The 61,713-nt window shown below is 36.4% G+C and overlaps 4 protein-coding genes across 6 annotated transcripts in view; all 4 read left to right on the top strand.

The window, feature by feature from the left end:
- The window catches only part of LOC130471527 (calcium-dependent protein kinase 27-like), a 9,051-nt gene extending 5,742 nt beyond the window's left edge, over nucleotides 1-3,309 (top strand). The window contains exon 3 of the mRNA XM_056841715.1: nucleotides 3,023-3,309. Within this exon, the coding sequence (XP_056697693.1) occupies nucleotides 3,023-3,309 (287 nt within the window). The remainder of the gene's footprint in view (nucleotides 1-3,022) is intronic.
- A 16,541-nt stretch (nucleotides 3,310-19,850) lies between these two features.
- On the top strand, nucleotides 19,851-30,101 carry LOC110801548 (uncharacterized). Its single transcript, XM_056827050.1, has 7 exons — nucleotides 19,851-20,057; nucleotides 25,773-25,805; nucleotides 26,443-26,882; nucleotides 26,988-27,114; nucleotides 28,020-28,302; nucleotides 28,495-28,596; nucleotides 29,447-30,101. Exons 3-5 carry the CDS (start codon nucleotides 26,443-26,445, stop codon nucleotides 28,248-28,250), a joined length of 798 nt encoding a protein of 265 aa, XP_056683028.1. The 5' UTR covers nucleotides 19,851-20,057; nucleotides 25,773-25,805; the 3' UTR covers nucleotides 28,251-28,302; nucleotides 28,495-28,596; nucleotides 29,447-30,101.
- On the top strand, nucleotides 23,592-25,764 carry LOC130459588 (uncharacterized). Its single transcript, XM_056827049.1, has 4 exons — nucleotides 23,592-24,193; nucleotides 24,272-24,589; nucleotides 24,670-24,769; nucleotides 24,853-25,764. The coding sequence occupies exons 1-4, from the start codon at nucleotides 23,592-23,594 to the stop codon at nucleotides 25,528-25,530; spliced, it is 1,698 nt and encodes a 565-aa protein (XP_056683027.1). The 3' UTR covers nucleotides 25,531-25,764.
- A 12,004-nt stretch (nucleotides 30,102-42,105) lies between the features above and the next one.
- LOC110801543 (uncharacterized) lies at nucleotides 42,106-49,097 on the top strand. Of its 3 annotated transcripts, none has more exons than XM_056827433.1 (8): nucleotides 42,106-42,188; nucleotides 43,678-43,751; nucleotides 45,073-45,121; nucleotides 46,293-46,369; nucleotides 46,450-46,501; nucleotides 46,911-47,085; nucleotides 47,792-47,902; nucleotides 48,755-49,097. In XM_056827433.1, the coding sequence occupies exons 1-6, from the start codon at nucleotides 42,177-42,179 to the stop codon at nucleotides 46,956-46,958; spliced, it is 312 nt and encodes a 103-aa protein (XP_056683411.1). In that variant the 5' UTR covers nucleotides 42,106-42,176; the 3' UTR covers nucleotides 46,959-47,085; nucleotides 47,792-47,902; nucleotides 48,755-49,097. The 3 variants fall into 3 exon arrangements, with proteins under 3 accessions (XP_056683411.1, XP_056683410.1, XP_056683409.1); XM_056827432.1 differs by having other exon boundaries at nucleotides 48,778-49,097; XM_056827431.1 differs by lacking the exon at nucleotides 47,792-47,902 and having other exon boundaries at nucleotides 48,778-49,097.
- Nucleotides 49,098-61,713: the final 12,616 nt, after the last annotated feature.

Here is a 61,713-nt window from a genome sequence, read left to right on the forward strand (position 1 = left end):
GATGAAAAGGGAAGAAAGTAAATTTATTTACGTACTCTTTCTTTTTTCAAATTTGTAAATAAATAACGCACGAAATGGGGCAGTAACAGTCTATCCATTATTAATTTTAATAAGAAGATTATCTATAAGCTCTATTTTAATGATAATTGTCTATAACTGTAGTTTAGATATGCAAGTTTAATTAGGCCTGATCAAATGGCGGGCCGGACCGGGTTCGGGCCGGGCCGAGCGATTAAAATTCTGCCAATTATGTCGGACCGGGCCAAGCTTCAGGCCATTTTTTTGTCCCCAAAACCCGTTATTTCGGGACAAAATTTGCGGGCTTTTTGGGTCATTTTCGGGGCGGGCCAAATTTATAACTAAAATTGTTGTTTTACGTTGTCCAAAGCCCGATTTTTTTTAAAACGTTCGGGCCGGGCTTGGCCCAAAAAGCGGGCCGAAATATTCTGCCCAAAACACGCAAATTTTCGGGTCGGATCGGGCTGGACCCATGATGATCAGCTCTAAGTTTAATATTCATATGATAAACCGTGCATCGCACGGGTACTATACTAATTCGAAAAACTAAAAAATCATTATGAATCAGTCGAATGAAAATGGAGTATATATACAATCGAAATTATCCAAATGCAATTGAAGACATCAGATATTTCAAGACTTTTGGACCTAGTCATAAATTTGGTCGACCGGTTATTTGTTCAGCCCTAATGTCAAAAGTTTAATAACATTAATGACATCCACATAGGGCCGTCAAATCTCAACCCTAACCGTTGAACCTGTTTGGTTAATCCGAATCGTTAAGAACTTGAACCGTTAATAACCCGTTAGTTGAAACCCGAAAAATAACCGAACCGATAACATTCAACCCGAATCCTATTAAATCGATTAAGACGCGATACCCGATAACAAACCGCCATGCGTCAACCCAAACCGTTTCTACCCGAACCGAATGGACCCGAAAACCGTTAATGACCCGATTTATTTTAACCCAAACAGTTTCAACCCAGAAAAAACCCGTTTCAATCCCGAACTGTTTCAACCCGAACCGTTTACAACCAGAACTGTTTCAACCCGGACCGTTTACAACTCGAACTGTTTCAACCCGGACCGTTTACAATCCGGACCATTTAGAACCCGAACCGTTTACAACCCGTAACCCGTTTAATTCAAACCGTTTATAACCCGCAATATCAAATATGATTGTAACATGAGTGTTTCTAGATTTGACTTTGCAGGTGCTCCATTAAAAAAAACATTAGGATTATTCACCCCTTTCAGATTACTTACAGCAAATGGAAATTGATTTGAATTGTTAAAAAATTGGCTACTATTGATATTGTTATTGTTGTATTCGTAATACTATGGCATGGTGGGGAAGGGCATAGACGATTTTGATTCCATTTGAATAATATGATTGGTTAACATTACAGGACATAATAAAAGACATTGACTGACTTTTCTTAAATAAGTTTATGAAATTAATTGGATAGTGAAAATTACTACATTAGTTGTTCGTCAAAAAAGAAAATAACATTAGTTATAAATCACGTAATCAAATTATATGGCATCTTTTACCTTTCACTTTGCTTTAATAATGTACATATTGTAATATAATTAAACGTATTGAAAATTGTGATTTTAGTAATAACCCGACATTGTTTGTAATTTGTGTCCGAATTGATCTGACTAAACATGAACCCGACCCGATATGAACCTGACCCAAATACAATCCGGCTAACCCCGTTAACAAACCGAACCGAATTGACCTGACCCGACTACAATCTGACCCGACCCAACCCGATATGAACCCGATCCGATTATAACCCGAACCGATATGAACCTGGACCGATATGAACCCGACTTAACCCGTTTATGACCCGACCAAATAAGATCCGAACTGACATGAACCCGACCCGATATGAACCCGACCCGATATAAACCCGTACCACATAACCCGAATCCGAACCCGAACCAAACCGTTAATTTTTCAAACCGAACCGAAATGAACCGATAGCAAAATGAACCAGTTTCAATCCGAACTAATGAACCCGAACCGAAACCGAACCGATGACCCGATTTGACACCCCTGCATCCACTGTATTAAACCCTTGTTTATTTAATTGATTTTAAAGTCATACGTATGGATGTGAAATTGGTGCTATAAAACACAGTGGCTTAAAGTCATATCCCAATATCCATATAATACGGATGTGCAATTTGTCATATAACAGAATTTCCAATAAAAAATACATTTTTTTAAGGAAAAATTTCCAATAAAAAATACGTGTACGTACATAGTAGAGTTACCACCTAATACATGTTGATACAAACGTCCGTCGCCACTAGTGCACCTTAAACAATTGTAATACGATCACTGAATGCAATAAATTAAATAATCCCACCATTCAAAATCGACACCTAATTACCACCTAATACCATATTGAAGTAAGGAAGTAATGAAGCGTATTAGCTGGCAGTTGATATAAACACATTCAATATAAAAAAAATATGATAAGAAATATAAAAAATTATACGGAGTATATAAAAGTTTTATGTATAAGTATAACTTTTCACCTAACAGTTATAATTTATATTTGCTAATAAAATAATTACACATTGTTATTAAATAGTTAGTCTTATACTTCCTCCGTCTTTTAATACTCGCAACGTTTGTTAGTTTCACGCATGCCGATGCACAACTTTGATCATTTATATCTTAAATTCTCTTTATGCAAAAATTATAAAAATTTGATATTTTGAAAATACACATTGAGACGAATCTAACAAGATCCCACATGACTATGTTTTATCTTATATAAAAAACACTACGAATAGTCAAAGTATATTATATGAATAGTGGCAAAAATCCAAACATTGCGAGTATTAAAAGACGGAGGAAGTATATATGACGGTCCATTACAGACTTCCTATAAAAAAAATATGGATTGAACGTTTGAAATTCAGATAATCAACTCACTACCAAAAATGTTTGTGAATATTTGGTTATTGCTTGCTATTTTAGTGTTGAATGGACTACTTGTTCCTCAAATAAAATTCACTAATATTGGTGTTGCAGCAACTAAAGAAACTCAGCAACTACCAGCTTCTTTAATAAGGGCCCCGAGAAGACCACGTCCGACCGCGCCGTCGCCTCCTATGCCTAACGTGCCTATTCACTTCATGCCGCCTGCTCCAACACTAGATCCACCACCACCTCATAATTGTCAGCCACCGCCTTCGCGTCAACAACATTCACCACGCCCTCCTACTGTTTTACCATCAGCTCCACCACTGCCACCGTATTATTGAGGCTACTTTCACTCTTCGAGGTCATCGTTGTTATCTTGGTTGTTGAATAAATGAATAAATCCATTTTGAAAAGAAAACAAATATTGATGTTCACTTTAATTTTACTCCCTCCGTCCCGGAATATTTGACCCGATTTGACCGGCACAGAGTTTAAGAGATTTGAATTGACTTATTTAATTTAATAGGTAGTAGTTGATAGTGGGGTATTATTTTAATGTAGTTGGTGGAAAATGTGTAAAGGGGTAGGGTTGGGGGAGAGTAGGGGTTGAATTTTTAATTATTTTTTGTATGGAGTAGAGGGTAGGTGGGTTAATAGGGGTGGAGTGAGAAATAATATAATATCGTTAGAATATTTCCATTTTTAAAAATAGGTCAAGTATTAAGGGACGACCCGATAAGGAAAACAAGTCAAGTATTCCGGGACGGAGGGAGTACTAGTGTTATATTCACGCTATGCGTATGCAATCCCACTTCAATGAACCTGGTCCACGCTATAATTAGCATGGAGCAGGGTGTTTTTGTAAATTAACGTGAACCGGGTAATCGACGTCTTCTATTATAGAAACTATAGGTTTTGTAAAGTAACTATATCTACATAATAGTAACTATGAAAAAAAAAAATATATAGTCTTTTCGATAAGAATAATTATTCTATCCAAAGAGTAAAAAAATATATCATATAGAAATGTAATTTTAACTGTAAAACAATTACTATAAAAATAAGAATAACTAGTTTGGAAGCCCGTGCGATGCACGGTTTTTTTTATTAAAAAAATCTGAAATACTAAATATGATATTTCCGGATTTTCTCATCCCTAATTCAATTGTTCTTGAAATTATCTTTTAATTTTTACTTTGTTTTTTTTAAATGATAAATATGTATCTTTATCTTATCATGAGACACTAAGTTTATCTTTCTATTAAACATAGCTGTTATATCATATCATGAACTCATTTTATATTTTTTAATTAATTTATAATATATTAACAAAGATTTTGAAGAATTTTTGTGATAAGTTATACGGTGTAGTTGTTTAGATGTATTATATTGTTAGTTTCATTTTTGGCAAATTTGCCAAAAAGGACCTTTTATAACTCAAATTTTGCAAGAAAGGACCTTATATAATTTTTTTTGTGAAAACACACCTTAAAGTAATTTTTTTTGCGAGAAAGGACCTAAGGAAAGTTTCTAGCATTGACTGAGCTTTTCCGGCCATTAACTTGCACGTGAGCAGCACGTGTGGCTTACGTTAGCTAAAGACAATGATTTTCCCGACTCTTGAATTTTCAAACTTGATTTTATTTCGGTTTTTTTTTTTCAACTTTATGTTTTAAAGCTTAGAATTTTGGAGGAAAATTGGGTGTGATAAGCAAAATAATGCCACACGTGCTTCTCACGTGCAAGTCAATGGCCGGAAAAGCTCAGTCAATGCCGGAAATTTACTTTTGGTTGTCTTTCGCAAAAAAAAATTACATTAACGTGTGATTTCACAAAAAATAAATTATATAAGGTCCTTTCTCGCAAAAATATTTACATTAAGGTGTTATTTCACAAAAAAAATTATATAAGGTCCTTTCTCGCAAAATTTGGGTTATAAAAGGTCCTTTTTAACAAATTTGCCTTCATCTTAATATATATTTTCAAAATATTAATATTGTTATAAGTTTTTATAATATGTAGGTAGAGAAATTGGTGGTTAAAGTTGTACAGTGACAAACGTGTCCGATCAAAACAGGTCAAATATTAAGAGATATAAGGAGTATATAACAAGAGGGGGGAATACACATACCAATATAGCAAAATAATTCAATAATATTAAACTGAAATGATAATCATAGTATAAACCGAATCAAAAGCGACTAATCAATCTTCAACAGAACAGTAACATTTGGTAATAGCATAATGCTTCAATGAAATCATAAAATACATTAATTACAAGTCACAAAATATTGAAGTAACATTCTTCATAAATAAAAGGGCAAACTTTACCCTTTTCCATTTCACTGGTCTGCATTTAATATCCTAGCAAGATGAGCTCTGATAACACTGATGAATCTGCTAAGAGTCGTGATTGACGTCGAAACTTCCCTGCAGTTGACGTACGAGATAACTGTGGGAGGAATATTGTAAAATTCGAAAATGAGAATAAAATGTGGGCCGAATATTTGATGTGAATAAAGCTGTGACGTGTTATGAAACACTGTCTTAGAAGCAAAATTTGCCCCGACTATGATGCAATCGTAATAGGCGTTGCCCCCAAAGATTTTACACAGCAACTCGTTTTAACGTGCACTCGAATAAAACGAATTAGGAACTCATAATATGCTCAGAATAAGATAGAGGGTAGAATGTGTTAGGTTATGATACATATGACAATTCATAAATCATGCGGAAAAACCATAAACCCAGGAAAACATATTATTTACACATAATCATTTAGCATAGAATAGATGCATACTCTTTGTTGCGTGCCTTCCCTAGCTGCGCCCGAACCGAACAAGAACAAGTCTTTAGGACTCCAAGTGTCGTCCCTCCGTAGATAGTCCACAGCACGTCCGGATCCGCCTTAAGATTGACCAACTAGAATCGCCCTTAAGGTACTATTATTTTCGGCACTTTATAGGCAAATGTGTGACTGAATTTTTCTCTCAAAAACTCACTTTGAATACTTTGAAACTTGTGTTATAAATTGTGAGCCCTAGCCTCATATTTATAGCGGTATGGAAAGGGAATCGAAATCCTATTCAGATACAAATTAATCAAACCTAGAATCCTACAAGAACTCTAATTTAATTAATTTATCAAATAGAATTAGGAATTTAATCATTAACCGAACTCTGCATGTTTTAGGAAACGTGCACGAACACAAACACTTGCACACACACGCACGACAGCCACGATGGGCCTCATGCGTGCGCGCGAGCAGCAGCCCACTCAGCGCCCGCGCGCGCTGCGCGCTGTGCGCTGCGCGCGCTGTGCGCGCTGTGCGCTGCGCGTGCTGTGCGCGCTGTGCGCGCTGCGCGCAGCCTGCTGGGCCTGGCCTTGCTGTTTGTGCGGCGCGCTTGGCTTGCTGGGCGATGGCCTGGCTTCGTGCTGGGCCTCGTCCGGCAGGCCTCGTCCGATGCTTATTCGTACGATGCGCTTCCGATTAAATTTTCCGATTCCGGTAATATTTCCGATTCTGACAATATTTCCGTTTCCGGCAATATTTCCGATTCTGGCAATATTTCCATTTCCGATAATATTTTCCGATACGTACCATGTTTCCGTTTCCGGCAACATCTACGACTTGGATAATATTTATATTTCCGATACGATCCATATTTCCGTTTCCGGCAATATCATCGTTTCCGGAGTATTCATTTCTTGCCTGTGACGATCTTAGCTCCCACTGAAACCAAGATCCGTCGGTTCCGAATATTCATAGATAGAGTATCTAATGCCATTAGATACTTGATCCGTTTACGTACTATTTGTGTGACCCTACGGGTTCAGTCAAGAGTAAGCTGTGGATTAATATCATTAATTCCACTTGAACTGAAGCGGCCTCTAGCTAGGCATTCAGCTCACTTGATCTCACTGAATTATTAACTTGTCAATTAATACTGAACCGCATTTATTAGACTTAACATAGAATGCATACTTGGACCAAGGGCATTATTTCCTTCAGTCTCCCACTTGTCCTTAGGGACAAGTGTGCATTTCCTAATTCCTTTGTCGCTCGATGCTTGCTCTTGAACATAAGGTAAGAGTTGTCATCCTTATTATGTCCAGAGGTGTTCCTCGGTTTCAGAGTTCAACTGATCAAATAAACAGATAATCATAGCCTATGATTCATCCGAGCACGGCCATGCATTTCACAGTTTCTAGCTCTCCGAGTGGCCTTGTACAACTTTTAAGCATCTCATCCCGATTTATGGGAGGACAATCCCAATCTTGCGATCTTGAGATTAGACTTCGTTTGATAGGTGATTACCTGAGCGTTGCCTTTATAGCCTCCTTTTACGGTGCGACGGTTGGTCAACGTCAAAGCAACTAGTTCTCAAACAAGTAATCTCAAATCACTCAGGCATTGAGGATTTAGTGTCTAATAATTTAATGAAATTTACTTATGACAGACTTTCATCTCTTACAGTAAAGTTTCATAGGTCTTGTCCGATACTAGTCTTCCCAAAGTAAGTATCTATGCAAATGATTATGACATTGCCATGTCCACATAGTTCAAGAAACAGAACTACTAGTCATCTTGCATTCTAATCGTCTAACGTTTTCTATGCGTCCAATTTTATAGAAAACTCCGATTAGGGACCATTTTCAACCTTTGACATTCAAGTTCACTTGATAGACATTTCTTAGTCACAGGACTGGTCCTGACAGTCTATCTTGAATATATCGTCAAATTGGAGGGACTCATCATTTAATAAGCCACAAATTAAATGGAAAAATGAATTCCTTTCATTTATTGTGAATGATTAACCAATAATGTTTTACAAAGATTTAAACTCTAAAACTTTAAAACATTAAACAGAGACATCAAAGCCATTCTCCAATATGCTTGATTCCCATAGCTGCAGTGTGCGAGTTGTGCTTCGCTTGCGGCAGAGGTTTAGTTAATGGATCTGATATGTTGTCATCAGTTCCAATTTTGCTTATCTCGACTTCTTTTCTTTCAACGAACTCTCGTAGAAGGTGAAATCTACGAAGTACATGCTTGACTCTCTGGTGGTGTCTAGGCTCTTTTGCCTGTGCAATAGCTCCGTTATTATCACAATACAGGGCTATTGGTCCTTTAATGGAGGGGACTACACCAAGTTCTCCTATGAACTTCCTTAGCCATATAGCTTCCTTTGCTGCTTCATGTGCAGCAATGTACTCCGCTTCAGTTGTAGAATCCGCAATGGTGCTTTGCTTAGCACTTTTCCAGCTTACTGCTCCTCCGTTGAGGCAGAAGACAAACCCAGACTGTGATCTGAAATCATCTTTGTCGGTTTGGAAACTTGCGTCCGTATAGCCTTTAACAATTAATTCATCATCTCCACCATAGACCAGGAAGTCATCTTTGTGCCTTTTCAGGTACTTCAGAATATTCTTGGCAGCAGTCCAATGCGCCTCTCCTGGGTCTGACTGGTATCTGCTCGTAGCACTGAGTGCGTACGCAACATCCGGGCGTGTACATATCATAGCATACATTATTGAACCAATCAATGATGCATATGGAATCCCATTCATTCGTCTACGCTCATCAAGTGTTTTTGGGCACTGAGTCTTGCTTAGAGTCATTCCATGAGACATGGGTAGGTAGCCTCGCTTGGAGTCCGCCATCTTGAACCTATCAAGCACCTTATTGATATAAGTGCTTTGACTAAGTCCAATCATCTTTTTAGATCTATCTCTGTAAATCTTGATGCCCAATATGTACTGTGCTTCTCCTAGATCCTTCATCGAAAAACATTTCCCAAGCCAAATCTTGACAGAGTTCAACATAGGAATGTCATTTCCGATAAGCAATATGTCGTCGACATATAATACTAGGAAAGCAATTTTGCTCCCACTGACCTTCTTGTATACACAAGATTCGTCCGCGTTCTTGATGAAACCAAAGTCACTGACTGCTTCATCAAAACGTATATTCCAGCTCCTGGATGCCTGCTTCAATCCGTAGATTGATTTCTTTAGCTTGCATACCTTTTTAGCATTCTTTGGATCCTCAAAACCTTCAGGTTGTGTCATAAACACAGTTTCTGTTAAAACGCCGTTTAAGAAAGCAGTTTTGACATCCATCTGCCATATTTCGTAATCGTAATATGCAGCGATTGCTAACATTATTCGAATAGACTTTAGCATTGCAACTGGTGAAAAGGTTTCATCGTAATCCACACCGTGGACTTGCCTGTAACCTTTTGCAAACAATCTAGCTTTGAAAACTTCAAGTTTCCCATCCTTGTCCTTTTTCAGTTTGAAAACCCATTTGCTTCCAATGGCTTGGTAGCCATCTGGCAAATCGACCAAATCCCATACTTGGTTTTCAGACATGGAGTCTAATTCAGATTGCATGGCTTCTTGCCATTGCTTGGAGCTAGGGCTCGTCATAGCTTGCTTGTAAGTCGCAGGTTCATCACTTTCAAGTAATAGAACGTCATAGCTCTCGTTCGCCAAAATACCCAAGTACCTTTCCGGTTGAGATCTATATCTTTGCGATCTACGCGGGGTAACATTTCTAGATTGACCATGATTCTCACCAGATTCTTCTAAAGATCTCTGAGTTTCATCCTGAATGTCATCTTGAGCATTCTCTAGAGTTTGTTGTTCGACTCGAATTTCTTCGAGGTCTACTTTTCTCCCACTTGTCATTTTGGAAATGTGATCCTTCTCCAAAAAGACACCATCTCGAGCAACAAACACTTTGTTCTCAGATGTATTGTAGAAGTAATACCCCTTTGTTTCCTTTGGATAGCCCACAAGGATACATTTGTCAGATTTTGGATGAAGTTTGTCTGAAATTAATCGTTTGACGTATACTTCACATCCCCAAATCTTAAGAAAAGACACATTTGGAGGCTTTCCAAACCATAATTCGTATGGAGTCTTTTCGACAGCTTTAGACGGAGCTCTATTTATAGTGAGTGCAGCTGTATTTAGTGCATGTCCCCAAAATTCTAATGGAAGTTCGGCCTGACCCATCATTGACCTGACCATGTCTAGCAAGGTTCTGTTCCTCCGTTCTGACACACCGTTCCATTGTGGTGTTCCAGGAGGAGTCAATTCTGATAGAATTCCACATTCTTTCAGATGGTCATCAAATTCATAGCTCAGATATTCACCGCCTCTATCAGACCGCAGTGCCTTGATCTTCTTGCCTAATTGATTCTCTACTTCACTCTGAAATTCCTTGAATTTGTCAAAGGATTCAGACTTATGCTTCATTAGGTAGACATAACCATACCTACTGAAGTCATCAGTGAAAGTGATAAAGTAGCTGAAACCACCTCTAGCATTTGTACTCATTGGTCCACATACATCTGTATGGATTAAACCCAATAGTTCATTTGCTCTTTCTCCAACTTTAGAGAAAGGTTGCTTTGTCATTTTGCCAAGTAAACATGATTCGCATTTACCATAATCCTCTAAGTTAAATGGTTCTAGAATTCCTTCCCTTTGAAGTCTTTCTAAGCGTTTCAAGTTTATATGGCCTAATCGACAATGCCACAGATAGGTGAGATCTGAATCATCCTTTTTGGCCTTTTTGGTATTTATGTTATATACTTGTTTGTCGTGATCTAATAAATAAAGTCCATTGACTAATCTCGCAGATCCAAAAAACATCTCTTTAAAATAAAACGAACAACTATTGTCTTTTATTATAAAGGAAAATCCCTTAGCATCTAAGCAAGAAACTGAAATGATGTTTTTAGTAAGACTTGGCACATGGAAACATTCTTCCAGTTCCAAAACTAGCCCGGAGGGCAACGACAAATAGTAAGTTCCTACAGCTAATGCAGCAATCCGTGCTCCATTTCCCACTCGTAGGTCGACTTCACCCTTGCTTAACTTTCTACTTCTTCTTAGTCCCTGTGGATTGGAACATAAGTGTGAGCCACAACCTGTATCTAATACCCAAGAAGTTGAATTAGCAAGTATACAGTCTATAACGAAAATACCTGAAGATGGAACGACTGTTCCGTTCTTCTGATCTTCCTTTAGCTTTGGACATTCTCTTTTGTAATGGCCTATTCCATCACAATAAAGACAGCTTGATGTGGACTTGTCCTGCTTTGATTTAGCATTGCCCTTGGACTTTCCACCTTTCTTGAATGGTCTCTTTCTAGCCTTGAGTAAATCTTTGGCTTCACAGTCCAGTACTATTTCAGCCTTTCTGACAAGGTGAATAAATTCTGCAACTGTTTCTTCTCTTGGTTCACTTAGGTATAGTTGCTTGAAGCGACCAAACCCACTGTGTAGTGAATTGAGCAAGACAGAGACTGCCATCCTTTCGCTTATTGGTGTTCCTAGTAGACTTAGGCGATCAAAATATGAACACATAAGATCCACATGGAACCTCAGTGGGACGCCTACCCTTTGTTTAGTGCGAAGGAGCTGAACATGTGTTTCTTGGACCTCCATCCTATAACACCTGTTGGGAGAACTAACCTTTAGACCAGACATTGATTCAATCAACTCATGGACGTTCAGGTCCCTGTCCTCCGTACTTCCACGACAGATATCCCTCAGATTCTTGATGAGCGTAAAAGGTTCATAGGCTACAAACCTTCTAGCCCAATCATCAGGGATATTGTTCAGCATGAGACTCATAACCTTTTTGAGATCCGCATCCCAGGCGTAAAACCTCTCAGGGGTCATGTCTCTGGCATAGTAGCTTGGCATGGGATGTGACAGTACATACTCAAGTCCATTGAGTTTGACTATTTCAACTAGCTTAGCTTCCCATTCAAGAAAATTTGTCAGGTTCAGCTTGACCATAAGCTCAGAACCCATGATGATGTTTTGATTGTTGTTTGCCATATTAAAAAACTACAATTGAAAAGAATAAACAAATAAATAACCATTCACAGTTTCTCTTAATAAACTTAAATTCTAGCATACATGCATAATTCAATGTTTATTAAGCATTTTATTCAAATTATGTGTTCCGGCAGGTGTGAATAAAATGATTCCAAGATCCTAAAATCATTGAAGAACTAAGCACAGTTTGTCGACTTAATCCTAGAACATCTTAGGTAAGCAAAAGCCTTTTGCTAATAGTCTAGAAACTATTCTTGGTTGATAGGTACGTCTAAGAACTTATTAGGTAAACCTATCGAATTTGCCACGACATAAAAGGACTCCTTACTTATATCGTTGAGTTTCACCAAAACTAACATGTACTCACAATTATTTGTGTACCTTGCCCCTTTAGGACCAATAAGTAACACCTCGCTGAGCGAAAACTATTACTAGATTGATGTAAAGGATATCCAAGCAAGTGTATATTTTGGCATGGCACCTTTTAACTCAATTTTTAAGTTTGGAACTTAAGGCTCTTACTATGTTGGTTAGATTTTAAGTGAACTAAAATCCTTAATCATGCAACATAATCAAGCTTTTGATCTCATGCATTTTAAGACATATTTAAAACAATAAATAACTTAAAACATGCATAAGATATTTGTGATCTAGTATGGCCCGACTTCATCTTGAAGCTTTGACTTCAAAGTCCGTCTTGAAAATCTCCGTGGGAGGCACCATTTTCTTCAAATAGGATAAGCTATAACTAATTACAACTATTTGATGGTTCGCAGACCATATTTGAATTGAAAAATAACTTTGGTACTTTAGACCAATTACATTCAAATTAATGGTACGCAGACCATATTTTCTATCCTATTTGGGCCATACTAGTCACTTCATAACCTGCAAAACAGTACATATACAATATATACCATTCACCCATTCATTATCATGAATGGCCCACATAGCTGGTTAGTAAAACACATTATGCATCACGTAAACATTTGCAGCAATTAATCAAGGGCACCAATAATCTACCAATTATTCAGTCCTTATTAATTCTAATCAAGTTGTTTTAACCTTAAGGATTTGTAGACCTAATCAAGAGTTTATGACTAAAAAGCGCTCCCACTTAAACCAATAAATTCATATGCTTTACCAATTTTAAACATAAAAATGTATTTCTAGTCCAACCGGAAACATACAAATTTAATTAAAATTTAAAGCTCATATCAATTTATAATTGAATCCAAAAATTTAATTTAATTTCAGTCGTATTTAAATTAATTCATGATTTTAATTTTAGTAAAATAATTAGAATAAATAACATTTATTATAATTATAATATTCAAAATTAAAATCCAAGAAAATAATTCAAATTATTAATTTTAAAATTAATTAAAATTACGTGAACTGAAATTTTCAAATTAAACATTCAAAACTATCTAATCGTAACGCAAACACCCTACGCGTTGCACGCCCATGGGCCGTACGCACACAGCCATTGCTGGCCATGTGCGCGCAGCCCATGCGCTCGTCGCATAGCTGCTGCTTCCCTATCGCAAGCCTCCGCACGCATTGGTGCTCGCTGCGCGCGCCAGCGCTCATCGCACGCGAGCTATCGCTCGCAGTGCGCGCGCGCGACATCGCTCGCTGGGCGCGCGACATCGCTCGCTGTGCGCGCGAGCCATCGCTCGCTGGGGCGCGACATCGCTCGCTGGGCGGGCGACATCGCTCGCTGTGCGCGCGAGTAATGCTGGGCGCAGCGCTCGTGGCACGCGAGCTTGCGCTCGCTGCGCGCGAGGCTGCGCGCTCTTGTGCGAGGCAGCGCGCGTTGTGGCGCAGCTCGCTTGCTGCCCACACGCGACTGCCTTGGCTCGCTCTTCGCCCATGGCCATTCGTTCATTGCTCGTGGCACACGACACAAGGCAGGGCTGTTGCCTTGTGCTCGTGCACTACGCCCTTGCTCATTGCATTCGTGCCGCACGGGCGACGAGCTCCCTTGCTCGTCGTCGCATGCCCGCATTATACAACACCCCTTAAGGGTAACACGAAGCGTCCATTGCTTCGTGCGTGCAAGTTTTATGAACGAATCGCATAAAATTTAAAATTTATATTTAAAATTAATGACAAATTAATAAATAATATTAATTTCATAATTTTAGGGCGAAAAAATCGAAAATTTATTATCCAATTGATTTCCGATTGATATGGATTCAAGTCTAGGTCATAAAAATTTAAAATTTATCGTAAATTTACAATTTTTATGGTGGTTTTTAATCATAGGTTTCTAATTAAATTACAATTAATTATGAAAATCAAATTAATTCTAAATTATTCTAATTTTCAACAAATTAATCATAATTAATAATTAGATTGCATAATTAACAAGACTAGGCATTCAAACTTGTTAAACATATGCATGTGGGTCAATCAAAAATTCAAGATTTATCAACAAGAATCGCAAATATTTAATTTAACATCTTAAATTTACGAAATTTTGCATTCGAAAAACTAAAACCTTCGAAAAGTCATAGTTAGGCTTCGAATTTGAGAATTCTGGGTTCGGCAGAAAAAAACTATTTTTGTCAAAATTTTTAGAATGCCTTTTACATGCGGAATTGACATAAAAATCACTCAATTCGGATGAGTAACGAAGAAACTGCCGAAAAACTGCGTACGTATAATTAAATAAACGCAATTTGCTATTAATTAACAATTACGAAAATTAATCACCCCTTTTAATTCTTGCAAATTTGTAATATTTAACCATGTTCATGCAATTTAGATTATGAAAATAATAAGGTGCTCGTGATACCACTGTTAGGTTATGATACATATGACAATTCATAAATCATGCGGAAAAACCATAAACCCAGGAAAACATATTATTTACACATAATCATTTAGCATAGAATAGATGCATACTCTTTGTTGCGTGCCTTCCCTAGCTGCGCCCGAACCGAACAAGAACAAGTCTTTAGGACTCCAAGTGTCGTCCCTCCGTAGATAGTCCACAGCACGTCCGGATCCGCCTTAAGATTGACCAACTAGAATCGCCCTTAAGGTACTATTATTTTCGGCACTTTATAGGCAAATGTGTGACTGAATTTTTCTCTCAAAAACTCACTTTGAATACTTTGAAACTTGTGTTATAAATTGTGAGCCCTAGCCTCATATTTATAGCGGTATGGAAAGGGAATCGAAATCCTATTCAGATACAAATTAATCAAACCTAGAATCCTACAAGAACTCTAATTTAATTAATTTATCAAATAGAATTAGGAATTTAATCATTAACCGAACTCTGCATGTTTTAGGAAACGTGCACGAACACAAACACTTGCACACACACGCACGACAGCCACGATGGGCCTCATGCGTGCGCGCGAGCAGCAGCCCACTCAGCGCCCGCGCGCGCTGCGCGCTGTGCGCTGCGCGCGCTGTGCGCGCTGTGCGCTGCGCGTGCTGTGCGCGCTGTGCGCGCTGCGCGCAGCCTGCTGGGCCTGGCCTTGCTGTTTGTGCGGCGCGCTTGGCTTGCTGGGCGATGGCCTGGCTTCGTGCTGGGCCTCGTCCGGCAGGCCTCGTCCGATGCTTATTCGTACGATGCGCTTCCGATTAAATTTTCCGATTCCGGTAATATTTCCGATTCTGACAATATTTCCGTTTCCGGCAATATTTCCGATTCTGGCAATATTTCCATTTCCGATAATATTTTCCGATACGTACCATGTTTCCGTTTCCGGCAACATCTACGACTTGGATAATATTTATATTTCCGATACGATCCATATTTCCGTTTCCGGCAATATCATCGTTTCCGGAGTATTCATTTCTTGCCTGTGACGATCTTAGCTCCCACTGAAACCAAGATCCGTCGGTTCCGAATATTCATAGATAGAGTATCTAATGCCATTAGATACTTGATCCGTTTACGTACTATTTGTGTGACCCTACGGGTTCAGTCAAGAGTAAGCTGTGGATTAATATCATTAATTCCACTTGAACTGAAGCGGCCTCTAGCTAGGCATTCAGCTCACTTGATCTCACTGAATTATTAACTTGTCAATTAATACTGAACCGCATTTATTAGACTTAACATAGAATGCATACTTGGACCAAGGGCATTATTTCCTTCAGAATGATTTTTCGGTGTCTCATAATTGAACTGTCCAACTGATTTTATAGGGAGTCCAAAACTGTAACCGAAATTCAGAGTTTTAATTAGAGAATAAAACCAGAATTAATGAGTGAATAAAATCAGAATTAATTGGTGAATAAAATCAGATATTCAAAATCAAAACCGAAAATCTGAATTAAAACGGAAGCGAAAATCATGGAACCGTTTTCGTAATAAATGCGGCCGTTACGTTTTGGTTTAAGAATGTGGAGTGAACTACGTAACTGAACGGTCTCATAATAACTGGACCGTCAGTTACGACTTGGCCCAAAAAGAAGGCCCCACCACACCGCGCACGTGCCACGAACCGGCCGAACGGCGGCTGCGCGCATGGGGATTCCCTTCCTAGCCCAAACCACTAGGGGAAGCACTTCAAGAAGTAAACAACACTTCCCTATATTTAAACAAGGAGAAAGGTTCATTTTCTTTCCATGTGGGACAAAAACCCTTTTCTTTAAATACTCCATTTGAAAAGCCTACTTTTCATTTCTACCAATGTGGGACATTTTCACAATATGGTAAAACTTTTTCTTTGCATTGTTTCCAACAATCCCCCACAAATGCAAAGGCCCATTTGAAAAACAAGAAAAAGAATTCTAAGCATTTTTATGGAAGGTTTGATACTTGAATGTTGGTGTCTTTCGATTGCACCAACACATAGTGAAGATTATGCAATTTCTTTATTGAGAAAGTGAACAAATCTGGAACTATCCCAACCAAGAAATAAAACCCAATAACACATACCATACCTTAGATTATTATGAGTTCCGCGATAGCCAATCAACAACGGCCATTCTATTTGGGATGCTCATGAGTGCTCTAGAAAAACTTGCCTAAGTTTTCCATAGAAGGTGGCCAAACCTTCACACTCAAGTAGGTGATTTCATCAAGTCTATCACATAGACCACCCATATCCTGGGATATGAAATCATTAAGAGCTATTGCTCAACCTCTCAATACACATACGGTGAACTCATCAAGTCCTTCTCATTAGGACCACCCAGATTCTGGGATATGAGTTTCATTAAAAACTACAAAGGCTTAACCTTATGAAACATATGTACAAGTCATAGGAATGGGAAGTGTACAAAAATGAGTCTTTCCATGGCTTCGTTAGACCACAAGAAACCTTGTGTGAACAAGGTCGGGTGTCCACCATGAATTTCTCAACTAACAGGCTTAAGCTCCATTCCCCTCGACGTATCAAGGACTAATCTTCTATTTAGTCCCTTGGTTAAAGGATCTGCTATATTCCTCTCAGATCTCACAAATTCCATACTAATTACACCACTCTCTATTAGTGTTCTCACAGATTCATGCCTCGCATGAATATGTCTCTTTTTGCCGTTTATAAGCACTGTTTTTAGCAACACAAATAGCAGCTTGAGAATCACAATGTGGAGATACAGGTGGAGCAGGATGCCCCCACAATGGAATATCGGCCAATAAATTTCTCAACCACTCCGCCTCTTGCCTGGCCAAGTCCAATGCAATAAATTCGGACTCCATAGTTGACCGGGCAATACAAGTCTGTTTAGAAGACTTCCAAGAGATAGCTGCTCCACATAAAGTAAAAACATATCCACTGGTGGAACTTACCTCATCATTATCAGATACCCAGTTTGCATCACAATAACCTTCTAAAACAGCAGGAAATCCAACATAATGCAAACCCCAATCCATCGTGCCCCTAAGGTACTTTAATAACCTCCTAAGAGCATTCCAATGGTCTCTACCGGGGTTATGGGTATACCGACTAAGTCTACTAACTGCATAGGCTATGTCAGGCCGAGTGTAATTCATGAGAAACATTAAACTCCCAATTATTTTAGCATATTCAGATTGAGACACACTATTGCCTTTATTCTTTTTCAAGTGTATGCTAGCATCATAAGGAGTTTTAACTAGCACAATATCAAAACTGTTATATTTCTTTTACACTTTTTCCACATAGTGAGATTGAGACAAAGAGAAACCATTACTAGTTTTGGTGACTTTAACACCCAAGATCACATCAGTTTCACCCATGTCTTTCATTTCAAATTGAGAGGATAGAAACCTTTTGGTTTCATTAATAGCATCAATATGTGTACCAAAAATCAACATATCATCTACATATAAGCAGACAATAACACAATCAGAACCAAACATTTTTGAGTACACACAAGCATCAGCACGGTTCACAATAAATCCAAAACTTAAAATAGTTTTATGAAACTTTTCGTACCATTTTTTTGGAGCTTGTTTTAAACCATATAAAGACTTCTTTAACTTACAAACTTTATGTTCCTGTCTTGGAACTACAAAACCAGGAGGTTGAACCATATAAATTTCTTCTTCTAGGTCGCCATTCAAGAAAGCAGTTTTTACATCCATTTGATGCACAATTAACTTATAACTTGAAGCTAAAGAAAGTAAAGCACGAATAGTGGCGATCTTAGTTACTGGTGAGTAAGTATAAAAGAAATCAACACCAAATTTCTGTGTGAAACCTTTAATTACAAGTCTTGCTTTGTACCTGTCAACTGCACCATCAGTTTTCCTTTTCCTTTTAAAAATCCATTTACAACCAATGGCTTTACGACCTTTAGGTAATTCAACTAATTCCCATGTATGATTAGACATAATGGACTCTATTTCACTATTAATCGCCTCTTTCCAAAAACTAGCATCAATTGAACTCATGGCCTCATCAAAAGTTTTGGGCTCATCATCAAACAAGTGAAGAAATACAACTAACTCATCTATTTCATCCACATTATTGAGTTCAGATAAAAACACAGTCAAGAAATAAGGACCATAGCTAGTTTTAGTTCGACGCCTTTTACTTTTCCTAGGTTCTACAACATCAGTTTGAACAATAGAAGAAGACGAAGGTATAGAAGAAGAAGAGGGAACAGAAGTAGAAACATCCTGTGAATCATCATGGGAATTGTTATGTGAAACAACATTCTTCTTTAAATGAAAAATATGCTCAAAAAATTCAGCATCTCTAGATTCACACATTGACCTATCACTCAAACACATGAACCTATAAGCTGCACTATTTCAGCATAACCAACAAACACTGCATCAAAAGTTTTTGGACCAATGTTATCCTGTTTAAAGGAAGGTAAACCAACTTTAGCTAAACACCCCAACACTTTCAAGTATTTTAGGTTGGGTCCATGACCTTTCCACAATTCATAAGGGGTTTTGTCTAACTTCTTATGGGGTACTTTGTTCAACACATAATTAGCAGAAAGTACGGCCTCCCCCCACATGTTATCAGGTAAGCCAGAACTAATCAACATTGCATTCATCATTTCCTTAAGGGTTCTATTTTTCCTTTCAGCAATGCCGTTTTGTTGAGGAGTATAGGGAGCACTCAATTCATGAATAATAACATTTTGCTCACAAAGTTCCTTTAAAAAGGTTGTACCATCACTACAAAAACATAGGGTATATAACAACGGAATTTTAGAGACGGAAATATATCGGTTTCTAAATTAGAAACGGAAATAGAGTATTCCGTCGATAATTTATTTTATCAACGGATTTTGCATATCCGTAGAAAAATTTTGCAACGGAAACCTAATTCCGTCCATAATTTATATACGGAATTTTAAATCTGTTTCTAAACTTATTTTATTATTTTTTTAACTACAAACTGTTTTAGGCTGGGGGACACAATTTTCATTAATAGTCGACGGAAATATAAATCTGTTTCTAAACTTATATAAATTTTTTTAAAAAAATATTTTGAGAAAAAGGAAGGCACAAATTTCATTTACGCGCTCAAGTTTTTGGTTTTCCCGCTATAACCTTCCTAATTCCGAATTTTTGTTTGCCCTAGCCTAAAAATATCACTCTTCTTCTTCTTCCCTTCTTCTTCTTCTTCCCTTCATCATCCTAAGATGCACTTCACCGACCACCGAGGAACTCTTCGCCGACCACCGGGAACTCCTCAAACGTTTGCCTCTCTACTCTGGGCTTTATGTTACTTCACGCTGTACATACGTTCGCCTCTCTCCTCTGGGCTTCGTGTTAGGGTTTGGTGGTTCATTTTTTCTCTCTCTTCAGGTACGCCTCATTTTTTCTACTAAAGTGAGATTTTTGGATGAATTCCTCATTTATGCAATCGATTGCTTCTCATATTTACCTATTGAATTTGTAATTTCACTGATTAAATTGAATATTTAGGATAAGTTTATCTTTTGATTTTTTTTCCCTGCGTTTTGTTGCGAATTACTCCGTTGAAACATACTGAATTTCCTTGGTTTTTTATGATTAATTGGTTTGAGCAATATATGTTGATGTTGTTTTGTTCATCTATTTTATTGAATTATTTGTTGTGGATTATTTATTCCCTTCCAATACTCGTGTACAACTGATCCTTAACGAAATTAGAATTGTTAGTTTATTCACAACGAGAGCGTTTGGTACTTTGGTTGAGATGGATAGCGATTGAAGAGAAAAGTCTGAACTCAAAAGTCTACTTTTTAAATAGTTAGTTGTATTACTGAAATTAGATGAATGCCTTAATTAATTGGAATAATAGAATACACAGTAATGTTAAGACTGTAGCACAGTTGGCATATAGGCAAATGGTTGAGGTTATTAAATAAGGTAACATATGCTGTGTGTTTATTGTTGGGTTAATTGGGAAATGAGGAGGGGACTCAGCTAGCAGCTACAGGGGAGGGTGAGGGAACTCGACCAGGGAAGTATTACACAAGAAATCTGCAATTGTATTTGCAGAACAATGCAGAACAATTAGGGGTGATGTCACAGAGTCAAAAAACTTAAAAGTACTGAATTACACTGGATCTAAAGCAGAAGTCCAAGTTACGGTGACTGAATAAAATATTTCCAATATGCTTGCCAATAGGATGAAGAATATGTAGATGTGTTAGTTAGTGGTTCAAAGACTTGGTTGCTCAAGAGTTGATATACAGAACATAATAATAGAGATTACACAACAATGCATGTTAAAATTGGGTTTATAAAACCAAAATGAATTTTAAATAAAAGCATGTTAGACTGGGTTCTAAAAATAGGTTTACAGGTCAGAGGAAGCTATAGCTTGCGTGGTTTCTGACTGTAGTAGGCATTTTGATGGTGTTGTGATGGTGTTTGTGTGCTGGTCTTAGTGGGATTCTTGTCAGCTAGTATTTCAGATGGTTGGGTGGTGTTGTTGGTTTGCTGCCTACAGACTACAAAGTTTTCTTTTTTGGCTTGTTTTTCTGATCAACTTGCCTTAGTTAACATGTTGTTGCTGCTGTAGTTTAAGTTTGTTTGGTTTGTTTGGTTTGTTTTCTTAGGTTTGTTGTGATTTAACTTTTCTGTTCACTATGTTTTGAATGAAAACAACATGGCTTAAACAAGTTGAACTACAAATTGCTGCATTTTATGCAACAAATCATAGTGTTCTAATGCATTATGGTTCATGTTGCTGATAATTTATCTCAGTCACCGTCAAGTTGCCTGAGTTTCCTTTTTTTTTTTAAAAAATTTTAAAAGAAAATGAAAGAGAAAAGTAATAAGGAATGGACATGTGCCCTTCGTGGTTTTAGTTTTTATATATTATGTATAGATTTCTTATCATTTTCTTAAGGATTGCTTATTGATTTTCTTTTTCTTTTTCTATATTTTCTTTACTTTGTGGTTTTGTTATTGATTATATTTATGGATTTCCTTTATTTTCTTTTTCTTTATTTAACATAAATGAAACATTGTGATTTTCTTTTTCTTTGTCATATCAATTTGTTATGGATTGATTAAATACTTTGTGGTTTTACCTTTCTTTTGAATGATATTTTTTTGTTTGGATTGATTATCGTTTTCTTTTTCTTTATTTAACTTGAGTGAGTGCTAAGATATTTATTAGTGACTGCTTAGATTTATGTAGTGATTGGAGTTAAGAAAATCAACTAATATGTGAGCAATTTTTCAGTAGGACGAAGAGAACAATGATAGAACGTGAATGGATGTATAATAGGGTAAATGGGAAATTTTTTAGTTCCACTTATGCACAAAAGGTCGACGAGTTTATTGAATTTTCTTGTAAGCAAGAAAATGTTATGATTGACGGGCTATTAAAATGCCCTTGTGAAAAATGTCAAAATGTTCCGTATTTGGATCCCGATGTTGTAAAGTTCCATCTTTACCAAAATGGGTTCCTACCTAACTACCACAAATGAACTTTCCATGGGGAAGATGATTTTGATAATGCAATTCCAACTAGTGGGTTCACCTCAGTCGGAGAGACATGTAATCCATATAAGAGCATGGTTTTAGATGCCTTTCGACACGATCACCACTTGGAATGAGCATTTGAAGAATCAATTGATGTTGAAGAACCAATTTCCGAGTACAAGAAGTTCTTTGACATGCTTAGAAGCCTTTATATGATGGCTGCAAGATGTCTGTGTTTTCTGTTGCTACAAGGATAACCAACCTCAAATGTGAGTACAACATGCCGCATAAAGCCATAGATGGTGTTGCGTCGTTGATGAAGGAGATTTGTCCTGAAGTTAACAACATGACAGACACTTTCTCCAGAACTCGAAAATTACTTGATGGACTTGAGCTGCCTCACCATAAGATAGATGTATGTCCTAATGGATGTATGTTGTTTTGGAAGGAGCATAAAGATCTTAATGAATGTTGTGTTTGTAATGCTAATCGATACAAGACTTCGAGATCAATAGGCAAAAAAGTCCGCGAAAAGTGTTGATTTACTTGCCCATTGCTCCTAGGCTGCAAAGGTTATATGCAACAAAGTCTACAACTAAACAAATGAGATGGCATGCAGAAAATCCTCGAGTGGAAGGGGTGATGTCTCATCCTAGTGATGGCGAAGCATGGAAACACTTTGATGAATCTTTTCCTGCTTTTGCCGAAGAGCCACGAAATGTTCGACTTGGCCTTTGTACAGACGGGTTTTCTCCTTTTGGAAAGTCAGGGAATCAATATTCGTGTTGGCCCGTTATGTTAACTCCTTATAATCTGCCTCCAGGGTTATGCATAAAAAAACCGTTCATGTTCTTAAGTTTGATTATTCCAGGTCCAAAGAGTCCTAAAGGGAATCTTGATGTCTTTTTACAACCGCTTATTGACGAGTTGAAGATGTTATGGGAGTTACGGGTGCCAACTTATGATGTCTCTAAAAAGCAAAACTTTCAGATGAGGGCTATGTTACATTGGACTATTAGCGACTTTCCTGCTTATGGAATGCTATCAGGTTGGAGTACGGCTGGTAAATTGGCATGCCCCTATTGCATGGAGCATACAAAGGCTTTTACTCTCACAAATGGTAAGAAGCAAACTTGGTTCGATTGCCATCGCCAATTCCTAGAAGAAGACCATCCTTTCAGGCGAAATAAAAGTGGTTTTAGAAAAAATAAAGCGAAACATTCTTCTGCCCCACCAAGATTGACGGGTGAACAAGTATGGGAGCGTGTTTCAAAGTTGCCAAAAACAGGTGAGTGCACACATTCTGATGCGTTAAAGCTTCTTAAAGGCTCTCCAGTTCCTCATAATTGGACAAAACAAAGTATCTTCTAGCAACTACCATATTGGAGCAAGCTTTTGATTCGCCACAATCTTGATGTCATGCACATTGAGAAGAATGTGTTTGATATTGTGTTCAATACTGTAATGAATGTCAAAGGAAAGACAAAAGACAACCTGAAAGCAAAGAAATATTTGAAGAAGTTTTGTAAGCGAAGAAAGTTGGAAGTTCCGGATGATGCCATTGATGAGACTAATATGCCAAGTGCTGCATATGTCTTGTCTAAAGAGAAGAGTAAGGTTTTTTGTGAATGGTTGCAAGGGTTGAAATTTCCAGAAGGATATGCATCTAATTTGAGTAGATGTATAGACCAAAAGGACTATAAACTTTTTGGCATGAAAAGCCATGATTGTCATGTTCTTATGCAAAGATTACTTCCGGTCGCTTTCAAAGACTTGCTGCCCCTCAATGTGTGGAATGCTCTCACTGAGTTGAGTCAATTTTTTAGGGATATTTGTTCATCTTCTTTGAAAATAGAAGACATGACTCAATTAGAAAAAAATATTCCTGAAATTCTTTGTAAGTTGGAGAGAATATTCCCACCGAGCTTCTTTAACTCTATGGAGCATCTTCCTATCCATTTGCCTTATGAAGCCAAAGTTGGTGGGCCGGTTCAATATAGGTGGATGTATCTTTTTGAAAGGTAAAATCATCTTATCTTTTTTTTAATGAATCTCATTAATAAAACATGAACATAAGGTAACAAATTTCATTCTTTTAGGTTTTTATACCATCTCAAGAAAAAGGTGGGAAACAAAGCTCGAGTTGAAGCATCTATTTGTAATGCCTACTTAACAGAGGAAATCTCAACCTTTTGCTCCCATTATTTTGAGGAACATGTTCATACAAGAGTGGGTAACTTAGGATTGAATCTTAGAGGTAATGAAGAGTCGATTGACCAACATCTACCTGAAATTTTCTCTTGTACAACCGGCTATAGTGCATCTGAAGGGAAATTAGATTATGTCGATGACAAAGACTATGATATTGCCCATCGTTATATCCTTGGTAATTGTGAGCTGCTCTCTGACTTTGAACGGTATGTCCTTGTTGTTTTGTATAATTCAAATCCTTTTGATATATTATTACTTTATATACCTAAAACAAAATATTTAACAGTTTGTTTGAAGAACATGTGATGAGAACTTATGGTTGCTTAGAGGTGGAAGATGTTTGGATCAATTATGACCAGAACTTTTCAAATTGGTTTAAAGAACTTGTAAGTTGCCTAAATCATATAACATTACTATAAAAGACAAACGTTTACAAATTAATAATTGAAAAGTGTTTGGATTGTTTTAGGTTTTGGATATGGGCATTAATGACGACGTCATTCATTCTTTAGCACTTGGTCCATCGACAAGAGTTCGGAAATTTAATAGGTATTACATTAATGGTTACCATTTTCACACATTCACCTATGGTAAGGATAAATCAACCGCGAACTATGGTGTTTGTGTGAAAAGTGAGGATGGATATGACTATTTTGGGATTCTTCAAGAGGTAATTGAATTGGTTTACATTGGCGCTAAAAGGAGTTATAAAACAATTTTGTTCAAATGTGAGTGGGTTGATCCTATACAAGGTACTAGGATGCATGAAAAGTATAAACTTGTACAGGTCAACCAAATGAGAAAATACCCAAAGTATGATCCGTTTGTGTTGGCTTACCAAGTGGAGCAAGTATATTTTGCACCAAGTCCTACTACGAAAAAAGAGAGAAATCCATGGTTATACGTCTTCAATGTTAAAGCTAGAGGAACCGTTGAAGCCCCATTAGATGAATTGGCTTTTCAAGAGGTGGTCATTCAAAATCCTCCGTTACTTTCAGAAGTCGAGTTAAGTGAAGGTGATGAGGATGAACGAGACGAAGAAGAGGAAGAAGAAGGGGGGGAAGAGGAAGAAGAAGAAGAAGAAGAAGAAGAAGAAGATTTTACTAATGGCGAGGATGATGATGAGGAAGACGATGATGAATGTTAATCAATGAAGATCTAGACAATTAAACTAATTTTTTATGGTGTAATGTGTTAGTGTTTTTTAAAACTAAAATTTGTGCCGATTGAAATATTTTGTGTTGTTGCGGTTGTGTTGAAGTGTTGACGATGTTTTTTTTACAAGAGTTTACCTTGCTTGAGTCTTGCAACTTTATGCTTATTATTGATGTTGTTATACTGATCTGTTGCTATTTGTTTCTTTTACTTCTTGCCATGCTGATTCTGGAGCTTGTGCTTCTGTATTCAAGTTGGTTTTTGAAGGTAGGATTATATATTCTACTGTCAGTTTGCGTATTATATTAATTGTATGCTTAATGTTAGTCTATGATACTCAGACTTACAGAAGTCTTAAGACTCTGGTATGTTTTCCCTAGGTTTTCTGCTATGTATGAAGAATCATAATCTTAGTTATCAAATTAGAACCATAGATTCACAAATCTGAAGAAGATTATGATGTTGAAAAGTGCAAACCTGTGGAGATGTCCTTTGGTATCTTTCCAGCAGAATATCTTTCCTGCTTTTAGGCTGGTAATGTAAAAAACATACATCATAGCGAGAACTCAGAAGGTATATAACTACTCCCCTTCAACAATAAGTAGGAATCAAACACAGAGAAGATGCGCATAAAATAGGGATAGTGGGATGACAATGTTAAGTATGACTGCAGACAAGCCATAAAAGCTATGATCCAAAATATAAAACATGCAGAGTGCCACCAGAAACAAATTCTTTTTATTCTGATTAGTAATGCGGTTTTGATTCAGATATATAGTATCTTTTGATTCTTTTTATTCTGATTAGTAATGCGGTTTTGATTCTTTTTGTTAATCTGATTTGGTGTCTATATTGCTGCTAACTTCTGATTTGTTGTGTTGTTGCTGCTAACTTTAACATGCAGATGTCGTATAGACGTAGAGGTGGTTTGAACGGGAGGGGTGCCATCATTCGACCTCCGGGATACCGTTCTAATGGCCTAACAAGTACTCACATTATAGGTGAAGAGACTCCACAATTGCCTAATTATGGACATGAGGCAGATGCAACCATGCTCAATCAAGTGCTTAATCACCATATGCCTAATTCTTTGACCCAAGCAGCAAGCACCAGCCAACAGGCACCACGCAGCAGCTACCAAGCGTCATTAAACATGAATATGGCAGCAACAACTAACACAACTGACACACTTCAGCAGGTGCCAAACACAATTCGTCAAGGGCCCCATTCAACCCCCCTCCATGATACCGATGTAGACCATAATCGTGAAGCAAACACAGATGTACCTGATGAGACAAGTAACCCTGAAAAGGACCATTGTGTGCTGCACCCTGATGGATTATGGTGAGTTGCTTATTCCATCAATTTAACTTTCGATAAAATCTTCTAAAATAAGTTGACATAATAAGTTTTTCAAATGTGATAATTTCAACATTTTTCTTTCAATAGGTTTCCTCATCGTGCCGTGGTTAACAAGGTTTCTCAGACATCCTATAAGTCATATTTTAAGGGACTCTATTGCAATTGGAAGATGACTCCACCACAAGTTCAACAAAGGTGGTGGAATGCTTTCAAGGTTTGTTTTTTTAAGGTTTATGTATTGGTTTCCACTTGTGAATGTGTTTTGTACCTTTGTTTTCCAAATTCAGTTAGTCAGTCATGATAACTTCAGTCAACCATTGAAAGCCTACAATGTACAACTTTCTTGTATTCTAGACTTCGTAAACCTGTCACCGTATCACTCAGCTGCTTCCATTACTGCATCCTTCTCTATGTACTTGACTGCTACCAAATAGCTGATCTTAACCTAGGTCAACATCCTAACCAACCAAAGAATTAGAACCAGAGCACATTATCCATAAAGACGATAATTTAGGTTGACTAAAGCCTTGTCTTGTTACCTGATTTGGATCTTACACGGCATACTTGTTGAAATCAAGGATACTATCCTTTACTCCTACCTTCCTCTCCTCTAAGGACTTGGTGTATTCTTGCGGACAAGCCTTCTGGTGCAATTGTTAGTACCAGGAAACCTTCTGGCCTTGTCCACTGACGTGAATCCATATCTTGCAGCTTCAGGTGAGGCATCTGAACATACAATTGCCTTCCCAAACTGTTGCAGAAAATAGACAGCAAAAAGACAGAAACGTCAGTAGTACTCTAAATGATGTGCTAGTATATTTTCTGTTCTTAGTGTTAGTACCATATAGCCTGGAGCAGAAAGAAAAAATATTGAAGGGATTAAACCCTTCTTCAGATGAAAAGAATGCAATAATTGAAAGTTTCATGCATGAAAATTACCAAACATTCCCTCAAGTTCAAAAAAGTGTCAAATAAATCTGTTTTGATCCACTCAGTCAGTGTAGTGTAGCAAGTATTTGTTGATTTACATAAAGTCTATTAGCTGTAGTGATAGTTTTGTTTGGCATTTAATAACTTGATCGCTTTTTAATTGTTTGATCCTTGCATATTCAACTTAAGCATGAGTTCTCCTGGGATCCATCAGTAGTTAAGTTGGTTAAGAAGGAATGGAAATCAAAGGCGAGTAGGCTCCTTACTGGTATAGTGTCAAAGCTGTGCAATGAACCTGGCTACAATGCTAAATGGTGTCCTCCTACCGCAAGGGAAGAAATGATTCAGATCAGGTCTGAAGAGGAGAATAAAAAAAGCAGATCAATGTGCAAAAAATCGGAATGGAGATGGAGACCATAAGATTCACCATCGACAAGGGTCCATATCCACAGACGAAGTGAGGCTAAAATTGGTAATGATTTCTCTGGTTTGGTCCTTTCTCTTTTGAAAGTTATACAGTATTGTTCTGGTTATTTCGTTAAACTTCTAGTGATGTTAAGTAGTGGTTTTGGTCAAGTTTTGTTCGGTTCTAATTGTGATCAAGTTTTCAGTTGTTCTTCCATGCTTTTTGCCGCATTGATGTTTTTTTGAACAAAATGAATAGGCAAAGAAGCTGGGCCGCCAGGCAACTCCATCTGAGGTTTACTACGAAACCCATGCGGATAGTGGTGGCCGATTTGTTAATGCTAAGGCAGAAACTGTTTGGGTAAGTATTATGGAGTACAACTCTCTAAGCTATTATATTTCTTATCTATTACAATTTCTAAGTTATGTATAGTATGAATATACTCCTATCTTATCATTGGATTTACTTTATAAGTTTTCATAGCACCTGGATGATGATTGGATATTAGATAGTGAATCGTTTGGGATGTTAGAAACAGGTTAAAGTTGACGTAATTTCCTAAATGAAATTTTAGGTTGTCCATATTTAGGGGAAGTGCTGCCGAAATTTCCAGCCATTACTTCTCTTTGTAGGTCTCATTTATACAACAAATAATAAAACATAATGAATGATTTCCCTTTATGTTGAAACTACTATACATAGCCATGTTTTTTCCATCAATTTTCAGTCATCACTTCTATGCATTAAGTCTGCCTAAGGATGCTACGAAGTTCAGTTTTACATGGTAAAATTACTAACAATATAATGCAACATAAACTGGTATATAGCTACTGGTTTAATTGTTCAATAGTTTTTGGCCTGTTTTGGTGTATTAATTAGATAGGGAGCTCTAATTTAGAGCTGGATGGGGTCACATTTCTAGCAGGCATATACTGAATGCATGGGGAAACTTTTGCATCAATCATGTGCTCAAGCTTGGAATATACTGAAGTAACTGAGGGGTCCTCTATACTAGGTTGAAATGTGCCAAATTTTTGGTCTATGGCTCACTGTAATGATCTTGCTAATTCAGTTCTGACATATTGGTTTCCTAATCATATGACTTCATAATGCAACACATATATTTGCCTTGATTGTTATGTACTTGGTGTTACTAAGATATTAAGTCATCAGGCACCTAATCATGTTCCTTGGTGTATTTTTTTTGCAGAATGACTTTAAAAATAGAAAAGCAGCTAATCTACAATGTGAGGTTGAGAATCGAAAGACAGACGATGAGTTATTCCTTGAGGCTACTGGTGGGTGGAGTGACAAGGGGAGAATTTTCGGTTTGGGAGCAGCAACTGACTTTTTCTATGAGAGACCCGAAGATAGGAGGGCGAAAAAGTCACGTACAAATTATGCGATGGAACAAAAGAAAGAGCTTGCTGAAACCAACGAGAATCTTGCTGAAACCCAAGAGAACCTTGCTGAAACTAAGGAGATCCTTGTTGAAACCCAACAAAGACTAGCTGAAACTCAAAAGCATTTGGAGGCTCTTCATGAGCATGTGCGACTTATTGTGCAAGCCAACAATCTCTCGACCACTCCTTCTTCTACATCCTTACCTTGAGGCCCACTAATTTCGTAGGTGGCTAGCTGCAAACATTGGATTGAAGGATTTTTTGTACATTCATAAGTAGTACATTTTGTAATTAATGGTACCAAATATTTTACTAAGTTAATTGGAGGGGCTACTTTTGCTTAGTGGTAGAAGCTCCTCCCTTGTTAGATACTTTCTAAGCATACTTAGAGGATATTTCTAGTGCTTTTGGCGCATTTGGAAAATGTTGTTACATTTAACTTTATCAATTATTGTTTTGTAAGGTGCTTCTGATTTGGTTTAATGTTTAAACAGGTACATTAATAGCTTATGATTCTTTAAAATGTAATATTAGAACGAAATATTTAATATTAAAATTTTGAATGTCATTATAAAATTAGAGATGGAAGTGGAATTCCGTAGATAAAATTAGAGACAGAAAAGTAAACTTTGTCGCTAAAATTTTGAAAATTAGATTATAAATTCAGAAACGGAAGTGGAATCCGTAGCTAAAAATAGCGACAGAAAAATAAGTCCGTAGAAAAACCTAGAAACAGAGTTCAAATTCTGTTCCTGAATCCAGCAACAGAATGGTAAACAGCGTAGCAGCATTCTGCAACGGAAAGACAATTTCCGTTTCTAGAATCATCAACGGAATTTATTTTCCGTTTCTAAATTTTAGCATCGGATTTTTTGTATATATTTTGTCGCTGCCTCAGCTACGGTTGGCCCAATATCCGTCGATATAACCGTTTAGCGACAAGGTTTTTGCCAACGGACGCGTTCCGTCGCTGAATCTGTTGCTACCCTCATTTAGAAACGGAATTGTTGATTCTAGAGACGGATTCTTTTTGTTGCTATATCGCTTTTTTTTGTAGTGCATACTCACCACCTCTATCAGACCTAAACCTTTTAATCTTACGGTCTAATTGATTTTCAACTTCTGCCTTATAAATTATAAACTTTTGTTCTGCCTCATCTTTGGTCCTTAAAAGGTAAACTTTGGTATATCTAGAATGGTCATCTACAAAGGTGCTATAATACCGTTTTCCGCCTCTGCTTTCGGTATTCTTAAAATCAGCTAAGTCTGAGTGAATTAATTCAAGCAATTCAGTTTGTCTAGAAGTAACTGGTCTAAAGTGAGTTCTAGAATGCTTAGCCTCAACACAAATTTCACACTTATTATGACCATTACTATTCAGATTAGGAATTAGAGACATTGATTGCAAACGTTTTAAAGAGCCATAATTGACATGTCCTAATCTACCATGCCAAAGATCAACAGACCCAAGCAAGTAAGCAGAAGAAGTAGTCTTATTCATAAGATCAATAACATATACAATATCTAAAATAAACAAACCACCAGACAAATATCCCTTCCCCACAAATTCCCCATTACGAGATAAAACAAGTTTGTCACCCTCAAAAACAAGTTTCACACCAGCTTTGTTAAGGAGAGAACCAGAAATTAAGTTCCTGCGAAGAGAAGGGACATACAGTACATTTTGCAAAGAAAAAGATTTTCCAGAATTCAGCTTTAGGAGAATTTTCCCTTTGTCAAGCACCTCAGAACTGCTTGAATTTCCCATAAAGACCTTTTCACCTCCCGTAGCTTCTTTGAATTCTGCAAACAGTTCCTTATCTGAACAGAAGTGCTTAGTTGCACCTGTATCAAAAATCCATTCAGTTTTATTATCAACTAAATTAATTTCAGAAATTACAGCAGCAATAACTTCGTTAGTATCTTCTGCAACATGAGCTTGATTCTTGATTTGATCTGGTTTCTGGCCATTGCTTGCAACATCCTTGCGGTTGTAGCATTGCCAAGCCTTATGCCCTGACTTACCACAAACATAACAACCACCAGATCCTTTCTCTGACTTCCCATTTTTCTTAAAGTCTCCACCTTTCTTGCCTTGAACACCAAGTTGTTTTGAATTCTGATTCTTCTTCTTGAAGTTTCCAGAATTCTTGTTTTGTTTATTAAACCTATCAGATTTTGGGAAAGAAGATTCCACAATGTTAGCTTTAACATAAAGTTCATAAGGAGAAGAGTCCTTATCCTTCAATCGGTTGGCTTCTTCGATCTTCATGTGGCTGACCAATTCTTCAAGGGACATATCCTTCTTCTTGTGCTTGAGATGATTGCGGTAATTGGACCATGAATCAGGAAGCTTCTCGATCAGAACATTGGCTTGCAGCACCTCAGACATCTTCATACCTTCTGCCAGAATATCAGCAACCAAATTTTCGTACTCATGGACTTGATCCATGATTGGCTTGTCATCAACGATCTTGAACTGTAGCCACTTTCCAGTAGCATACTTCTTTTTGCCAGCATCATCTGTACCATATTTCTTTTCCAAGGTCTCCCAAACAGATTTAGCAGATTTGTTATTGATGAAAAGATCAAAAAGAGAGTTACCCATATGACTGAGAAGGTGACCTCTAACGAACTTGTTGTGCTTCTCATACTTGGCGATCCGTTCATCAATATTTGGTGTGGCAGTGGCAGCATCAGATGTCTCGGTGAGAGGACGTTGAGGACAATAAAAAGGACGTAATCAACCTCCAACTGCTCAAAAAAGATCAGTAATTTTTGAGCCCAACGTTTGTAATTGGTACCATCGAGAGGTTCCAATTTGGAGAGATCAGGAAGAGTCTTGATGAGTGATGAATCCATAATCAGATTTCACAGTAGGGAAATTTTGCTTCTAAATTGTGGGAGGAATACTGTCAAATCCGAAAATGAGAATAAAATGTGGGCCGAATATTTGATGTGAATAAAGCTGTGACGTGTTATGAAACACTGTCTTAGAAGCAAAATTCCCCCGACTATGGTGCAATCGTAATAGGCGTTGCCCCCCAAGATTTTACACAGCAACTCGTTTTAACGTGCACTCGAATAAAACGAATTAGGAACTCATAATATGCTCAGAATAAGATAGAGGGTAGAATGATTTTTCGGTGTCTCATAATTGAACTGCCCAACTGATTTTATAGGGAGTCCAAAACTGTAACCGAAATTCAGAGTTTTAATTAGAGAATAAAACCAGAATTAATGAGTGAATAAAATCAGAATTAATTGGTGAATAAAATCAGATATTCAAAATCAAAATCGAAAATCTGAATTAAAACGGAAGCGGAAATCATGGAACCGTTTTCGTAATAAATGCGGCCGTTACGTTTTGGTTTAAGAATGTGGATTGAGCTACGTAACTGAACGGTCTCATAATAACTGGACCGTCAGTTACGACTTGGCCCAAAAAGAAGGCCCCACCACACCGCGCACGTGCCACAAACCGGCCGGACGGGCGGCAGCGGCGCGCTTGGGGATTCCCTTCCTAGCCCAAACCACTAGGGGACACACTTCAAGAAGTAAACAACACTTCCCTATATTTAAACAAGGAGAAAGGTTCATTTTCTTTCCATGTGGGACAAAAACCCTTTTCTTTAAATACTCCATTTGAAAAGCCTACTTTTCATTTCTACCAATATGGGACATTTTCACAATATGGTAAAACTCTTTCTTTGCATTGTTTCCAACAATAACAATATGTGCAGAAAAATGTCCGAATCGTTTTGATAATTCAGCCTAATAAATGAAGAAAACCTGTAGAGAATAAAAAGAGAAAGGGGAAAATAACCTTTTTTGAGGGGAGGGGGTTAAAAAAGTATGCCAAAGAAATTTCCTGCAACTGCAGGGACTATGGATGGTATATCTCCCATTGTATGTACATATTCTGGCACGATGTCACCACTTGAACACCAAGGTGGAAAATCTTGGAATGAGGGGGGGAAGTAAAAAAATTAAAACAAGAAGAAACTCATATTAATGTTACAGTAAAACAAACTATGTTGATGATTGATAATGCTGCCGTTTGTTTCGTTGAAAAATCAAGCAGCAATCAACTAAAATGATTACTCAGTATATAAATTGATAAATTAGTATTTTATTTTTCTCAAAACTCTATCTATTTACTTTTTTATCTTTAAATATCACTACAAGAATTTGTACTTTTAATGACAACCTAATTACGACGGGTCAAAAATTCAGTCGCAAAAGCCTTTTGCGACGGGGCTAACAACCAAACAATGACGGGAATAACCGTCGCAAAATGTCTTTTACGACGGGATTTTCTATTAACGACGGCCCACTTTTATGATGGGTTCGCGAAATGAATCCCGTCGTTAATCAACGATTATTGGCCTTTCGCGACGGGATTTCCCGTCGTTAATAGTACAATTTCTTATAGTGTATTATAAAGTGAATTTTATCTTTTTAACATATTTATCTATTTACTATATTTTTAAAATAATTAATATTCGATTTTATGACAGGACTTTCTTACGTGGCGCTCCGAAATCTCTCCAAAAAACCCCCCTTTATATATATATATATTTTAGATTATATATTCATTCTTGCAGACAAAAAGAGTATATTATAGAAACTATAGGTTCTGTGAAGTAACTATATTTTCACAATAGTAACTATGAAAAAAAAATAATAATAATAATAATAATAATAATAATAATAATAATAATAATAATAATAATAATAATAATAATAATAATAGGCTTTAGGAAAATAATTTTCGAAGCTAGTTTTTCTCTCTCTCTCTTTCCATGGTGTAGCGCACGATAAGGTACAACAGCTATCGTTCACCCACCATTGAAATGGCGAGGAAGAAGAAGACTCAGAAACAAGAAGTTCGTGAGATCAATGAAGAGGCTTCAACGCTTCTTCATATTGCCTCTTTGCGCCCGATGAACCAACACCAGTTGCGAAACTCCATACCCAGCAATGGTGATGAAGTTCGAGTGCCGCCGGTGATTCGATCCCCATTTCCGTCGCATCCATCTGCTGGACCACTGTCGCCGCACACTCAGGTTGCTATTGCAGCATATCATGCTGCTATTCATTACTCCCCTTTTCAATCGGAAAACAGGGGCAGTATCTCCGAGATTGTTGGAGGTATGGAGGGAGCTCAGGAGAGTGGGAGGATGGGTGGTGCTGTACTGGAAGAAGGGAGAGGGATAATAGAAAATGTGAATCCTGTGTTAGATCTGGAAAATAGTACGGAAACCCTTGTGGAAAAGAGGGAGGGTGTGATCCAAAATGAGAGCTTGTTGAGCTCTAAAATGACTGAAATTATGCAGAGTGTCAATGGGGTATTGGAGATGATGAGATCTGGGCGGAATGGGAAGGAGAAAGCCAACCCTGGGAATGTGATTGGAACAGAGCAAGTAAACTTGCAAGGAGAGACGAAGGTGGGGGAGAATGCTGCGGCTCGAAATATGAACCCGAAAACTCCATGGCTGAACCTTTTTCATGGTAACCAAATGACGGGGAAAGGTACATCTCTCTCATTCATTGCTCCTATAGTCTCAGATGGATGTCCTGTTGCTATGTTAGACATTGTTGATGTGAACAAAATGGCTGCAATATGGGAAGCTGCTTTAATCATGTATGTTGTAGGGGATAAACCAACTATTGGGGTTGTAATTCGATTTATTGCCAATGAGTGGAAACATGTTGCTAAGCCCAGTGTCTTCTTACATGATGAAGGCTATTTTGTGATAAAATTTAGTTCAAAAAAAGATAGAGATGATGTTCTGAAAGCTGGACCTTATACCTTTTATGGCAGACCTATGATAACAAAACCATGGTCCTCTGGATTTAGTTTTCAAGATGAAATCCTTCGTGTCATTCCTGTGTGGGTGAGGTTGCCTAATCTCCCTTTATGTTGTTGGGGGAGTGATTCTCTTAGTAGAATTGGGAGTTTGATTGGAGTGCCATTGTTTGCTGATGACTGCACTTCGAAACAATTAAGGATATCATTTGCTAGACTTTTGATTGAGGTTGATGTAACTAAGGAGCTTCCTAAGGAAGTCCTGATTCAAGATCACTTAGGTGTAACCATCAAGCAGAAGGTGGAGTATGATTGGCTCCCACCTTTTTGTAAAGATTGTAATGCTGTTGGCCATGACTGTAGAGTAAAGAAGAATGTGGGTGCTAGATTACAACCTGCTACAACTGGACCAACACAGCAGAAAACTCAGAAAGTATGGAGACCTAAGAAAGTTGTTGAGCAAGAAGTTGTAGTTCCTACACCTGAGGTAATGCAGGAATTGGTTATACCATCTGTAATTGAAAAAGTTGTTCCTGCTGGTGATGTTTACACTCCAAAAACAGACACCACAGTTGCTCTGGATGATGGTTGGAGAGTGGTTTCAAGGAGGAGAAAGGAAGCTAAAACCCCAAACACCTTTCTTGGCCTAGCCCAAGTCCATGCAGCTGTTGCAGGAATTTCAGAAGAGGAGGGTGGAAGTGAGGGGGAGGGTGAGGAGTTTCCTCCATGAATATCTGTTCTTGGAACATTAGGGGTCTCAATGACCCCTCAAAGGTGGGGGAGGTGAAAAAGTTTGCTGCTGCCAATAACATTGTTGTTTTTGCTTTACTGGAAACAAGGGTGAAAAGTAATAATCATCTAAAAATTCAGAAGAAATTTGGGCCAACATGGAGATGGGAAATGAACTATATTGCTTCTCCAAGGGGAAGGATATGGGTGGGGTGGAAACACCAAGTGGTGACAGTTCATGTCACAAAATGCACTGAGCAATTGTTACATGGTGATGTTTTAGCTAAATCTGGAAAGTTTCAAACTGCTTTTACTGCAGTGTATGGTTTGCACTCAGTTGACACCAGAAGAACTTTGTGGGCTGATTTGATTCAGTTGAGTAGTAGTACTGTTGGTCCTTGGCTAATAATGGGTGACTTCAATGCAGTGCTTTATTCAGGGGATAGAATCAATGGCAATCCTGTTCATGATGCTGAAACCAGAGATTTTCAGGGGTGTATTGATGTGGCTAATTTAGCTGAAATTAAGAGTTGTGGGCACTTCTTTTCTTGGAGTAATAAGGGGCAAGGGAATGCTAGAATTTCTTCTAGAATTGACAGAGCTCTTGGTAGCATTGACTGGCATACTAAATATGTTGATGCAGTGGTTGATTTTCTGAACCCTGGGTTGTCAGATCATTCACCTTTGTTGTTGAACTGTAAAGTGGAGGGCACAACTGGAGGAAGACCTTTCAAATTTTTCAACTATATGGCCACCCATGTGGACTTTCTGAAAATTGTGCAAGATGGTTGGGCTCAGAGGTGTGTTGGATCTCCTATGTTTTCTGTGTGGCAGAAATTAAAGGTGATCAAGGGTGGGCTGAAAACTCTTCACCATAAAGAGTTTTCCAGACTAGATGATAAAATTGAGCAGATAAGACAGGAACTTGATGAGGTGCAAAGCAAGTTAGCTATTGACAGTACTGACACTGAATTACAGCAAAAAGAATCATTCTGTAATAGATTACTGAAGAAATTTTTGAAAATTCAGGAGAGTGCATACTGGCAAAAATCTAGAATTCAGTGGATTAAAGAGGGAGATGCAAACACTAAATTCTTCTTTAGTGCCATGAAAGAGAGAATTTCAAGGAACATCATTGATGTACTTTACAATGCTGCTGGTGACAAATTAGTTACTACAGAAGACATTAAAGCAGAAATTAAAGATTTCTATGTGAATCTCATTGGTACTGCAGCCCCTAACCTCACTGGTATTGATATAGAGCTTGTTAGAAAGGGAAAACAACTCTATCCCCTTGCTGCAGAAAGTCTGATTCAACCTGTTACCCCCACAGAGATATATGAAGCTCTTAAAAGCATTGATGTGAACAAGGCTCCTGGTATTGATGGCCTAAATGGTCTCTTCTTCAGGAAAGCTTGGACTATAGTAAAGGAGGATGTATATGCTGCTGTTATTCATTTCTTTCAGACAGGTCATATGCTAAGGCAAGTGAATAATACAGTGGTTACTTTGGTTCCTAAGATTCAGAATGCAACTCAAGTTAAAGATTACAGACCTATTGCCTGCTGTACTATGATTTACAAGCTGATTTCAAAAATTATGACAAATAGAATGCAGCCAGTCATTGGGGAAATTGTAAGTTCAGCACAATCTGGTTTTATTCTAGGGAGAGTCATTTCTGATAATATCATCATGGCTACTGAGTTGGTAAAATGCTATTCAAGGAAACATGTGTCCCCCAGATGTATGATAAAAGTTGACCTTAAAAAGGCCTATGTTTCCCTAGAATGGCCTTTTTTGAGAAGCATGTTGCAAGAACTGGGATTCCCTGATAAGTTTGTCAAATGGGTTATGGCTTGCTTGTGTTCAGTGTCTTATTCTATTCTGGTGAATGGTTATCCTTCCAAGCCAATTCCTGCTAAGAAAGGGTTGAGACAGGGTGATCCAATGTCACCATTCCTGTTTGCAATAGGAATGGAATACCTGTCTAGATGCTTATCCTTACTTGGACAATCCAAAGAGTTCAAATTTCATCCAAGATGTAAAAGAATTGATCTGACTCACTTGATGTTTGCAGATGATTTACTAATGTTTGCTAGGGGAGATGATGCTTCAGTTTCTCTCCTTTTTGAAGCTTTCTCTAATTTTTCTGCTGCTTCTGGGTTGGAAGCTAACATGATGAAGAGTGAACTGTATTTGGCTGGTGTGCCTGATTCTGTAGCACTCAATATTCTAGCTAAGATTGGCATACCTAGGGGTTCTTTTCCTTTTAGATACCTTGGTGTCCCTCTCTCAACTAAGAAATTGAGCTTTACAGACTGCAAGCCCCTGATTGAGAAGACGGTAGCAAGGGTAAAAAGTTGGTCTGCTAAGCTGCTTAGTTATGCTGGAAGGTTGCAACTGATTAGATCAGTTTTATTTGGCATCCAGTTGTACTGGTGCCAGATATTCATTATGCCTAAGAAGGTGTTGAAAGAAATTCAAAGAATTTGTAGATGTTTTCTATGGACTGGAGCTGAAGGGAATTCCAGGAAAGCTCTTATTTCTTGGGATCAATTGTGTTTACCCAAAATCTGTGGGGGTTGGAATCTTAAAGATTTACCTGTGTGGAACAAGTCAGCTGTTGCTAAACATTGTTGGGCTTTATCTTTGAAAGCTGATAAGCTATGGGTGAAATGGATTCACACCTACTATGTGAAGCATAATGACTTTTGGACCATGCCAATCCCTAATGGGCTGTCTTGGTCTTTGAAGAAGATTTGGCAGCAAAGGGAGACTCTGAGTAGCTCTGGTGATTTGCAGCAGTTTGTAACTGCAGGAAGATTTAAGATTCAGAGAATGTATAATCATTTGAGACAGCAAGGGGAGTCTGTGGGGTGGAAGAGAATTGTTTGCAACAGTCATGCTAGCCCTAAAAGTATTTTTATTGTGTGGTTGGCCCTGCAGGATAGACTTGCAACTAAGGAAAGGCTGAGAAGATGGAATGTTATAGCTGATAGTGTGTGTTGCCTTTGTCACAGCACAGATGAAAGTAGGGATCACCTTTTCTTTGCCTGCAGTTTTGCAGCTGATATTTGGAATCAGGTTCTGCAGAGAAGTGGCATTCATAGAACTGTTGGAGCTTGGAATGATGAAGTGCAGTGGGTGCAGAAAGCAAGCAGGAGTACTAGAAGTAATGCTAGAATGTGTAATAGTTTGTTTTTGTGAAACTGTGTATTCTATCTGGCTAGCTAGGAACTCTAAAGTGTTTTCTAACCAGTTAGACAGTAGCTTAAGTATTGTAAACAGAATTCTGTTTAGGGTAGCTTGTAATAGCTAGTTGCTCCTTGGCCTGGTGTGGCTGTGGTTTGGTTGTTTTGGTGGTGGGGTTTTTGCCCTCTTGGTAATTAATAAAATCTTATTACTTGCCAAAAAAAAAAAAAAATAATAATAATAATAATAATAATAATAATAATAATATAGTAATTTCGATAGGAATAATGATTCTATCCAAAGATTAATTATATCATATGGAAAAGTAATTTTAACTATAAAACAATTACTATAAAAATAAGAATAATTATATATTCATTCTTGCAGACAAAAATAATAAATTATAGAAACTATAGGTTCCGTAAAGTAACTATATCTTCAAAATATAGTAACTATGAAAATAATAATAATATAGTCATTTCGATAAGAATAATTATTCTATCCAAATAGTAACTATATCATATAGAAAAGTAACTTTAGTTGTAGAACAATTACTATATTATAAAATAAACAATATGATATATAGATGCTTTAGAGATCATATAGTAACTTTTACTATTATATAGTTACTATTGTATATCACATAATTACTGAAATAAAAAAGAGTAACTATATCAAAAGTAACAGTAATTACAACTCCTGAACAGTAATAAAGAAAACATTAACTACTTGATTAGTTGTTTTAGCTACGACATTCTAATTATTTGCATCTATTAAATAAACCAGGTTAAAATCAAATATTTTTTGAACTAAAATATACTAATCGACACGCCCACGTCTCTTTTTTCCACCAGCACGTCCTCGATCTCCTTCCTCTACCACGTCCTTGGTTTCCATTGTTGTCAGGATTTTTTTCTTCTCTTGCTTTTGTTTTCCTTGCAAAATTTATTCTTTGCACGACTTCAATTCTAGGTGCATCATCTTTGTATTTCTGAATCAATAATATTTAAACTATATAATGATTTAACATTTAAATATGAAAAAATAACATAGTAACTATGTAAAATATATAGTTTCTATTATGCATCATATATTAACTCTTAAAATTAACGATGGTAAGATACTCGCAAAATTGCAGATATAGTTATTGTTATTGTTATAGTCATATAATTACTGTCATAATAATATAGTCACTTTTATTACTAATAACATAGAGTACAAAGAAAGAACATAAAAATTAAAGAACATAAAAGAACATAATGATAACATAGTAACTATTAAAAACATATAGTTATTATTATACATGAAATAGTATCTCTTAATATTAATGATAGTCATATATGAGCAGGGTCGCAGATATAGTTATTGTTATGATCATATAGTTATTGTGATCATAACATAATAACTCTTATACTAATAACATAGAGGACAACAAACAACATAAAAATAACATTATAATATACATAAAAAATTATACCAAACATATAGTTACTATAATACAAGATATAGTACCTATAAATATTATTGATGGTCATTTAGTCACACAGTTGCAGACATAGTTGGTGTGATAATAATATAGTAACTCGATCCATAATATAGTAACTACATCACTAAAAATGTAGAATAAACATAAAAAACATGCACATAACATAATAAACTAACATAGTACCTGTTTCAAACATATAATAACTGTATAAAACATACAATAACTATTGAATAAAATAGACATATGGTAACAAATCATGATAAAATAAACATAATACATATTTCAAACATATAGTAACTATATAACTAATATAGTAACTGTTGAAGAAAATAAACATATGGTAACAAATCATGATAAAATAAACATAGTACCTATTTCAAATATATATTAACTATATAAACCATATAGTAACTATATAAAACATATAGCGACTATTATTATAATATACTCCCTCCGTTCCACAATCATGTTCCAATTGAGGTTTTTGACACTATTCATAATAGAAGAGAATCTTCTATATTATTTACAATATATAAGAAAAAAATATATTCATGTGGGATCTTGTTTGATTCGTCTCCATGAACACTTTAAGAATATCAAAAAATTATAATTTTTAATATTGTGTAACTATAGATAAATATGATACAAACCGTGCGTTGGCAAACGTAAAAAAAAAATTGGAACATCATTGTGGAACGGAGGGAGTAGTAACTATTGTACACATATAGTAACCATTATAATCATATAGTCACTATCTAAGAAGCGGACAAAAACATACTCTAAATAACATAGTACATCATGTAATCGTAAAGTAACTATTATTTATCAAAAGGTCACTATAAGCTATTCATAACGTAATAACTATCTTAAACACATATATAGTTACTGTTTTAAAATTATAGTAACTTTAAAAAAAATATAGTTACTCTAAAAACTACTACTAACATAAACACAACGAACATTCTAGTGACTATTAAAAACACTATTTCGCAACATAAATTAAAGGTGACTATATCATTTATATACTAACTATCACTACTACAAAAGGCGTGGAATCTCGACGGTATGGCCTCGACGGTGTGGATATGCGCTGAGTCAATTTTGTAGGTTGCGTTGTTTGTCGCGCGCAAAATCATCTCTCGTCAAGGAACGGCGTCGAGATATTAGTAAAAATATCATGTGATCCGCACGTGACCTAGGCACCATCTAAGCTACCCCGCGACTTCACACTCGTCCTTTCATTCTCAACCCTAATTAACTCCTCTTTACCCAACTGCTGAAAAAATCCCCTTTCTCCCAGATCTACTCTCAAACATCAATGGAGTTGCAGGTTCGCACCTGTTAGGTTATGATACATATGACAATTCATAAATCATGCGGAAAAACCATAAAGCCAGGAAAACATATTATTTACACATAATCATTTAGCATAGTTTAGATTCATACTCTTTGTTGCGTGTCTTCCCTAGCTGCGCCCGAACCGAACAAGAACAAGTCTTTAGGACTCCAAGTGTCGTCCCTCCGTAGATAGTCCACAGCACGTCCGGATCCGCCTTAAGATTGACCAACTAGAATCGCCCTTAAGGTACTACTTATTTTCGGCTAAATGGGCAAGAGTTATGGCTGATTTTTCTCCTTAAAAATCCTAGCTTTGAATACTTGAAAACTTGTGTATAAATTTATGACCCTAGGCATATATTTATAGAACCTTGTAAAGGATTTCGAATCCTGTTAGAATACTAATTAATTAATTAGAATCCTATTAGAACTCTAAATAATTAATTTAATCTTTTAGGATTAGGATTTAATCTATGCACGAATTCTGATAGCTTTAGGATTCGTATAGCACGTACACACGCACCGCACGAGCATCGCACGCCCATGCGCAAGCCTTGCGGCCCACGCTGTGCGCACGGCGCACAGGCCCACTGCCCGCAGCCCATTTGTGCGGGCGCGCCAGCCTTGGCTGGGACTGGCCTTGCGCTGGGCCTGGTCGAGGCATTGGCGTGTTGTTGGATGCGTGTGGCTTGCTGGGCGATGGCCTGGCTTCGTGCTGGGCCCTCGTCCGGCAGGCCTCGTCCGATGCTTATTCGTACGATACGCTTCCGATTAAATTCTCGGTTCCGGAATTCATTTCCGATACGAACAATATTTAACATTTCCGATTCCGGAATCAATTTCCGTTTCGAACAAATATTTAATATTTCCGTTTCCGGAATTATTTTCCGATTCCGATAATATTTCCGATTCTGACAATATTTCCGTTTCCGGCAATATTTCCGATTCCGGCAATATTTCCATTTCCGATAATATTTTCCGATACGTACCATGTTTCCGTTTCCTGCAACATCTACGACTTGGATAATATTTATATTTCCGATACGATCCATATTTCCGATTCCGGCAATATCATCGTTTCCGGAGTATTCATTTCTTGCCTGTGACGATCTCAGCTCCCACTGAAACCAAGATCCGTCGATTCCGAATATCCATAGATGGAGTATTTAATGCCATTAAATACTTGATCCGTTTACGTACTATTTGTGTGACCCTACGGGTTCAGTCAAGAGTAAGCTGTGGATTAATATCATTAATTCCACTTGAACTGAAGCGGCCTCTAGCTAGGCATTCAGCTCACTTGATCTCACTGAATTATTAACTTGTTAATTAATACTGAATCGCATTTATTAGACTTAACATAGAATGCATACTTGGACCAAGGGCATTATTTCCTTCAGCACCTTCTTTTCCGTTTCCCTTATAGTTATAATTATTTCTCTCTTCTCGCATATGTTTTAATTTTCTCTCAATTTTTGCAGACTTGTTCGTTCATAACAATGAAATTTGCATCTTCTACCATGTGGTTGCTATCTGTTAGGAGGTCTTGCACAAGGTAATGTAATTTATCCTCTTTACAATCTCTTGGTTTTACAATTTTCGATATTCTAGGTCTCGGGTTTAGGTTTTTCTTTGTGTAATTTGCTGCTCAAGAACTTTTGATAGAAAGATTTTGTTTTTTGACGGCTTTCATCATACAGAGAAGTTAAGGTTGTTCCGTTGTTTCCGATTTAATATGATTTGAATTTTATTTTGGCTTTTGATTTCAGTAAAGTTAGGGTTTTTAATAATGAATATGTGTTCTCTTCTCTCATGGAAACCTCTTTGTTTTATTTTGATAGCGTTTAACCGTAGACGAGAAACCTCCTTCACATAACGACACTCTTTAATCTGTAAGTTTAAACCTAACACTCTTAAGATTTTTTTTAAAATCTCACTAATTACTTAATGTAATATTTGGGTATATTTTCATCAAGTTGGGGTTATATTTTGTGCATTTAGATAATAAGAATTGGGGTTGTAATGTAGTATTTTCTTGAAATTTTGGAAGAATATTGCTTTGCTGATTTCAGATACAAGATCATTGAGGTGCCCTTCTTTTTTGAGATAATTTGTAACGAAAAGTGGATTATGTTTTGTTGTGTTGCTTATTTCTCCTGTTTTTGCTTTGTTGTTCTCCTAACTGAGGTTGTATGAAGTCCTGGAAACCCGACCCTTGGTTAGTTACTCCTAGTCGCTTCACAGATACAATAATGCATGTCTGCATCTTCTAAACAACTTGCTCTATGTCCTGGTGTGAATAAACTTACAATTGGAATGCTGCTCCATGTTCTGTATGTTAGGCTCTTTTTATCCAAAGGTAATGGATTATAGATTGTAATTTAGAGGTTTCTTATTATGCAGTGCATGTAGAAGTTTCTTAGTTATTGATCTTTCTATCATCCCTTTTTGACAATTTGGGAATAGAGGAAAACAATAATTGAAGGAGTTTTCCTTGTGCCATATACATTTATCAAATATGTTACCCATGTGGTAATTAACATTTGATTATATTCTTAAGTGTAATTTGAAATTTTACGTTGATGCAAGTATAAGATAAAAAGTCAAATCTTATTTCGATTTTATGCTTTAGGGTGGTTGACTATGAATATGAATTGAAGATTGGATGGGGTAAATTAACACCTACAACTAGTCGTATTACAATGAGAAGAAAAGAGGCTGACTAGATTAGTTTTAATTCGTTACGTAGAAAGTTGGATGCTTTTGATTTTGTTTCATTAACCCCCACCTCCCCTCTTTTTATATGTGTTAGTTCTTCCTTAGTGGTTTTACTTTATTTGATTTACATGGTGGCTGTTTAATCTTTTATGTTTCAGGCACCTTCAACCATTTGTGGCTCCAGTCTCAAATCAAAACCTTGGGTTGGTATGTTTCATGCTCGCTTGATTCACTCTTAGGCAACTTCTATTTGAAGATTAATTGAGCTAGGATATAGACTTTACCGATTTTATGTGATACAACTGCATAATTGCAGCTGTGTTCCAAGATTCGATCTTCTACTTACAATAAATAAAATATCTTGACATATTTAACAATGTCCATTAGCTGGATTAGTTGTTGGTGAGGAATCAGGCATAAAATGCAATACATCAACGAGAGTACCCTGGTGGTTTTGATGACCTAGCTTCTCATCTTATATCCCTTATCTTAACGTGTTTCCTACTTCTGCGATCATAGTTAGACTTATCTCGTCCCTTGACCTGACATGACATGAGTGGTTCTTTATGTTCATTAGTAGAATTTGTTTGTTATCCTTTGGTTGAGGCTTTATGTTCCTCTGGTGGTTTTCCAAGGGTATGTATGGTTGAAGAACATTTTTTTATTGTGGGTACTGTGATTCTGAGTAATTCGAGTTCAATATGCTGATCAAGCTTCTCCCCAAATTGCTAATCGGTATTTAACAGAAGAAGTGATACACCTGAAACAGAAAATAGACCCAATAATTTTTTTCTTTTCTTTGTTATCTTAGTAAGTGTTTTGAAAGTTTACTTATTGTCCAACTACGATTTCTATGGGTTGACTTGTTGTTTTCTTTTCTCTCCTACTTTTTGTTATGCATTTTTTTTTATTGCCAAAAAATGAATTTACTACTAATACTTGAACGGTGTTTGCATATAATTAATAGATGACTACTAAGATATTGTATCCACCTTTTAATTTAATGTATTACTATTTAATGTATAACAAGTCTAAACCTGCAGCAACAATTCGACATGTTCTTTTTTAATGGTAAAGTGAGTTTTAGTAGGTTGTGCCCCTGATTTGTCTTTGAATTTGTCCCAAGGTGAGTATTTCATTCTTATTGATCGATTGTTCAAAACCTATACTACTCTGTTCAAGATGTCTTGCTATATTTGTTAGTTATTATTCCCGTGATAATGCTATTAATCAGTTGTACTTAAAAAAATATGCTAATTTGTTGATGAAATTAGGTTGTACAAAATGAAGTAGTTGTTACACTTGAATTACCTCCTGTTTGTCTCTCTCCTAATTACCCTGAACCTTCTAATTTCTTATCTAACTTGCTCTTTTATAGTTTGATGCCTTGGTCAATGTCCTGCCACTAGTTGAGGGAGATGAAGAGGCTCAACTGAAAGAATCGCTTATCTTCAGGTATCATAGTAGCTGATTCTCTGTGAAATGTTCAAGCAATTAAGTGTCTACTAAAGCGGTCTTTCTTGTTTATTTACCAGGCAGAAAATGATGCTGTTGGAAAATAATTGCAGAAGCAACTGGAAGCTGCAGGTAATACCTTGCTCTTTAGTTTTTTTTTTATTTAGAGTAAATTTCAACTTATGCATTGTCTATACCTTCCTTGGAATTTTGCCTGCGTGAAACAAATCTCCTATCATAACTTAAACTTGTCGGTGCTATGTGAATTGCGTGCAAGTATGCATCACACCTGAGAACAACAACTTACTCACAGCAACAATTATCCCAGAAATTGTATAAAACCGTCACAAATAGAGAAAGGTTGGTTTTGGATAGATAAAGCTTAAACGTTGAACAACAATACAAAATTAGAACAATTCGAGAAATCTCTCTCTCTCTCCCAAGTATTTCACTATAGACTTCAGACATAAAAGACTAACACTCATCCCTTCCCCCTTTTATTTACAATTCTCATAGTACGACTCTTAATTGTTTCCTACAGGCTGGCGGGTTACTGTCACACTGCCAAAATATTCTTGGACTGATGTAGCTACCCACTAACTTGTGGTGTGCTGCCCTCTGCTGTTGTTGGTGGCCTTCTCCTTCTTACATACGTATACAACAGTTGTGGCTTCCCTTGGTGTGCTGCAAACTATGAGGAAATTTGGGCTCATAAGGTACTATAGAAGTTATAAGGGGCATAATATACTGATTAGCATTTCTTACTCAACAAGTTTAAAATCCTTGATTAATTGTTGCAACTATTTAATGACTTTGTGACCATATTAGAAATTGCATACAACATATATAACCTATTCTGAAAATGAACAGATTTTGTAGATGGAGAAATCCATATTAGACAAGATAGAGTGGTATTTAATTGTTCCTAAACCTTATGTTTTCCTTACGCGCTACATCAAGGCCTAGATTCCCGACAATGAAGTGATTATTAGTCTAAAAAATGCATAAACCTGTCTAGTTTTTGGAAATTTGTAATTCTTATTCAGTTACACTAACTAGATTTAAAATTTTATGTGCTTTATGGAAGATGTAGAACATGCTCTGATGAATTATGCCTCGGCTATTTATTGTACAAGATTCAGTGCATTGAATTTTTTTTCTTTATTACTTAGTTTAGAGCATACACTTGCTATAACTCTGAGTAGTATTGTTATCTATTTTGTTTTATGTTACTGTCGCTATTTAAAAAAAAGAAAATATAAGTTACAAATTTCAGATTTTTGTTTCTTTGTTAATCTGCTTGTAATTAATTGAGTATTCCTAGCAAATTTATAAACCGGTTGATTTGCTTCAAATTAATTTAGATGATTTGTTCTTTGATTGTTTTGGATGATTTTCACTCGTTCTGCTTTCTAATTTCAGATAATTTGCCACTGCTCAAAACTTTTCAAGATTATGTTCAAGTATTCCTCTCTGAATTGAATAGAAAATGTTCTGACATATATGAGTTCTGCATTTACTACCTATGTTCTGGTAATTTTCTTCATTTATACTAAATATTTCTGGATTCCCTTTTTAAAAATTTCAAAAATAATACTCCCTCCGTCAAAAATTAATACTCTCCATGTACTAGCAAATGTTCTGACATCTATGAGTTATGCATTTACACCTGTGTTCTGGTAATGTAAAGAGCAGTGTGAGGTCATACTCTGACATCTATAAGTTCTGCATTTACTACCCGTGTTTTGGTAATGTAAAGAACAGTGAGAGGTCATACTCTCTCTCTGTACAAAATTTCAGGCATTTCAGCCGCTCCATAAGACTTTGTTCCTCTTGTTGTCGGATTTAGAAGAACTCCATTGAGTTATTAAGTGACTGCCATTTTGAGCACGCCACCACCTTACACTTGGTTCTTCTCTTTCTAGTCTACGATATGCATAGAATTACTAGAAGCCGCTAATCTAACTTTAAACATAGCCCTATGCTTCCTTTTGCTTTTATAGAGAGCTGAATTATGCTCTTGTTTTCACATACTATTTTCAGTATTGGTTAGTTCCCTGGAATCGCCCCATTGCTTTTTTGCGATAGTTAGCTGAAATGCCCAAGTCTCACTCTTTTGTCCTCTTATCAATTTTTTGGTTATTATATTGGAAAATGTATTGTCCTGAATCTTTCAACTGATCCAGCTCGTATAACATATAATTGCATGTATTTGATTGTCTTTGTGACATTTTTTTTCTCATATCTGCTACTTTTGGTGACGTCTTTAGTTCGCTCTTGCTGTTTTATTTGTGAACTATCATTTGAATTGACGAGGAAAATTAAGCATATGATGACATTTGATTTTCTTATAGTTACTATTTCCTTGGATTTTACTCATTCTAGACCTTTGCGTTGTTTTACTTGAGGCGTAAAACTTGGAAACAACAAGTTCGATCTGTTTGTCTATCCGGTTCAGAAGTGTATCAGATGGAGGTACTTACTTGTATGTGAGGTACCTGATCGTGTGGAAGTGTAAATCCGGGTATCCTGGCTGCATAATAGGGAGATGGAAATTATTGCAGCACGTTTCCAATGGAGGTTATTGTGACCGCTCAAAATAAGCAAAATATTAGTTTACAATGTCCAGTTATTAGTTAGCATGTCAATTTTGAACAAATCCGTGTAAGTCTCATAATTTTGTAATTTATACGTTATATTATATGAAGGAGTTACAACATTCGGACCATATTTGGTTGGGTTTACCTTATTTAACCTTTTAATACAATTTTGTAAGCTCAATGTGGTTGTGAAGCAAAGATAAATGTATATTTTTTTTTTCTTTTTACATAACATAATTCTCGACGCCATTATATGTCAATATGAAATTCCCACAAAAATTTTAAATAACCCGCAAAGGCCATACTCGTCAAAAATATGCGTCGATAAAAATTTCTGTGGCGCCAAAGTGTGTCGAGAATGTCGACGGTGAAATGTGTATTGAAAAGAAGGTAGACGCCTTAAATCGTCGAGGTTATCGACGACGTAGAGCGTCGAGAAATTCTCTACGCCCGAATTCTCGACGCTGTGCTTCAGCGTCGAGAAATTATTTCTCAACGCCCTTTAGCGTCGAAAAAACGGCAAAAAAGCGTCGAAAAATGGCGCGATTTGTAGTAGTGTATGTGAAATACTAACCCTAATTTCAAAAAAACAACAAACATTTCAAATCACTCAACAAAATAATAACTATTGTACACATATAGTAACCATTAAAATAATATAGTAACTATTGTACACATATAATAACCATCAAAATTACATAGTACCTCTTTAAACCATATAGTTACTGTATTACTCATATAGTTACTATTTAAAATCGTGAAGTCACTGATCGAATTCGCGAAGTGAAAACGATATTTCGGTAAAACACAAACATTAATTTCTCAAAAACAACAAATATATTCAATTTTAAATAAAAATAGACTTGAAATTCTTTAAAAAACAACAAACCGATATGTGATCTCTAAAAATTCTTGCGAAGATTTGTAGACGAGCGCAAATTCTTCGATTCGATTTCGGCAACGACGAACCTCCTTCTTGATCTACTACTTCCTCCAATTTTTCCTCACCTAATAGATCAAATTATAAAAATTATAAGATAATTACGAAGAATATCGAACAAAACCTAAAAATTTGGGCTAAATTTTGAAAAGCATAGAGAGAAAATGAAGAGAGAGAAATGAAAGAGATCAAAATGAACAGAATGTAGATCTGAAATTTTGAAAAATAAAAAAGTTTAAAACGTATATAATTTGGGCTAGACACAAATCGCATTGAAACTCTACAAAACACATAGTAACTTTTTAAAACATATAGTTATTGTAATACACATATAGCTACTATTTAAAATCACAAAATAACTGTCACGTGACAGTTACACATGTTGCCCATACAAATTACTTCGTTGCCTTAGCGTGGACCAGGTTTATATAAGTGTAAATAATACATATGAATATAAAAAAATATATTTTATTATTACATTTTAACCTGAAATAAGATATAAAGAAAAAAGGTTTTATAAAATACTTTAGGATCATTCTCCTACATGCTTATCATTCTATAAAATTTATAAAATAGATGTTTATTTTTTAATCCTTACTACCTCTGTTCCAGAAAGATCTTTATAGTTACCAGCCATTTGCACAAATATTAAGACAAATGTAGCAAAGTTGGTTGAATATAATAAAATATGTATAAAGTAAGAAAAATGGGTACAAAGGTGGGTAGTTGTAAAAAAAAATATGAATAAAGTAAGAGAAAGTGAGTAGAAAATGATAAATATTGTGGGGTAAGAAAGGTAAGGTAGTAAATTGTCATGTCCAAAAATAGAATAAACCAAAGTGTAAAGTACATTATGAAGCATAGTAAAACGGAAAAACGTAAATATCTTTTTGAAACGGATGTAGTAGTTAAGAAGGGTTGTCTGGCATCTGGCGTTCTTTATTCCCTTTCTAGTGTCAAAAAAGTCAAATTTTAAAGGGACACACCACGATTACCAATCTTTTTTGGTGACAGGCACAATTACATTCTCAAAAGTTCTCGTTTTCTTAGGGATGTTCTTTGTTTTTTTATGGTAGAGAATTGTTCTTCCTTTTTCTTTAAAAGAGTGTAAAACAAACGACCTCTTTTTGAGATGGTATTACTGGCAAATTCCTGTGTTGAATCGAGTAGGAATCATTTAATGATTGGTAGGTACAACCAATATAATAAAATATCGACTAAAAACACTAACTATTATAATCAAATAAAAGTAATAGTTATTCCAACGATTATGTACACCAAAATTACAGCCAACATTGACTATATTAACCAAAATATATCAAATTCACCCAAATTTTTTAAAACAACATCAAAATATTGACCTCAAAATGAAACACTATTATATAAAAAACATTGATCTTAAGTTTGGAATTCCAATTTCAGATCTGTAATCTAATATGGAAAAAAATCACGTTAGATCCAAAATCATATATTTCGCCATCACTCTTTGTTTTTCTAATTGTAACGTTGTCCGTGTTACACATCTATTTTGACCCTTCGTGCAAAGCTGCAAAATCAAAATCAAATCATCACAGTTCAGTTAAGCTAGGGAGTAAAATTCAGTTGAGGCCTAACCACGAGGAGGGAAGAAGGTTGTTGAGTTGAGATTGTTGCAATGTTGTTTTTCATTATGCCAATTGCTTTTTTTTATTGTTTTTATCACCCTTTAATATATTTACTAGTTGTTGGCATGTGCGCTAGCGCGCACGGTCCCCCAAGATGTAAAAATCTCTTATGTAAATAGGTTTATGTAAATATTGGTGCAAAAAACTTTATGGAAAATGCAAGAATATCGTCAATGATCCCGAAGAACTTGCAGGTGCACGATCTCCAAGGTAAAAAAATTAGAAAATTCTAATTCAATTAATTCAAAAGGGTAAGAATCGCAGCTTACATATAAAAATTACGGTTAGCCAAAGTAGTAGTGCATATTTTTTGTGGAAAAATTTATCGCGAATGACAACTCAATAGAGTTGTTTGAAAGATTTGTTAGTAAAGACTAAAGAGTATGTAGCTCTATAAAAGGTATTTGATATATTTTCCATATTCATGTAGCTCATCAAGTTAATGTGCTTGAGTGCTTTATATTCCTCTACATTTCCCCTAACACATAAGCTGTAAATTAACACGATGTAAATACCCTGCATAAGTTGGACTAGGGCATACGGGCATTTTTTCTAGGAAAAATGTAGCATGTTGACACTTGTTTTTTTTTTTTTTTCAAAATTCATAATAGTTATACAAATAAATTCTAGACACAATATTTTCATACATAAAGAAAAAGATGGTACAAAGGAGCTTGTGTAACTGCTGCAAAGGGATGCTAATGATTCATGTCAACTCCATTAACTAGTGCAGTGTTTTCATGTCAATCCTCCTCCATCAACTGCTGCTCTTTTTTTTTTTGGGTGATGCCTCGGGTAATTAGGTGTTTTCTAACTAAGGCAATATCTATATACAATTCTTTGGTGGCCTCATCTGCAACATCTAACCTAACCATCTACATGAGATTTGCCGATGTACATCCAAAACCTAAGATTCACATGTAAATTATCGAGAATAATGAGCATACATTTTTTCCATCGTAGTTGGTTTCATTATACATTATTGTGTGTTGTATTGTATATAGAGCTGCAGCCTGTAGCAAATACGCTCAGCTACTTGTAATGAACTAAAAACCTGGCCTAAACAACTGGATCGTTTTGGCTGGCTTTTCCAAGAACCCATGCAACAAGTTCCCTTACATCTGGCTCGACATTGTCAAGATGTTTTCCCATCTCTTGTTCTACTCCTTCCTGATCTTCCCCTTTCGCAGTTGTAAAATAATTAAATTGAATACTCCATATTTAGTTAATGTAGTGATGTGGCAATTTGAGTAGTGTTTGCATAAAAAATGAGATACATATGGAACAGAAGAAGTCAAGAATCATGATGATGTAGCTTCAATAATTTCAGTAGTGGAATATTGAGACTGAAAAGCAACGCTTTCTACCGAATACTACCTGATAAAAATTAGACTTTAAAGTGAGACTTGGACCTATAAAATTACAGTATTATTTTTTCTATAGGACAGAAACCAAGACATACCTTTGGCATTATCCATAGGCTTCCAAATCTTGAAGACGATTTTTTGACTAAACATTCCAATTGTCCTATTCAACAAAAATTATCTAGTTAATTAGATGCACCTTGCAAGCTCATCAAAGACCCAACATATACATTCATTAGACAGTCATAAAAATAAGAAATAATCAAAATAGTACGTGAGTCATGCTCACATACGCACTTATATCAAGAAATTGAGAATCACGTACTAAGACAACTAATGTGGGACACAATGCGAGAATATTTCAAGACTTTGTTTCCTAGCAGTTCTTCAAAAAGCTTATAATAAACAGCTTCAACGCTAGTGAAAACATTGAAAAGGTACAAATAAGATTTTAAACAACACGATCAACATAATCCTAAATATTATAAGAATATTTCATCATCATAGCTCGTCTGAACAAAATTTAGGAGGAATTATAAGAGTACCAGCTTGCAAAATCTGAGGGGTGATCAATCCATTAACAATCGACCCTCTTCTGTAGTTGAATTGGCTCCGATATATAATGTTCTTTTAAATGTTTGATATCTCAATCTTATCTTTTTATTTTTTTATTTCTACTCTATAAACTGTGATTGTTTATGTATAAGTCTTCTATACTAAAGAAGTTTTCTAGACTTGATTTTTGTTTCTGCTGGAAGAAGATGTTCAAGCCTTGTGTTCTTATTTCCGTAGTGTATTTTTTGTAATCAAAATGTTACAAAATGGCATAAACCCTTGCCCTTCACTATATATACAAGGGAGAACCTTAAACGATATTCTACCTTCCCTTAGCTGTACAAAAGACAAGAGACAGAAAACAACAAAAGAGCATCCACCTTGGGATCAACCAAGGTGGGGAATCCTAAGCAAATGTCAGAAGCAGAAAAAGAATAAAGCTATACTAATATTCACATGTGACTTAGCCTAGCCTACATTGTGTGCTACACACCACACCAATATTCTCAATACTCCCCCCTCAAGTTAGAGCTGTGTTGAACAATCCTAACTTGAAGGAGAGAAGATTGTGTTGCTGCTCACTAAAACTTTTAATCATCAAGTCTGCAAGTTGAAGAAATGACTTGATATGTAGGATCTTTAGGAGCCCATATGTGATGTGATCTCTCACAAAGTGACAGTCAACATTTAGATTCTTCGTTCTTTCATGGAAAATAAGATTGTGAGCTAAGTATAAACCTGATTGATTGTCACAAAAAAGATCAATAGGTTTATGGAAATTATGCCCTAGGTCTGAAAGGATTCCTTCTATCCACAATAATTCACTTGTAGTATGTGACATACACCTGTACTGTGCCTCACAAAAAGATTTCGAAACTGTTTTCTGCTTCTTTATTTTCCAGGATATTAAGGACTTCCCTAGGAATACACCATATCCTGTTAATGATCTTGCACTGAAGGCACAACTTCCCCAGTCTGAATCACAGAACCTTGTCACTATGATTTCTGAATCAGCTGAATAGAACAAACCATGATTGATGGTTCTAGCTAGGTATTTTTCAATATGTATTGCTGCTTGGAGGTGTGGTCTTCTTGGTTCACACATGAACTAACTCAATTGTTGTACAAAGTAAGAGATGTCTGGTCTAGTTAGGTTGAGATATAGAAGTCTCCCTATAAATCTTCTATATATTTTTGTATCCTCTAACACTTCCCCTTTATCTGTAGACAATTTCACTCCTTGGGAAAGGGGCATTTGGCTGGTTTACAACCTTCTGTTCCTGTGCTTTTCAATATGTCAATGATGAACTTGCTTTGGTTTAACATTGTGCCCTTAGCACTTCTAGCTACTTCAATTCCCAGAAAATATCTCATTTCACCCAAGTCCTTGATGCTGAAAGCTTTGTCTAATACTTCCTTCAACCTTTGGATTTCTTCTTCATCATTCCCAGTTATGAGCAAGTCATCAACATACACCAATATCAACACTTGTTTGTCTTTCCTGGTGGTAACTCCATCACTTCCCATGTTTCATTTTTTTCAAGTGCATCCAGCTCTTCTTCCATGGCATTTGTCCAACCTTCATCATCCTTAGCCTCTCCATAATGCATAGGCTCTATTTCTCTTAGGACATTGTTCAGAGAGGCTAAGTAATGTTCAGAGTAGTAATCTGATCCTCTTAGGATCTCCACAACAAAACAGTAAGCAGAACATCCTTCTGATGTTTCTTTCCTTTTTCCTGGTATATCAAAGACATAATATTTGAATTTTCCAGGTATCCCACTTTCTCTGCTTGACTTTCTAACAATGAAGTCAACAGGTTGTTCTTCATTCATTCTCTCTTCCTGTTCAAGTTGAACAGGATCTGCATCAGGTTGAATTTCTGTATTCTGATCAGACTCTGCTTCACCTCTCTCATGTTCCTGTTGTTCCAACTGATCCAAGAGGTCAGAAATGTCAATAAAACAATCATCATTTCCATTTTCAAGATTTGTCATGGAGGCATGATCCTCCATTCCGATTCCCACTTTCTTTTCTCCTTTTTTTAAGAGAAAAGAAAATATTTTTTCTTTTAAAACAACATCTCTACTCACAAAAAAAATTCTGGTTTGTAAATCCATAAACTTGTATCCCTTCTGGCAATATGGATACCCTAACATAACACACCTGATTCCCCTAGGTGCAAACTTATCTGTAGGCTTCTTATGAGGGCTTGCATAACAAAGGCTACCTATCACCCTTAGGTGACTATAAGTAGCTTCCTTTTTCATCAATTATATGGTGTTTCCCAATTCAAAATTGGAGTAGGTAAAAGATTGATCAAATGTGTTGCAGCTAAAACACACTCACCCCAAAGACAGCTAGGCATTCCTGCATGGATTTTTAAAGCCCTAGCTGTCTCAAGAAGGAATTTGTGCTTTCTTTCTACCCTTGCATTCTGTTGAGGCACTCCTGCTACACTTCTTTGATGACATATACCTCTGTTAGCAAAGACCTTCCCACATTCCTGCTGAAATATCTCAGTGCCGTTGTCACTTCTTAAAGTTTTCACTTTAGTGTCAAAATGGTTTTCAACATGGGAAAAAATGCAACTAAAGTTCCTTTCACTTGCTCTTTGTTAGACAACAAATGTGTCCAATTAACCCCGTTGTGGTCATCAACTATGGTTAGGAAATATGAGGCACCTGTCAAGGCCTTAGTTCTGTAAGGCCCCCAAAGATCAACATGAATCAAATAAAAAACATTCTCTGCAATAGATTTACTAGGAAAAAAAGGAAGTTTATGATGCTTAGTAATAGAGCAAGTGTCACAAAATTATTATGTCAAACGCTTACATTTACAAAATTCCAAATGTTGCATTTTGGATAAGGATATATGCCCTAATCTAGCATGAATCAGGTCTAGGTTGACTACATTATTACATTCACTTCTCCTTTATTCTCTTTATTGACCAACATCCATAGAAATCTTTCCATAATTCTTCCCTTCATCACCATTCTTGACCAGCCTGTACAGATCATTTTCATTCCTTCCAATCACCTCACTCTTCTCAATGGAAGGGCCCTGTAAGATGCATCCATTCTTATCAAACAGTAACTTAAGATCTCCACTAATTTACTAACTAACAACAGATTATGCTTGAAATCACTGACATACAACACATTTTGCAAAGTTACTCTAGGTGTTAAAGTTACACTCCCCATTTCAGTCACACATTTGATAGTTCCATCTGGTAATCCCACTCTTATTTTTCCTTTCAAAGTTCTTATGTTCATCAAGATATTTCTATTCCCTGTCATGTGATCATTTGCCTCTGAATCTATCCACCAAGTTTCAGACTTAGAGGTAAATTTATTTACAACAGCATTAGAACTACTTAGCTTACCTGCAAAGTTGATGTTGTTGTTACCAGCTCCACCTTGATTATCCTTAATTTCTCTCATCACTTCTTGAACAACAACATAAATCAGGTTAGTGTCTTGTTTCGATCCACTGCCTTCTACACCTTGAGAGATGAAGTCCAGAGGGTTGTCTTCCATCTGTCCTGTTCCATCTGTTCTGTTTACAACATTTGCAGCTTGCTTGAATTTTCCTGCACTGCTCTTTTCCTTTGGGTTATTCTGAAACCAATCAGGATATCCCACAATCTTGAAGCATTCATCCCTCAAATGTCCCTTCATTCCATAGTAATCACACTTCTTTGCATCCTTCTCTATCTTCTCAAGCCTCATATTTTTGTAATCTTTCTTCTGAAAGTTGATAAGAGGTCCAAGGCTTGTGTTCTACCTGTTCACATCCAAGGCACTCATTTCATTACCAACATCCATTTCCCCTGTCAGTTGCTTCTGTCTCTCAACCTAGAGAACTAGATTGTATGCCCTATTGACAGGCATGAGTGGTTCTGTGCTCAAGAAATTGGTCTTCTGCTGGTCATATCCTGAGTTAAGTCCCATCAAGAACTTAATCAGTTTGTCAGTTGCTTGTAGAACAAGCATTTTCTTTGCAATGTTGCAAGTGCATTTGGCTATAGCACCACATAAACATTTAGGCATCCCTTCAAGTTCAGATATTTGATCCAATAAACCTTTCAGCTTACAATAGTAATCACTCACACTAGAATTGTTTTGTTCTGCCTCCCAAAGTTCCTTTTTAAGTTGAAAAAGTTGAGGTGCATTTGTTTGGCCATACCTTTCCAGAATCTCTTCCTATAGCCTTTTTGTTGACTGCATAGTCACCAGACTTCCAGCTATCTCAGGCTTCATAGTTGCAAGCAACCAAGATCTGACCATGTAGTCACATCTAACCCATTTCTGTATTTCATCTTCCCCTTCTGCAGGTTTGGGATGCTTTCCTTCCATGAAAGCCAGCTTGTTCTTGGCACCAAGAGAGATTTTGATGCTTCTGCTCCAGTTTAGGAACTTGTTTCCATCAAAAATGATACTACCAAGAGGTGTAGAAGCGTTTTCATTCACAACAATGAAGAGGGGATCTTTGTAAGGGTTTAGTGTGGGGTTTTCATTTGTTGGTGCCATTGTTGTTGTTTTAGAAAAAGAAAGCTTGGTTTTTTTTTCTGGTTTATCAAGTACAAGTCTTTAGAAAACTTTTCTTCTTTTCTGAGATATTTCAAACAACCTACTCTGATACCATAAAGAAGTTTTCTAGACTTCATTTCGGTTTCTACTGGAAGAAGATGTTTCAGCCTTGTGTTCTTATTTCTGTATTGTATTTTTTGTAATCAAAATGTTACAAAATGACATAAACCCCTACCCTCCACTATATATACAAGGGAGAACCTTAAACCCTATTTTACCTTCCCTTAGCTCTATAAAAGACAAGAGACAGAAAACAACAAAATAGCGTCCACCTTGGGATCAACCAAGGTGGGGAATCCTAAGCAAATGTCAGAAGCATGCATAAAAAGAATAAAGCTATACTAATATTCACACGTGACTTAGCCTAGCCTACATTGTGTGCTACACACCACACCAATATTCTCAATATATACCCTTTGGTCCCTGACAGCTAGACATTACTTAATCTTGTTTAGTATTTTCTTAGTACCAAATTACCAATATGTCGTTTATTAAAGGTGGATCAGGTTTCTTCTTGACAAATAGGAAGACTGTTACAATATCTTTAGCTTTGTGTACATTAATTTGTGGTTTATTAATGGTGGACCACATTCAATCACGAATAAGAAAGGAATTTTACAAAAATATCTTAGGGCATGTTTTATAATGATTACATTTATCTAGTACTCTGTAAATGACTATTTTCAATTGATAAATATTGGAGATTCATAGTTGATGCTCTACCTGATCAGGTTGCATGTGTTCAGAACTTTTCTTGGGTTGTATTAGTCTCTTCATGGTAGTTTTGTTTTGCGCAAACCTTTCTACCTATTAAAAAGATATTTGTTGTGAATATTTATTTTATCAGAATAAATGTTTAGTTTTAGAATAGAATAAGTAGTAGTTTTAGAATTGAAAACATTCCCTGAACTTCATTATATAAGATATTTAACAGTAATCCAACCCCTTGATGCACGTTGTTAGTCATCTTATGATAACATGTTTTCTACAACATTTTTTTTTTGTTTTCCTAATTTACTTCTAAAATTACTACGGAGTACTTGGTTTGTTATCTATATTTTACCATCTCCCTTTACTGGCCCTTGTAATCTTGGTTTCCTTCTGTCACACAGGAACGACTGTGCTAGAGCCTAGGACTCAAGCCTCTTGAGAGAATTGTAACCAGGCCACCCGCTGGCCATTACTCCCAGAGACCTATTCTCTAAGGCACTTTGAAGAATAAAGTCATCTAATTGGACATATAAGTGCTATAACTTCATGAATATTACTAAGAAGATTAACACTCAACAACCTTATTTTTCAGACCAGGGAAGGCTCAAAGAATATATATGAACATTACAACAAGAAGAAAAGGTATTCAATGTGCAATATTTATAGTTCTTACCTCTTCGTACTTGTACGAAATGATAATCTTGCCTGGCATAAAAATGAGGAGCCAGCTCTGTCAACCACATGGGGTCGATTCTAGTAACATTTTGGATGTAGTTCTGATCAGTCCATTCAATATTACGCAGTCTATTTTTGCCCGAAACAAAACATAAGTTGGGTGGGTTTGCACGATTTGACTGCTTGCCAAAGCCCTATACCTAGAACGACATAGAAAGCAAGATACAGTGCTCAAGATTGCTATGTTGTATACATTAGATACCACCAGTCAAAAAACAGACAACCTATAATGATTTCAAGAAAAGCTACAAAATATAATTCCAAAAATTAACAAACAGAATAGCTAAGACAAAGCAATAGGCTCAGAAAACTTGTCAAGAGAAATACCTACATGTACGACCAGGTTGTCTCAAAGAAGCATCAAGGAAAAAGAAAGCTGCAAGGCATCTACAAAATAAAATCATACTTTCTCCATATGAAGCAATACGAAAGTCCATTTGTTCAACATGTCTTATAATTTTGCAAGCCACAACAGAGGGTAAGAAGGAATGAAAACATATTATCTGTAGTACAAGGTAATGAGGATGATTCTACATATATCACCGACATCAAGGCCATCAAATGGTTCTACAGAAACTATGACAAAAAGATTGACTGCAATAAGACATGTGAAGACGATATGAGCAATCACTGGGTTTCTCATTTAAAAATTTGAGAAAGTAAAGATAAGAATTCTACTTATTTGAAAAAGAGGGTATAACTCTTCTTCCCTACATAAAACAGCTCTACACAAGTATGAGATTTTTCGATATGACCATATTTCTTAATATTACGTATCGTAGTCTAAAGAAAGGAAATACAGTGGATCGAGAAGCTAATATTACACGAAAATAATAGAAATGAAACCTAACCGTTCCCGTGAATGGTGAAGCGGATAACATAGCAGTGTGGAAAAAAATTAGAGGTGATTACCTATTGTAGCTATTATCGAATTCAAGGTCAAACTTCTGAATTTAAGTGTGATACTGACAATAGCCTGAAGTTGATTTTCTGTGTTTTGTGGGGGGTATTGAGGCAGTAGCCTGAAGTTGATTTTGGTCTGGTCTGGTCTGGTTTGGTTTGGTTTGGTGTGATTCTTTCTCCTTTAGCTCTGCTATCAACTAAAAGCTTTGGAGCCTGCAATATGAATTTACTCATTTAAAGAAACATAATAAAAAAGGTAATGGCATTACACGAAAACTGCCACCCTCCTTAAGGCAAGATGAATTTCCGCAAATTTAAAAGTTAAAAGAAAAAGGTTTAAAAATTATTCTTCAAATGCAGCTATAGAAGTCATTACCATTGATCAGACAATCCTTAGCTGTGGAAGCTAGTGATTTATCGACATTGCGGGCATTTTGAGCCAATAATGTGCCATTGCAAATGGAGGTCTCAGGTGCTACCTTGGTGAACCACATTCTTAAGCAACATGCTTCAAGAGCTTAAATTTATTGTCAGACTTGGAATATGCTCCCCCATGTATTAATAGCAATCGTTAGTATTATTTTGTGAAATTATCTAACAGGAAACAAAATCAAATTATCCATTTGTAGTGTACCCAAACTTGTTAAGTCATGATGCCATCGCTTTTGAATAAAAGCCATTACTATCAATCAAAATTCCTTTGTTGTTCACGTTGATATATACATTGATATTCACCTTTGCCAAAAACATCTAGTTTCGGTACAAGGAGGAGAATAGATTCTTCACAGCAATATCGGTTCTGCATTTGAGATTCACAAAACACAAAATAAGCACCATTCCTATATAAATGCAAAAATAGAAAATGTTAAAAGAACATAACATACCTCTCGTTGACCACCTTGGCTATTTTAGTCCATATATTTTGTTCCTTATATAAGCTACTATTATTGTTACAACTCCATTCAAATAAATAAAAAAGACATACCTCAATAGAAAAGTTATAGAGAAATTATTCTGTGAATAGAAAAGTTCCAGATATTTTACGCATCACACAACTGAAAAGGCGTATTTTCTGAAGGCTACGCCTTAACATATTTTGTAACCAGATATCTAAGAAAGTAAAGTAAGACATGTATATGTACAGCACTGTAAAAAATTTGCCACCTCATATGCATAAATACAAGTGTTCTTGCTTGTCTTACTTTATTGGGCTCATTAGTTTAAAAATGTTACCAACCCCTATCATCAAGTTGAACCCCAAACTTCTTTAAAAGTTCAGA

The sequence above is a fragment of the Spinacia oleracea genome, chromosome 4 (genome assembly GCF_020520425.1).
Source record: "Spinacia oleracea cultivar Varoflay chromosome 4, BTI_SOV_V1, whole genome shotgun sequence".
NCBI lineage: Eukaryota > Viridiplantae > Streptophyta > Magnoliopsida > Caryophyllales > Amaranthaceae > Spinacia > Spinacia oleracea.

Excerpts from the sequence above, each read along its gene's own strand:
- LOC130459588 (XM_056827049.1), top strand. The coding sequence starts at position 23,592 with ATGCACATTGAGAAGAATGTGTTTGATATTGTGTTCAATACTGTAATG. Across the intron at positions 24,590-24,669 it reads CTGCTCTCTGACTTTGAACG|TTTGTTTGAAGAACATGTGA; the intron begins GTATGTCCTTGT and ends AATATTTAACAG. Across the intron at positions 24,770-24,852 it reads CAAATTGGTTTAAAGAACTT|GTTTTGGATATGGGCATTAA; the intron begins GTAAGTTGCCTA and ends GGATTGTTTTAG.
- LOC110801548 (XM_056827050.1), top strand. The coding sequence starts at position 26,443 with ATGTCGTATAGACGTAGAGGTGGTTTGAACGGGAGGGGTGCCATCATT. Across the intron at positions 26,883-26,987 it reads CTGCACCCTGATGGATTATG|GTTTCCTCATCGTGCCGTGG; the intron begins GTGAGTTGCTTA and ends TTCTTTCAATAG. Across the intron at positions 27,115-28,019 it reads GGTGGTGGAATGCTTTCAAG|CATGAGTTCTCCTGGGATCC; the intron begins GTTTGTTTTTTT and ends ATTCAACTTAAG.
- LOC110801543 (XM_056827433.1), top strand. Across the intron at positions 45,122-46,292 it reads CAAATCAAAACCTTGGGTTG|TTTGATGCCTTGGTCAATGT; the intron begins GTATGTTTCATG and ends GCTCTTTTATAG. Across the intron at positions 46,502-46,910 it reads GAAGCAACTGGAAGCTGCAG|GCTGGCGGGTTACTGTCACA; the intron begins GTAATACCTTGC and ends TGTTTCCTACAG.